Source organism: Perognathus longimembris, chromosome 11, assembly GCF_023159225.1.
Source record: "Perognathus longimembris pacificus isolate PPM17 chromosome 11, ASM2315922v1, whole genome shotgun sequence".
Classification (NCBI taxonomy): Eukaryota; Metazoa; Chordata; class Mammalia; order Rodentia; family Heteromyidae; genus Perognathus; species Perognathus longimembris.
This window is the reverse complement of record NC_063171.1, coordinates 57,699,229-57,765,263: the sequence shown is the minus strand read 5'-3', so window position 1 is coordinate 57,765,263 and position 66,035 is coordinate 57,699,229. Positions and strand designations below refer to the sequence as shown.

Here is a 66,035-nt window from a genome sequence, read left to right as displayed (position 1 = left end):
CGTAGCTTGGTTTTTGTTTGTTTTTGCTTAAGGCTGGAGCTCTACCACTTGAACCACGCCTCCGCTTCTGGGAAGTTGATTCTAGCTCCTTTGGGACACTCATGTGGTGGCTAGCTCACTCCAGCTTCGCCCTTGAGTTTTCATTTTGAGGGCTGGTTGTGAAATGCAGCCCTAAGCACAAAGTGAACTCCTATTTAACACATTCAAAACAAAGCCGATACATACTCCACACTTTCTGCTCCCTAATAACCCTCGAGGTCTGTGACCCGTGCGCTAGTGGGAGGGGGGTCACTGCGGCGTGGATGCTGTCAGCCCCCTCCCCCGTACCCCCCCCAGGCGCAGTGAAGGCATGTGGTGGCGACGATAGGCCGTGGTGGATTATTTATGCCCACAGATGCTCTGTGGCCAAAGCTGCCAACCAGGGCTGTGTCCCCAGGGAGCCAGGTGCCTGCCACTCACCTGCTCACCGCCGCCCAGCGCCAGAGGTCACCTGCCATGATGAGGTCACATGCCAGATAGGGCTGGCCTGTCTGTCTTTAAGGACACTGACTAGCACGAAGGATTTCCAAAGAGATCTGACTTAAATATTACATCTTTTATCTATAGTGGGAGGAAAACAATTGTGCCAATCCTGGGGCTTGAACTCAGGGCCTGGGAGCTGTCCCGGAGCTTTTTTTTGCTCAAGCCAAGTGCTCTACCACTTGAGCTACAGCAACACTTCCAGCTTTTTCTTTTTTTCTTTTTCTAATGGTGGTTAATTGGAGATAAGAATTTCACAGACTTTCCTGCCTGGGCTGGCTTCGAACTGCAATCCTCAGGCCTCAGCCTCCTGAGTAGCTAGAATTGCAAACATGAGCCATTAGTGCCTGGCTAGAGGAAACATTTTTTTTTATAGCAGGTCAAGGTCTTGTCTTTTTACAAAAGGCTGGGACTGGAGCAAGTTCCAGCTGTGCCGACTCCAGTGGGCGGTGCCCATCCGGGACCTCCAGCGCCTGTGCACAGCACAAGGCAGGCTGGCCTGCTCAGGAAGCGGTGACTTCAGGAAGCGGAGACCCAGCTGTTACCTAGGCTGCCTGTCTGCACTTTCTCTATGTGTACACACACACACACACACACACACACACACACACACGTAACGTTGCAGCGGGTCCTGGCTCCGGGCTTCCCGTTCCAAGAGCTGTAATTCAGCACCTGACCCTACACGTTTGTGTTTTTCTTTCCCGAGTATCTGGCGGGACAGAGCCGGGTCGAGTGCCGACCTCACTTCTAGCTGGGCAGCTCCAGACAAGACCGCATCGTGTGTCCAACCTCAACTGTCTGAACCAGGAAAGTGGAATTCCTAAAAGTACCCTACCTCACGGGAATTCTTGGGAAAAATTAAAGGAATTTGTATAAAGCACATGTTATATTCCTGACACAGAAATTGCATCATCAATATCAGTCATTTTAAAAGCCCCAACAGCTTAGAAATGGTTCGTGTTTGGTACATATTTATTGTAAGTCAGACAGATCCAATGTCTCTGGAAAGCGGCTAGTATAGGGGAAGTTGTAACTATGTCTGTAAATACTTGAAGTTTCCGATGCTAGCCAAGTTTAAATGTGCAATCTAACTAGTGACTGTCCTGGGCAAAGAGGGTGCAGATGTATTTTTCAAGAAAACACCTTTTTTATACAGATTTAGAAAGAATCAATGGCTGTACCTAAGTTGTGATTCATTTGTTACTAGAGACAATAAAATTAAATTTGGGCTTATTTCCTAAAATAAAATATTTTAAACCTAATGTATTACCTATTAAGAGACAACTGATCTTTTATATTAAAGCTCAGAAACAAATGGCCTAATGTGTTTCACAGAGACAAGTCACTTGTTACTATGAGTTTGATATATATGTTGGGGGAAGGGGTTGTTTTTCAGGTACGTCATGGGGCTTGAACTCAGGGCCTGGGTGCTGTCCCTGAGCTCTTTTACTCAAGGCTAGTGCTCTACCACTTTTAAGCCACAGCACCACTTCTGGGTTTCTGGTGACTAACTGGAGATAAGAGCCTCACAGACTTTTCTGCTTTGGCCAGCTTTGAACCGCAATCTTCAGATCACAGCCTTCTGAATAGCTAGGATTATAAGCGTGAGCTACCACTGCCCAGCTTATATAATGTGTGTGTGTATAGAGTGTGTGTGTGTGTGTAGTGTAAGTAAGAGCAAGTGCTAAGATGGAACTCCTATTTGCTTGGTAAGCCCTTACGGCTACTGGCGTATTCGAAGCAAACTCCTGAAGCTGACAAGAAAGCTTGGAGCCATATTCCCTCTGACACAGGTACAACTGCAAGCCTTTGTGAAATGATGGTTCCTGGACGGCTCTGGTAGCAGTGGAGGTGGTGAATGGTACTGGACAAAAGCTATGTTTGTACGCCAAGCCACCAGAACTAGCAGCCACACTATGGGCGTGGGATGGGAATCGAGGCTTCTGACACGAGTGGCCAGGACTCTGAGGCTGTTGTGACACTGGAAGGCGGGGGGATTGCTTCTGTGTTGCGCGTGACTGGTTTATGACATGATCTTCTAGCGCTTACAGTGGAAGTCAGGCTGAAGAGAGCAATTCTGTGGTCAGATATACATGGATGAATGTAGAGGGGCTGGAAGACTAAGCTTTGGAGTTCTTCACCACTTAGAAGTTTACAAAGAATGGATCTGGCAGAGCAAATAAAAGAGGTAGAGCTGGGCGCCATGGTTCACACCTGTAATACTAGCTACTCAGGAAAGGCTGAATCTGAGGATTGTGGTTCGAAACAAGTCCAGGCAGCAAAGTCCATGTCTTTATCTTCTGTTAATTACCCCCCCCTCCCGCCACAAAAAAACGACATTAGTGGGGCTGTGGCTGAAGTGTAGAGTGCTAGCCTTGAGCAGAAAAGCTCAGGGACAGTGCTCAGGCCCCAAGTTCAAGCCCCACAACCAACAACAACAAAAAACCAACATTCTAGAGTCTGAAATCTAGAGGATCACAGTTTAAACCCAGCCCAGGCAGAAAAAGAAAAGGTCCATGAGGCTTCATCTCGATAACCAAGGTCAGTGGGCTGCTTACCAACAACCCAGCACTGTTGGGTTTTCTCTCATTTTGTTTTGCTGGTATTGAGTCTTAAAATCGGGGCCTGGGTGCTGCCCCTGAGCTTTTCTGTGTGTGTCTTTTGCATTTAAGGCTCTACCACTCAAACCACAGTTCCACTGTTTTTTGTGGTCAACTGGAGATAAGAGTCTCATGGACTTTCTTACCCAGGCTGCCTTTGAACTATGATCCTCAGATCTCAGCCTCCCAAGATCTAGAAGGTAAAAGTTTGAACCTCCGGCCTGGGTAGAGAAGTCCATGAGACGCCCTCCTTCTCCAAAATAACCAGCAAAGAGTGGCAGCTGAACGAGCAAGCCAAGCGATGGCAAGCCTGAGTTCAAATCCTAGTACTGGCAAACAAAACAAAAACACACAAAGGAACAGTACAAGAGCACAGGGCAGGTGTGCGCGCAGGCAGAATGCTTACCTAAGTTGATCAAATTTTGGAAGTAAAATGAAAAGTGATTTCACAGGGTGTCTCCTTTTTCCCTGGCTCATCAGTTCTCTTCTGGTTTCTTTTATGCCAACAATCACTTCACAGTCTCTACCATCCTGGATGCTACATCAACCATCAAGTGGTTGAAGACCAGATTTTACTGACAGCCATTGGTAAAATGGTCATCTATTCTAACCCAGTTAGCACGGATGAAAACACAGCACAGCCCACCTTAATGGATGCGGGAGAAAGGCAACCAGAAAACCATTTTGTTAAAAATATTTATTTAAAAAAATACAATTGTCCATATCTAGTTACATGTTTCTATTAACATATCTATATAATTTTGGACTTTGCAAATTTGCTACAGTGCTTTCATAAAATCAGCTTGCATTATACAAAGCAAGTTCCTGTCAGTTCTTACATAAAATAGTTTTTTTTTAAGTATCAATTTTTCTTAAAAGATACATAGCATTCTTAGAGAATTTAACAAAATTTTTGCATAAAACTTGGGAAGCAATAGAAATAATGTTCACCTGACTAGTTATTAAGAGCAATTCCTTACAATGTCTGGAGATGTGCTGAGCACAACCCCAAGTTTTCTTTTAAAAGCAGCACATGACAAACCCCTGGAAGCGCCAGCGCGTCCCCCCTCCCCTCCCCGGCCCGGCTCTGCGGTCCGCTGCCGAGCCAGAACCCACGGCCCGAGCCGCAAGCATCAGCTCCAGGTGCTCCCCTTTCCCTAACCGCTAGGTGCAGCTGCTCAGCTAGAGGACAGGAGTTTTGTCCACCATTTACCATTTTCATTGGTTTTGTTAGGGAAAAGAAAAGTGATCTTAATAGTTAAAGGTCTCCCTAATGTACATTAAACTGGAACGAAGTAAGCAGTAACACCTTAACCACGCCTCATTCTTTTGGGTAAGTGTGCACGTGTACTGTGCATCTAGTTATAAAAGGGTCTCATGGGGTAGATTTCAGTACAATAAACAAGGGGGAAAATAAAGTACTCTTCTCAGCTGGGCTGAGCAGCCTGCCAAGTTCTTCCCATCACATACCCAGACGAAGACACACACGAGAACAGGACTTCCTTCCCTCCTGTGCTAACGTGGCGGTCACGCCAACAGCCCGCGGCAGAATGTCCACGTGCACAATCACACATCAGAGGATGGAATGAAGAGTTTGTAACGTTTAAGTGCTATCCAAACTTTACCGCACCAACTGTGGTTAAACTACCTGTAGTATCTAAATACCCTACTGTTATTTCTCACTGTTCACATAGTCCTAGTTGTCTCTTAGGAGGGCCTTTAAAAAGATCTAGCACGGCCCATGGAAATGGAGTCTGTTCTTCAAAATGCAAGGTTAAAGGCTGAGGGTGGTGGCCCATTTCTGTAGTCTTAGCTTTCAAGAGGCTGAGGCAGGGAGACTGCTTGAACCCAGAATTTCAAAGGCAGCTTAGGCAGCACAGTGAAACCCAAGCTCAAAAGCAGAGACTGAGACAGAGACAGAGACAGAGAGACAGAAAGGAAGGAAGAAAAGGAGGAAGGGAGGGAAAGGAGGATAGAGAAGAATAAGGAAGGGAGGGAGGGAGGGAGGGAGGAAAAAATATATCAAAACTATTCAGTCTTTTTTATTACCTGGTAAATAAAGGGCATAATGTCAAGAAACTAGTTTTAACCCAACATTTTGCTTCAAATCAAAACTAACCAGTTACAAAAATGAATTGACTGAGTTTCATATTTAACCTTTCCTACCCTTAAAAGATAAATGAAATGGCTAGAAGGTAACAGTGAAGAAATAGGATTGCCATCCAAGGGTGGACCAAATAAAAAGGTCTCCAATAATCAAAGGGTAATCCTATTTGTTTCTATCTTGAATGTTAATTCCACCAATACTGAACAGGGAAGTTTGTAAAACATGCTACTCTATCACATACACAAGGAACGCAAGAAATGCATGTACAAAGAAGCCACTTGGTACACTGCCCCCCAAAACAATGAAATGTCTGAGAAGGGACTGTGTCCCCTACACAGCAGGCAATGAACAACCATGACAATAAACAACCACCACCCTTGTAACTGGATACTTTTCTAATGTAAGTATAGGCTATCAACCATAAATGATCTTTAAAAACCACAAATATCTACAAAGCACAATACTGAAAGCTTGTAATTGTCTACCATCTTCTCCAAAACAGTAACACACCTTACAGAACCTAGAACAGCCCGGGACATCATCCACTTACCCCTGGTCCACTCAAGCTCCCAAACACAAGTGAGAAATTAGCCCTACTTTCCTGACCCTGATATCTTGAAGTTAACATTAAACAAAGCGATTCATTAAGTGCTTCCAGTTATTAAAGATAAGCAGTGCTAATAATAATAGGGCCCAAGAAAGTGTCAGTTTATTAACACGAGCATGGCAGCCCCACCCTGACCCGTGAACAGACCTGTCTCCACGGACAAGTGCTCCGGGCCAGCCGCCGGACACCCGAAGTGTCCACCTTCACCTCCCAACCCCCCCCCCCCCCGGCAAAGATCCCAGGTCTGGAAAGCATGGGTCTGAGCCATGGGAAGAAAGCCAGAGCGGGCCATGCTAATGCTGCGTTTGCACAGTCGAAGGCTAACCTAGGCCACCCAGTCCTCCACTACCACACTAACTCATGGCCAAAGCTCCGCCCCTCAGAACTGCTCTATTCTATTTACAACTCGACTAATAAAAGACTTGGCGAGAAAGCAGACAAATGTGGAAACTTCAGGAACAGACATCCTTAGGTGCCCAACAACACAGGAACTAGAAGGAAGTTTAGGAGGATTTTGTTTAAAGTACGTCACATTTGATGTGTTTTTCAAATGGTGGCAAGCACTTAGTCTTTAAGGCCTATGATTATATATTTTTAGATCTGAAGTGAGCAAGGCATTCATCTTTAAAAAGTGGCAACTACAAAGTGCAGGCCATTTTTTAGTTTTAATATAAAATAAGAGTAAGATCCATCTTAGTCTAGAGGATCGAATAATAATGTTCTCTCTGAAAAATAGATTTACACAGAAGTATATAATGACATAATTCATACTCAACCAATACATCAGAAAGATAGAAATGTTGGAGTCTTTCAAAGCTTTAAACCTAATAAAAGTCTTGATATGTATTCCATTCAAAAAAAAAAACTAGCATTCAAGAGACCTTGTTTGCATCCTTGTGAAGTTCCCTGTTAATCTTTCACTTGGGGTCTGGTGTGTATCTCAACTGTCTGGCTGCTTGGCCGTGTTTGTTTGACCACAGCACTACAAAGTACAGAAAAGTAAGTTGGGCGCTAAGACTCACTCCTGTAATCCTAGCTAGTCAGGAGCTGAGATCTGAGGATTGGCACAGTTCAAAAATGTCAGCCTGTGCAGAAAAGTCCAAGAGACTCCTACTTCCAATTAACCACCAAAAAGCCAGAAGTGGAGCCATGGCTCAAATGGTAGAGTGCTAGCTTTGAGTGAAAAAACTAAGGGACAATGCCCAGAAACTGGGCTCAAGACCCCGGTAGCAAAACACACACACACACAAACACACACACGCGTGCACACACACACACACACACACACACACCATTAGCAACAGCCTGGATTTCCTGGTTTCTTGAAGTTTAAAGCCAGCACTTCCCCTGGCATTTCCATTGTTCACAAGGGCTCAGCATGCATGGCAGGACCCTAGAAATGGTTTCTTTCTAGCAGGCTAGCCACACGATGCACTTAGCTTCAGAAAAAGCATACGGCTGCAGAGGGAGCATTGGTAAGGCCCTTCATCACCTCTCCATCTGCTGTTCCCAGGCCAAAGCCTAACTAGGCCGGAAACAGGTTCCACCATGTACAAGAAGTACAATCAACTGTCTCCTTTCCTTCTTTAATGCACGGTCACCCAGAAAAATTCCAGACTCTTTAAGATTAGGTGAAACTTCATTTTCGGTCAGCAGGGCTCCAATGGTGTGAAGGAGAGCAGCAGCTCCCTTTGGGCAGCACTAGCACTGAAAATCTGTGTGTTTATCTCAGAGCTAGAAGATAACTAACACACACTTTCCATAAAACCCATTCTCTGAAGGCACGATTATGGCTGCCCTGCGGTTCATTTGTAGTCTTGTGGACTGAACCCTTAACCCCTCAGTTCTACCTTAGAAAGAATACAACCTCCTAAGCACACCTCAGACAAGAGACTACAAACATCAAGTCTTCAGAACCTTCCTTTTGACCAAGGAAACTCATTCAGAGCCCAACTCCTTTCAGACACTGTGCTAGTTGCCATACTTGTTCCTCCACATAAGAATTCTCTAGATTTCTGCCGTGGAATTTAGTTGTTAAAGTGATAAACAGAACCAGTCAATCAAGCAAACAATTCCTTCAAATACTGAAATGCTACACACACACAAATAAAAAGCACAATATATGCAAGGACCTCGAAGTTGTTATATATTTTACCATAAAGTAGTTCTGAATTTGATGGTAGAATACAAAGCCAAAAGCAGATTAGGAAATTTAAAATAAGTCATGCCTAATACAAAGATGAAAGAGCTAACAGGCTACAAAAATAAAATTAAAAAAAAAAAAAAACCAACGTGCATGAAGTTCTGGAGAACATTTGCCAATGGGTTACTTGGCAACTGACACCAAAGAATGTGAAATTTCAAAAAGCCTCTCCTGGAAAATCTCAAGTCTCTTCTAGGCCTCAGCCACGTATTGCGAAAAAGACCAGACACGGCTTGTGGAGGTTCAAGTGGGAAGCCATGTGCTAAGTGTGCGGCCGTGGTCTGGAGCTGATGAGCAGGAAGGGCAGCACGGATCTGCTACACGGCCCTGAACCCGCGGCCCCGCCTCACCGGGCCGCGGACCATGCAGAACGCAGGCTGAGTTAGTGTAAACTTCACAGAGGCACGTAAGGATTCTCACTCCTTTAGGGGGGTTGGTCAGGGCACTTTAACTCGGGGTCTGAGCGCTGTCCCTGAGCTGCTTTGCACAAAGCTAGCACTCTAGCACTTTGAGCCACAGCGCCACTTCCGGTTTTCTGGTGGTGAAGCGGAGATGAAAGTCTCCCACGGGCTTCCCTGCCTGGGCTGGCCTGGAATTGCGATCCTCGGCTCTCAGCCTCCGGAGTAGCGAGGATGACAGGCGTGAGCCACTGGTGCCTGGCTCCCATAAGGATTTTTAAGACATGATTTTCTGTGTTCAAAACAAAACTTTTCCTACTGAACAACGTGGAGACTGCTTTTCTGGAATACTGAGGGCCTCGGAAGCTACGGTTTGAGAATGTGAGAATCACTGTACAAATCCTGAGAGTAGCTCGGTGTGGAGGAAAGCGCAGAGGTACAGTACTGTATGTGAGCAGCCAGAAGAGGCCTCACCTCCACTGACACAACAGCCAGTCCTGCCTGTGGTGACCTCTAGTGTATGGAGAACATATATCTTTCAAGGAATTTTCCAGTTAAAACAAATCCAGTACCTTGTATATGCTCATGAGCTTAACTCTCTCCATCAAAATCTCAAGGAAAAAAAAATCCCATCTAAATTCTAGCTGTCAAAAGCTGGAGGGAGGGGGGAGAAAAACCCTCTATCTTAACTCTAAGAAGCTCAAGGTTGACCCTTAAAGGCCTCAATTATGTGTATGGTTTTTTAAATCATTAGAAATTTCTACCTCCATTTAAGCACAAACACCCAGCATAGTGACAAACTATTTTTTATAAGGATTGCTGAAATCACACACGAGATTTAATTTTGTACTTTAAAAAAAAATCAACTTAAGAAAAATAAGCTCCAGCTTGGGATGTGGCCGTCACCAGATTTGGGGGGGGGGGGGGCAGGGAACGCAGCACTAGAGGCGGGGAGGGGGGAATCGGTGCCGCCTGTGCCCTCTCCTCTCCTCAGCTGCAGGGCGGTGGCTTGAGATCAGCCACAAAGGAGTAACAAGCACGAAGGAAGCAAGCAAACCCTCCACACTCCAGGGCTTCCTCCCCCCTCAGACATCCCGGTGTCAAAGATTCTCCAGCACATGACTGAGTAGGCAGGGGTGAGGGCAGAGGGAAGGGTAAGAAGTTACCGAAGCTGCTTCAGACCCCAGGCTACCTGATACATCCCCTCCCATACACCCATACACACACACACACACACACACACACCCCTGAAACCTCTGCTGAGCACCATTCACCCTGGGTGGGGTACTGGACATGCAAACCAGAGGCAGCCACCAAGTACGTGTGTGCCTCCAGAGAACACACAGGTGCCAAGAATTCTGAAGACATTCAAAGACTAGGAAGCTGAGACTTTTCCAAAGAGGAGGTAGTCTACAAATACAACGGTCTGCCTCACACACATGCCGAAGTTGGAAATGATGACTTGAAGGACACACGCATTCACACACACACACACACAACAGGTACACACTTCCCCAGAGTGGCTGCTGTCAAAAAGCAAGCAGATCCCCCTCCTCGAGAGACCTCGCACCTCCGACACTGCACTCACAGGCTTACAGAAAGCCACGGGCCGGCTGACCTCGAACACCGCTTCCTAGGAAGTTGCTCAGAGCTGAAATGGCAGTGCCCATGGCGCTAAGGCCGTTCTGTTCTGAGAGTGTAAGCTATCAAACACCATCTGTGAACACAGACCGATGGCTTTTCTCCTTTAACTCAAAAGGGCAAAATACTTTTGTGCTTTCAGAATTTAAAACATCTGGCTAAGTCAACCACTACAGCTGACTGACTGTACAAAGTGTGCAGCTGAGGGGCCAACGGGGAAGCAAACTAAGAAAGATGGGGAGATAACACAGAGTGCCTGTCCTGTCACACGGAACACGGCCTTTCCACACTACTATTGCACGTCTTAGGAAGAGAAGTGAGGACTCAAATGAGCCAGTGCTGGTCCCCAGCACCGCCGAGCGCAAGGCAGCACCCAGCGCCCTGCTCTCTCCACCACGGAACGTTAGCAGAGGCGGCATCCACGTCTCTACTGTAGAGAAGTGCGTTTCAAGTGAATACTGTACATGTGGAAGATGGGGTATGTCCACAGCAGTGTCCTTTTGAGCCTTTAAGTCCTTACTCCTCCTTTCCACAGAGTTCACGTGATTCGGTCATAGGGTTAATAAAACTACTTCAATGGGTAGGCATATCATTGAGTCCTGGACTTGAAAGCCACATTTTCCAGGCAATTCCACTGTGATACTGGTATCGATGCAGTTTGCGGGGATCAAACCTATCTACCTGCTCCTGGCATTGATGGCCAATGGTTCTATTCTGTACGTGGGGCAATCTCGGTATGACATCACAAGTTCTCACTACTAATACCAACAGCTGGATCCTGCCGTGTAGGCAGTGCCAAGGGAAACCTCTTCTCCTCTGGGAGGAATCTTTCACTACTGACTGGGCAGCTTCTTTACCTTCCTAGTCACCTCACCAGCCTTGGATTTAAAAGAAAAGATGTTAAATATAGGGCAGAACACAGGGCACGATGCACGGCAAAGAGAATGGCTCCTTTACTCTGGCGTTCTTCTAACTGGGAAAAGCGCCACATGTTTGAAGGTATTCAACAGAACTTTTTACGTAGGGAATGCTTCCAATTTTCAAAGCCCAGATCCATCCTTTCCCTAAAACACATCATTTACGTGCTTTGCTTGCAGTTATGTAATCATACCACGTTGCTGTGCTAGATGCAGGGTCCTCTATAGCCACCAGATGATCCAAAAACCACTGTAAAAAGCCAAGCCTTAACCATCTTCTATGTCAAAACAGACTAGCCCTAAGCCCTACTGACAGGCTCAGACAAGACCATACCCATGGCTAGAGCTCCGCCCTGGACAGGCATAAACAGAATACCTAACGTTACAGTCCTCAACACAAGAGTCCCCATCTTACTGTGTACAAACAGGAATGGTTCTTTTTCTCCCACTGCTTATGAACAACTCGGTTGTTTGACAGAGCATAATTAGCCCTAAATAGGTGGCCATGTCATTTAACTAATATTACTTGAAATCACAAGAGCCTAAGCATAATAATTTTTTTCCTGACAAAGAGACCGGACAGCCAGGAGGAGTAACTTTGTTCTTAAACATTCTCACGAAGTGCAACTGTCAAAACCCCACCCAAAATTACTTTAGCACAAAGCTCTAAAGAAAGAAAAAGAGAAAACAAGAGAGGAAGGTGGAGTTTGGACTCCAATTAAGGCATTTTTATACATAGTCCAACACTGAGTCAAATGGAACCCATAAAAGGCATCTCGATGGAAAATGGCAAAAACCCACAATAGTCTACAATCAGAACTGCAGAACCAGTTGCTCACTTCAAAGGCAACCAGGTTGAGCGCCTCTGTTCTTCGGTTCCTCGGTTCTGTCCATAAGTGCACATGTTATGTCTTCTGCAGGTCCGGGGAAAATGGACCAGGAGTAGAAGGTCCATCCAGGCCAGAGAGAGTGAATGGTCCATGACTATTCAGTACAGAAGGAAACTGAGGGAGAAAAGAAAACAGGTTATTTCACTGTAACTCAATCCTTACTTTCACTTTCTGTCCCTACCACACTCCCTGGGGGCAGAACATGGCACACTTCTGCGGTGGCTCACAGGACAAAGGCTGCTACTGTTCATCATGAGAGACTTTGATGCGATAACCACACAGAAAGTCATTTGTCCAAAGATTAAATGTAGCAGTTTCCAAACTACCTCATTGGAGCGGAAATATTGTCCGTTATCTCCTAAGGTTCATAGGTTTACATTTAGCCTTGAAGGTTTTAGAAAGTTCAGTAAGGGACAGAATGTACCAGAGTGTTATTCAATTATCAGGCCAATCCTGAAACCCCAAAGAGATCCAGAATGGTAGAAATAGTTACAAGTTGCACATCTAGATAAGGGTCCCCTGTGTGCATTCTGAAATCACCCTGTGTGGAAGCATCAGGATTTTAGTTAAGGCCTGAGATTGTGCTGTCACTCAATTATCTGCTGGAGAGAGGCAATGAGAAATTAAAAAATAAGACACAGAAAATTCTCAACACTCTTCCCTGCCAGTAATTTAGAAATTTAAAAAAACAAACAAACAAGAGAGCGGGGCTGGGAATGTGGCTTAGCAGTAGAGTGCTTACCTAGCATGCAAGAAGCCCTGGGTTCGATTCCTCAGCACCACATAAACAGAAAAAGCCGGAAGTGGCACTGTGACTTAAGTGGCAGAGTGCTAGCCTTGAGCAGAAAGAAGCCAGTGCTCAGGCCCTGAATTCAAGTCCCAGGACTGGCAAAAAAAAAAAAAAAAAAGAAAGAAAGAAAGAAAAAAAAAAAAAAGCAGAGCTGGAGGTATATCAAGTGGTAGAGCAGTAATCAACAAAGTAAACTGAGTGAGCATGAAGCCATGAGTTCAAACACCACAAAGAATAACCGGCAAAAGCCAGGATTGGAGTTTAGCAATAACATACTTCCCGAACAACCACAAGGCCCTGAGTTTACACACCAATATTATCAAAAGAAAAAAAAATTGAATATATAAAATTACACCTAGTACCGAATAACAAGTAGGCTACTAGTTTATATGTTTACTGTGCTACTGTAAACTTTCAATTGCTATTTTAGAGTGCACTTATAAAAAATTGTACTGTAAAAGGTCAGATTTCTTGACTTGCGTGGCTTGTTTCTTGACTGCATCATTTCAGCTTGTGACTGACATTCAGACACCACTCACCCAGGTACACAGCAGGCTGTACATCTAGGTTTGTGCAAATAGACTATGATGGTTCTACGACAAAATCACCACACGACTCCTTTCCCAGAACACATCCCCATCATTAAGCAACGCTGGCTGTGAGTGTGGACCCTTTTGTATACACATATACATATATTGACAGTCCCTGACTATTCCAACCTGTGATGATGCAAAAGCCAGCATTTTTGAGAAACCATGCTTTGAATTTTAATATTTTCCTGGACTAGCAATACACAGTACGATCTTCTCTTCTCATGCTGGGCAGCCACAGACAGCCACATCCTTGAGTTAATCACTGAATCACAAGGAACACTATCCAACACTATACAGAGGCCCATGTTGATAAGCAATAATGGCCAGTTGGTTAGGTTATTAAATAGTTTCTACTTAATGATATTTCCAATTTATACTGGCTTCCTAAGGACAGAATTCCATTGTAAACTGAGAGCATACCTACACTTATATTGTTTGAGTTGGGGTCTCGCTGTGTGGCTCAGGCCACAAGCATGTACCACTACAGCTAACTGTATGTATATGTACATATGCACAGACATATACATGAATCAAGTGCACACGCATACACACACACAACACAAACAAAACAATGTGTGGTGTTTAAAATGACAAAAAATTTAGGTGATCTCAAAATCCACTTCAAAACAGAACAATTCCAAACCAAGTGTAATAGTAAGCAATGAAAAGGTAAACTTTGCAAATATTCATCCAGTCTCTTGGCTGGGTGGAAAGCACTTGAGGTATGGAGGGCGTAGTCCAAGGGGTAGAGCATTTGCCTCACAGGCACAAAGTCCTAGGTTCAAGCCCCACTGTAGCAAAATAAACAAACCGGCAGAAAAGTCAATTCTTGGAAACTCAAATCTAATCTTTTATTAAGTAGGAGCTGAACGAGGACTATTCCAAACAGTGGCCACTGCTTTGTTTCTTCATCTAGCACCCCTAACTACGAGGGAGAGGCTTTGATGGCATTTACCTGGAAAAGCGTGTTAGCACCTTGAAGTCTGGCAGGACTCAGGGGAGCCACCGGGCTGAGCGTAGTCCAGAAGTGGATGCTGGAGAGCAGAGGGCTTGGGGTCAGTAGGATAGGTGTCTGCAACACAAGACGAGAGCCACGGGATGAGAGCAGGGCCTGGGTGACATCCCTGCAGCACCCCACACGCTGCAAACAAACCTGTGCCTAAATCCAACCCAAACACTGTGCAGTTCTCTACTCCAAACGTCTCTAAGTCTGAAATTTCACGTTGATGAAAATTTCAAAAGTCATTTGTAGAACTTAATGAGGATAAAGGTTGAAATAACCACTTTTCAACTCAACTTGTGTGGCAAATAGCAACCGGGATTCAGGTATAGAGAGAGGCATAATGGGTAACTAAGTCAACAACACAATCCTTTAATAATGAGATGCTCTGGGAGTGATCTAGTAAAATGTTCTACAGGATGAGCAAGTTAATAAAGCCCAGATATAACTAAACAGACTTGAGACTCCACACCACACCCATCCCTTCCTACCCTTCTCAGTGCCTACTATGTTCTCATAAGATACTAAGTTTTATGAGGAGGGGAGGAAGAAATACTTTCTTTTGGAGGAAGTAGAAAATCTGAAACCAAGTATTTACATGTAAAACAAAGAATCTTTAAAAAGCCAGTACCCCAGACCTTCCATTCTGGCCGTGCTAACTGAGGTGAGGGACTGGGTTTATCTAGAACCCTTTTAAGACAAACCTAAGGAACAGAAAGCACGCTTGAAGATGGAAATGATAGGTTTGTTTTAAAAGGCGAATAAATGCCAATGTCCGCACTAGAAAGGAGGCACAAGCTACCTGAGAAAAAAGTGCTGGTGTGAGAGAAGCCGTAGGGAGAGAAGGGCTTAATATGCCCAGTGGGCTCGGGTCACTGCCTGTGATCACAAGAGTGGGTGCCAGTTCTAACCCTTTGGGTTTTTTGGACCTTGAGGAGCTATTTGTTTTGTCCTTTTCTGGCAAAACCGAGTCCTCGTTTTTAGACTCCAGTGACAAGTTCTCTGGAAGTTCCATTGGCTGAGAAGCCAATGATGCAATGTCTGTATCAATGTCTGGGTTGGAGCTCAGTGGTGGAGAAGGTGTTCTAGAAGGCTCCTTCAAAGAAAGGGGTAAGGACGGAGCAGGAGGTGTGGGGGTGAAAGTGGAAGCGACACTGGATACAGAAGTTGAGGCTTCCAAGGAAGGCAGCTTCGGAGAAACCAAGGTCTCTAATGCTTGGATGGTTTCTTCAGAAGACGGGGAAATACTGGGCCCAGATGAGATGGCGACAGCAACAGGTTCCACGGGCGGCTTTTTGGAAGGTGTGGTTACAAATCTGATGACCGATGGTGATGGCTCCTGAGCTTTTCTCTCGGCCAGTTTCTCGGCTGGATTCTCCATCTTTATAGACTTGAAAAGCTTCTTGTTGGCGGTGTTCAGTGAGTTGAGAGTGAATGAAGAATACAAGCCGGAGTGGATGTAGTCATTGCGGCTCGAGGCCTTGGCGCCGGGCTGAGGTGCTGCTCGCTCTCTCCCTCCGTTCTCCGCCTCTTTGGAGCCGCTGCCGCTGACTTCACTGGGGTTTGGAGGGTCACAGTCTCCCTCCATCCTGCCCACTGCCATTGGATCCATTTTCAAAATCTCTGGGTAAGAGACAAACTTGTACACAAACTTCTGACCATTCACTTTTTTAATAATATTCTGTAGGTAAAGAAAATAAGCATTCTTATACTTTCTTGTCAACTTACATCCCACAGCTAATGAAAAGGCTGACCTAGTGAAGCTATCTGAGAAGCGGACACAGCTCACTGCCAAGCTTCACGATCTTCAACATCGACCTAGCCACACCAAACAGTCCTTGTTTATGTGGAGAAGTTAAAAGTTTCACGGCATAAAAGTTGAGCGATTGTTAATTGTGTGACCTTCCCAAATGGACTTATTATAAAGTCAGAACCCAGTGGACTGCTATAACAAGTAAGTCCAAAGGCACGAGCCATAAGCATCCTGAGTGAGCAGAAAGGAATTTCAACATGACATCTGTGAGCTTGCTACTTCTTTCAGAGAAAGCTGGTAAGATCAACTTAAAGGAAAAAGGAAACATGTTCAGCTTTTGTGTGTGTGTGTGTGTGTGTGTGTGTGTGTGTGTGTGTGTGTGTGTCAGTCCGGGGGCTTGAACTCAGGGCCTGGGCACTATCCCTGAGCTTCTTTTGCTCAAGGCTAGCATTCTACCACTTGCGCCACAGCGCTACTTCCAGCTTTTTCTGCTTATGTGGTACTGAGGAGTTGAACCCAGGGCTTCATGCATGCTCGGCAAGCACTCTACCAGTAAGCCACATTCCCAGCCCCTCAGCTTCTTATACTAAGTCTAGCCTGTTTTAACTCAGTGCCCAAGAAAGTATTCAAAATAGCATAGTAAATATATAAAATTTTAACTAAGGAATCAATTCTGCTAACAGTTATTCTTTAAGATATTAATATATGTTCCCTAGATTAAAACTAAAATTAAAAGCTAAAAAAAAAACTATGTGTAACAATTTTTCAAATAAATTACAACCTACATGAGAATATTTATCCTTAAAAAAAAACCTATTTTATTTTTCACATTCCAATCCTGTGCTTTTTATTTTAAAGACAGCTCAGCCAGAAATAATGTATAATGAGAATGTTACTGAGTAAAAATTAATAGACATATAGCTGAGACACTTCACATTACACATTGCTGAAACTATAAAACAATCAAGACAGCAATACCCATAATCTCTAGAGAAACGAAGGAAGCACTCTTGGTTTTGAGGCTCTCCACAGACTCAAGCCCGGGCTGTGCATTACCTTCACGTAGTAGTATCTGAGAGCGCGGCTGAGTTTGTCGTAATTCATGTTGGGCTTGTTCTTGCGAATGCCCCAGAGCCGAGCTACCTCTTCTGCCTGCAGAAGCTTGAACTCCCCATTGTCTGAGGTCCAGCAGATCATGTGCTTGTTCTGAGGCTCCTGCAGGAGCTGGAGGAGGAACTGCCAAAGGGTAATGGCGCTGTCCATAGCAATGGGCTGAAAGAACGCAGATGTGTTTCTTTAACACTGCATGTGCTCTTGATATGCAAAGTTATTTCACATCCACACCGCTCACATAAGTTAGGTACTTCTGCATCATTTTACATATGAGGAAAAGTAGACTAATCAGAGGGTTAAGAAACTTGCCCCCAGGGGCTGGGAATATGGCCTAGTGGCAAAAGCGCTTGTCTTGTATACATGAAGCCCTGGGTTCGATTCCCCAGCCCCACATATATAGAAAATGGCCAGAAGTGGCACTGTGGCTCAAGTGGCAGAGTGCTAGCTTTGAGCAAAAAGAAGCCAGGGACAGTGCTCAGGCCCTGAGTCCAAGGTCCAGGACTGGCAAAAAAAAAAAAGAAACTTGCCCCCAAATCATCATGTAACATATGAAGCTAAGTAAGCCCAGGCAATGTGGATCCACAATCCAAACTGTTAAGCACGCATGCTGTTTAAAAAGGCTTAAGCATTTATAGGCACTGACAGCTCACATCTGTAATCCTAGCTATTCAGGAGATCAAGATCGCTTGGATCAAAGGTGGAGGCCACCTATGCAGAAAAAGTCTGTGAGACTCTGTCTCTAAAATAACAAGCAAAAAGCAGGACTTCCTGTGGTAGAGCACCAGCTGAGCAAGCAAAGCTTAGAGAAAGCATGAGGTCCTGAGTTCAAATACTCCAGTACTGCCACACACACACCCCCCCAATCAACCTCTTAAGCATGGCCCAGTTGCCATGCAAGCACTTGCTTAGCAAGTTTGAGGCTGTGGGTTTGATTCCCAGAACAGGATGGGAAAAAAAGTCTTAAGCAACTTGCAAGGAGACAAAAACTAGTTCAAAAATAATAGGAACAGACAGAAAGAAGGTTGTCTATCAAGCACATAAGCTAGCCAGGCATTGGTGGCTCACACCTGTAGTCCTAGCTACTCAGGAGGCTGAGATCTGAGGATCACAGTTCAAAGCCAGCCCAGGCAGAAAAGTCCCCATGAAACTCTTAGCTCTAATTAACCACTCAAAAACTGGAAGTGGCGCTGTGGCCTTGGTCACAAAGAGGCTCAGGGACAGTACCCAAGCCCCACAACTGACCCTCCCCCCCGAAAAAAAATGTAAGTTATTAAATTTTACCTTAAAATATCACTGCTACATTCTCTCAGAAGACCACAATTCTAGCATCTATGTAAATAACCTAGTTTTTGTTTATGGAGCTTGAATACAGGACCTGAGCTATTCTGCTCAAGTCTATCACTTTGACCCACAGCGCCACTTCTGGTTTTCTGGTAGTTAACTGGAGATAAGAGTCTCCCAGACTTTTTTTTTTAAGTTTTTATTATAAAACTGATGTACAGAGGGGTTACAGTTTCATACGTTAGGCATTGGATACATTTCTTGTACTGTTTGTTACCTTGTCCCTCATACCCCCCTCCCCCTCCCAGACTTTCTTGCCTGGGCTTGGCATCAAACCACCATCCTTAGATCTCAGCCTCCTGAGTAAGCCAGGATTACAGGTATGAGCCACCAGCACTCAGCTAACCCTGTTTTATTTGTTGGCCCAGAAGTTTGTCTCAGGGTAGCCTGGCGGCTGACGTGGAGTGAATAATCTCCTCCTATTCCAGCTGGTTTCATCCTCCCGCATAGCCCTGGGTGTGATCCACAGCACACAAAACCAGAAACAAACAGAAACTTTAACCAACAAAAACATAAAAATAACATTCACAATTTAAAAAAAGAAAAATTTAAACCAGGTGTGACGGTACATGCCTATAATCCCAGCACTGGAGGAGAAAGAACACGAGTTCAAATACTTGGAATATATGACCAAACTGTCTCAAGTAAAGTAGGGAGGGAGGAAAGGAGGGAGGGAGGGAGGGAGGAAGGAAGGAGACACACAATCATGTGGCAAAGGCTCCCAGACAGGTAGAAGTAAAAAGATCAAGAGTTTGAACTGGAGGCCTACCCAGGCAAAAGGTCGCAAGACCCTATCTCCAACAAAATATTAAAACAAAAGGGCTAAGGAAATAGCTCAAGTGGTAAAGTGCAAGGTCCTAGGTTCAACTCCCAGAACCAGAAATTTTAAAAAGGAAGAAAGAAAAAAAATTAGGCAACAAATATGAAGTCATTTCTCCAAAGAATGTATATAGTCTATAAGCACATGAAGAGATACTTAACGTCATTATTAGGGAAATGAAAGTCAAGCCACATAAGAAACCAGGTCGTAACTACTAGGAAAGCTACAAGAAGAAAACGGATCTCCAGATCCCCCCGCCTCGGCCTCCTAGGCACTGGGATTATAGGTGCAGGACATTACAGATGTTTCTTCTGGGGCTGTGCAACTCCACAATCATAGTAAAAATCACTGAACTGTACACTCTAGGCAGGTACATTTCATGGCATGTAAATTACATATCAATAAAGATGTTTAAAGCAAACAAACCTAACACTACAAACATTATAAAAGTTAGGCCTAGGGGCTGGGGATATAGCCTAGTGGCAAGAGTGCCTGCCTCGGATACACGAGGCCCTAGGTTCGATTCCCCAGCACCACATATACAGAAAAAACGGCCAGAAGCGGCGCTGTGGCTCAAGCGGCAGAGTGCTAGCCTTGAGCGGGAAGAAGCCAGGGACAGTGCTCAGTCCCTGAGTCCAAGGCCCAGGACTGGCCAAAAAAAAAAAAAAAATTTAAAAATTAAAAAAAAAAAAAAAGTTAGGCCTAAGAAGACTAATTCTAACAACACGGAGGATGGAATCCTTTTGGGTTGACTAGACAATGCCTGGGTTTCTAACTATACCTTTCCTTGGACACATGCAATGTCCTCAAGGAATCTTCACAGTTAGCACCTTGAAGCTGGTTATACAGAGATGCTATCATCCCGAAGCAGAGATGAGAAAACAGTTAAAGATGGGAAAGGAAACAGAACTCATGGAGACGCCAAGGCCATGAGTACAAGCCTCCTTCATTACTCACACCCTCTGTTCATCAAGGAAACCTTCTTTCCCTGCATTTACCTTGCTAGGTGATCACACACTTGCTGGATACAATGTGGTAGTCATGCATAAATGAAAAGCTTCCCTAATGCTAAATAGCCATGCCCAATAGCAATCAGTTTCCCATAGCCTCACTTATGCTGGGTTACTCAGTGATTTGTTTACTTACTTACTTTTGCCAGTAAGGTTTTACTTAACTGGGAGTCTCATACTTGCTCAGTTTGCTTACTTTGATGGTGCTCTACCACTTGGGTAACATCCAGCTTGACCTCAACTCTTCCAATCTCAGCCTCCTAAGCAGTTAGGATTGCAGGTATGCACCACCAGCCCTTGGCTACAATCGTTGGTTACTGTATCTACTAAGTATGTCAGGAGAAGGAGAATCTTTTGCCATGCATGCCTGTACCACACAGACCATTTTTCTGATGATGCTTATTCAAGCAAGGAAAGTTACTTTGTAAACACAGTTTCCCCATGTAAGTCATTTGCTAGTCTAAGTCTGCTAAAATGACTCCCAATATGAGCTTGGCCAAAAACTCATATATTTCCACATTGGCAAATATCACCTTTATATCAAGAATATTTAATGGTGGGCTGGGGATATAGCCTAGTGGCAAGAGTGCTTGCCTCCTATACATGAGGCCCTGGGTTCGATTCCCCAGCACCACATATACAGAAAACGGCCAGAAGTGGCGCTGTGGCTCAAGTGGCAGAGTGCTAGCCTTGAGCGGGAAGAAGCCAGGGACAGTGCTTAGGCCCTGAGTCCAAGGCCCAGGACTGGCCAAAAAAATAAAAAATAAATAAAAATATTCTTTTTTTTTTTTTTTCCAGTCCTGGGGGCCAAAAAAATAAAAAATAAATAAAAATATTCTTTTTTTTTTTTTTTTTTCCAGTCCTGGGGCTTGGACTCAGGGCCTGAGCACTGTCCCTGGCTTCTTCCCGCTCAAGGCTAGCACTCTGCCACTTGAGCCACAGCGCCGCTTCTGGCCGTTTTCTGTATATGTGGTGCTGGGGAATCGAACCTAGGGCCTCGGGTATACCGAGGCAGGCACTCTTGCCACTAGGCTATATCCCCAGCCCCCAAAAAAAGAATATTTAAGGGCGGCTCATGTCTATAATCCTAGTTACTCAGGAGGCTGGTATCTGAGGATCACGGTTCAAAGCCAACCCAGGCAAGAAAGTCCAAGATAATCTCCTCTCCAATTAACCATCAGAAAACTGGAAGTGAAGTTGTGGCTCAAAGAGCACTAACCTTGAGCAAAAGAGGTCAGGACAGCACCCAAGACCTGAGTTCAAGCCCCACCACCAACAAAAAAACAAAAGCATGCTTATAGATATAATGATATACCTCTGTAATTCTACCACTCAAGAGGCCAACCTAGACTATATCACAAGATCCCCACCAGCCCAATCATCTCAAGGAAAAAAAAAAAGAATGCTTATGGGGGTAGAGGCAGGGATGTACATGTTAGAGACATGATGAGGGAAGAAGAGACAAGCAGAGAACTGGAAGTCTAAACAGAGGTAGTGCTTATATTTCCATTTGTTTTAGGAAAAATTCTAAGACCCAAATCCTGGACTCTTTAAATCTATTGTGTTTCAGCCTTCCAGGCTTAAATTGGCCAAATGATACAACCACAAAGTCATTAGTGAGGCATTAACATCTCCCCAAGGAGCATGTAAGAGTCATCCTGAACAGAGAAGATTTCTAAAATTATAGGAATACCCCAAGGTGTGAAGGCTTACCTTCTGCCTTTCCCTCTGGACTACGGGAGTTTGGTGTGTGGAGTCAGATGCTGGCAAGGTGCTGGATACCTTGGGACAGAAGCGAAGCCCTGTGGTAAATGACAACGCTCCTGTACATAAGCATGTCCAGGACAGAAGGTGGCTGAGAGGAAAACAAAAGGGCATTATGGTTTGGAATTGAAGTACTAGAAATTGGAGGCTGGGAATGTGGGTGGCGGAGTGCTTGCCTCGCATGCATGAAGCCCTGGTTTCCATTCCTCAGCACCACATATACAGAAAAAGCCAGAAGTGGCGCTGTGGCTCAAGTGGTAGAGTGCTAGCCTGGAGCAAAAAGAAGCCAGGGACAGTGCTCAGGCCTTGAGTTCAAGCCCCAGGACTGGCAAAAAAAAAAAAAAAAACCCACCAAAAACTTAACAGAAGAATGGACATCTTCAGTGAATACTTTATACATTTATTTCCAGAACCAGATGTCTGGTGCTTGCTCAGCTTGCTTGGTTAGCAGTGTCACATTTTCAGTCCATTATTTTTGCTGTTTTATTTCAGACATGAAGTCTCTCAGTTTTCTGTCCAGTATGGCTTTGAACCAATTCTGCCAGGCTCAGCTTTCTGAGTACTAGGGTTATCAAGGCATGGGCTATTGGTGCCTGGCTCTTAAAACAGTATCTTACGAATTAAAAAAACGTTTGTGTGTGTGGTGTCAGAGATCAAACCCAAGATCTTACATACACTCAACATCTCTAAATCTAAGCTACATTTTCAACCCCTTATTCAATTTTAATATCAAGTTATTCTTAGAATAATAAAACTGGTGATGGAAGTAGAGCTGTGGCTAAAGTGGTAGAGCACCAGCCTGAACAAGATAGAGCAGAGCCCAGGCCCTGAGCTGAAGCCCCAGTACCATCACAAAAAAGCAAAGAAAGAAAAATTGGCAAACTCCCAGATTTATGGTTAAATAGAAACTGCTCATTTAGTTCCTACAAGTGTGTTATTAATTATGAATCTCAAAGACTTTCTCAGCCATAAAAGAGAACTAAAGGAAAAAATAACTTCTGAAGATGTTAAGAATTACAGGCATGAACTGAGGAGTCAAAAATATTTTTATTCTTGTTACAAGTAAGAGGAAAAAAGTGAGAAAAACAGTGAGCATGGTGGTACATGCCTGTAATCCCAGTAATCAGAAGCCTGAGGCAGGAAGGACCCTGAGTTTGAGATCAGCCCAAGGTAAGTACTGAGACTAAACAAATGAGAAAAATCTCATTTTGGATTAAATGCTGAAGAAAATACTACCTTAACACTTCAAGAAAGTTCAATCCCGGTGCTAAACTGGTGCGGTGGGGGGTGAGAGACTAGTCAGCAATAGATGGCTTTCTTGCATACTATAGACCCTGGTTTGATTACAGAAAAAAAAAAAAAAAAAAAGAGGAAATCCTGTTGAAATAAAGTAATTGGGGAATGGACTCTATTAGATAAACCGTTTCCACACTTCAAACATGTTTATAACACACAGCCCAGTTCCTGCTGGGCCCCCACGGCTGAAACAGTTTTCAGGAAGTAGCTAAAAAGATCCAAAATTCTTCTGTGTAAAAAGTTGGTACCCCAGACACACGTCCCGTCTGGCGCGGGGGGGGGGGGGGGGGGGGCGAGGGAGTCAAGTTGTACAGCAGCTGCCTAGCAAACAGGAAGCCCTAAATTCAAACCCAAACAGAATTTTAAAAAAAGGTGTAACTCTGCAAGAATAGTAACTGTACACTTTTCTTTTTTCCTTTTTGTGTCAGGTATCAAACTAGGGCTTCCTGCAAGCACCCTGTCACTGACTGCACCCCACACGCAGATTACCTAACGCTAAAGGACGGTGTCTCCCGGAGTGCGTGAGTGTGTACCCCGGGCCGGGCTCTGGCAGTGAACAGAGAGAGAGGGGGGGAGGAGAGGGAGAGAGAGAGAGAGGAAGGAGGAGGGAGGGAGAGAGAGAGATCTCCAAAGGTGGAAAACTGAATCACACTGCATTTTAACCCAACCACCGCTCACTGCCAGCTGCGAACCCCGAAGAAGCATCGGGTTGCGTGCTCCTGTTTTCTTCCCAGCCGTGGGGGCGAGGGAGGAGGGAGAGGGGGGGCCCGCGGGACCCACCCCCGGGGTGGCAACGCTCCAGACAGCGACCTCACCCGATAATAAAGCGCGCTGCGTCTAGGTGGGCGACTGGCTTCGGCGACGCCCCATTATCCGCGGCCCATGCCGGTTTCACATCCGCCCCTGCCCCCCCCCGCCCTCCCTCCCGGGCCCCCCAAAAGCTCTTGCCCAGGGCTCTTACTAGGACTGGGGCAGTCCCCCGGGCCCGGCGCCGGGGCGCAGTGCGCGGGAAGTACGGGGGGCGCGGCGCGGGGGGAAGCGGAGGAGGAGATCCGCCGGCCCCGCCGCGAGCTCGGCGCGCCCCCGGGAGATCAAAGTCCGCCCGCGGCCCGGGCCGCAGCCCAGTCACTGCACTTTCATTTTCCGACTTCCTGTGGCGGGCGACACGGAGCCCCCGGGCGTCGCGGGCGCCCCGTGGTCCCCGCCCACGCCGCACAACCCGCGGCCACCTTCGCCCGGGGACCCACGCGGGACTCGAGGAGCCGGGCCACCTGCGCCCGGGGTGGGGCGGCGGGGGCGGCCGCGTGGGCGGCGGGGGAGTGGGCGTGGCGTGGGCGGCGGGCCGGAGGGGCGTGGCCACACGCAGAGCGCCTAAGCCCCGCCCCGCGGCGGCGCGCGCACTTCCTGTTGTGCCTCAGATTTCCCCCCCCACGCTCCCCGCTCGCCCCCGCAGCCGCTCCCGGCCGGAGGGGGTGCGGCGCGACACCCCGATGGGGGCGCGGGCGGATGGCTCACCGGACCGCGTGCGGGGCTTCCTCTCAGTCTCCGCCTCGAAGGCGAGGCTGCTCACGCTGGCAACTCGAAGTCGGCGTGGTAGCCGCGGCGACCCGCGCGACGGGGCCGGGGAAGGCGGCGGTGGCTGAGCCGAGCCCGCCGAGTGCCTGCGGCCGGCCGCATCTCCCGCCACCGCACGGCTGCCGCGGTTCCTCGCCTTCCCCCCTCCTCCACCCCCGCACGCGGCGGCGGCGGCAGTGGTGGAAGCAGCGCGGGTCCCCGGACCGCTACCCGCCGGGCGCGCGCTCGGGGCGTTCCTCGCGGTGGCCCGGCCTGTCTGCTGCTCCCGGACCGCCGCCACTCGCGAAACCCCCCGCACCCCCCCCCCGGCTGTTCTGGGGCCCCACCCTGACGCAGTCGTATCCGACGTCACTTCCGGGGGCTGGGAAGGCGGGGCCGCGACCCCCTGGGGCGCTGTGGGCGGCGGCCGCTGCCGGTCCCGGGTAATTTGGGGGCGGGGGAGGGCGATCCTGGGGTTCGGGCGTGCGCGTAGCGAGGGCGCCCCCTGGAGCCCCACTGGTCACCGTAGCCCTGGGGCCGCTCGCCTGCCTGTGGGGAACCCGCAGGGATCTAAGCCAGGCCGGGGGCGGGGGGCTGCCAGGGTGTCGAGGGTTCCAGCACCCCTGGAACTCCGGGTGGCCGCGAGGCCGGGGCGGCTCGTATGCTCCCTCGGCCCAAGTGCAACCCCGCGCGGCCGAGCTCGCTGTCACCGCCGGCGTCACTTGATCCCCAACCCACACCGTGACAAGTGGCCGCACTGCTAGGGTGCGAAAAGCCTGCCCTGAAGTTGGAGGTAACCTGGAAGCCGGTGGCTGCTGCACCCCCTTGCGAGTTTCCAGAGCCCTCCGCGACATTGTGAACCCCTCCACGAGTTCGCCATCTGGATAGAATGAGAGAGCAGGATCCAAAGCTGTAATCATTAAAGGGGATCAGGTACATAAACCACCTGTATCACAGGTGAGTCCCTAGGACACAATTTCTCAATATGATGTGTGCACACCTGCCCTCGTGCACATACATGCACAGGTATGTGTTGGTGCTGTGCTGCATTTGAACTCAAAGCCTTAGCGTTGCCCCTTTGTTTTGTTTTGTTTTTTGCCAGTCCTGAGGCTTGAACTTAGGGCCTGGGCACTGCCCCTGAGCTGCTTTTGCTCCAGGCTAGCACTTGAGCTATAGTTCTAGTTCTGGCTCTCTTGATAGTTTAGTGGAGGTAAGGGTTTTACAGTGGGGCAACAGTAGCTCCTGCCGGTAATCCTAGCTACTCAGGAGGTTGAGATCTGAGAATCCCTGTTTGAAGTCATCCCAGGCAGGAAAATCTGTGAGACTCTTATCTCCAATTAATCATAGAAAGTGCTCGAAGTAGTGTTGTAGGTCAAGTGGTACATTGCTTAGCCTTGAGCAAAAGGGACTTAAGGACAGGCACGAGTACTAGAGTTCAAGCCCCAGGACTGCCCCCCCAAAAAACAAACAAAAAAACAACAAGATTTTCCTGCCTGAGCTGTCTTCAAACTGTGACCTCAGATCTCAGCCTCCTGTGTGCTAGGATTACAGGTGTGAGCCACCGAGGGCCAGCATCTCATCTTCAAATACAAAAAAATTAAAGGTTGAGAGAGGCTGGAGGTGTGGTTCAAATCTCAGTAACAGACAGGGAGGATGAGGCAGGAGAATGGAGAGTTCAAGATCAGCTTAGGCAACTTAGACTCTGACTTTATTAGTTCTTGAGGGGTTTTGGGGGTGCAGCACGGTGGTAAAGCTTACCTAGCGTGGCTGAGATCATGGATCCAGGTCTAAGTATTGGGGGGGAAAAGTGTGTGTGTGCGTGCACACACGTGTGTTTGAAATGCACTCTATGAAAAACACCAGCAATCTTGACCCCAATATAAATTTTTCCATGCAATAACCTCTATCTTAGAAACCAAGATGAAAACTAAAGATACTAGGCTAGACCGTTTAAGACAGACCAATTAAAACCATTTGTTTATACAGAAGTTTCATGTAAAGCTGCATACCAAGTCTGACAAAAGGGTGTGGAGATCTTCAGCCCTCCTTACTTTGCCAGACAGGGCAGTAAACATCTGCTTCTTCCCTGGGGCCAGCAATTGTGTCATAGCCCTTTAGGCTGAGTTTACAGCATTGTCAACTGCTTTGTGTTTTTGGAAAAGAGCCTGCTTTGGGAGTTCTTAAATTAGTCATAGCACTGTCTGCTTTTAAATTGACTTTTTCTTTTTTAACTGCAGTACATGTTGACAGCAGAGAAACTAGAAAAAAAAGTGAGTTTCAAATTAGTAAACTGGGGGTTGGGGAAGTTTATTAATGTGCCTGGTTTTCCCACTCAGAAGTCTATAAATACAAAATCTCATTGATTTGCACACACAGATGGTTCTGCTGCCACAAACCCCTCAATGATTATGTTGGTCAACCCAGATGACTGCTATTGTGTTGTCTTGTTTGGTCATTTTCCCACCAGATAAATAGATGGCTAATCTTAGCCTTAGCTAACTCAAGGTTATCCCAGATAAACTTGTAGATTTAAAAGAAAGGTTTAAGTACATGTTTTCTGCCTAAACTTTGCTAGATTGTTTTTGTGCCAGTCCTGGGGCTTGAACTTAGAGCCTGAGCACTGTCCCTGAGCTGCTTTTGCTCAAGGCTAATGCACTACTCCTTGAGCCACAGCACCATTTCCAGCCTTTTCTGTTTATGTGGTACTGAGGAATTGAACCCAGTGCTTCATGCATGCTAGGCAAGCACTCTATGACTAAGCCACATTCCCAGCCCCTTAGTAATATTTCTTAACCCATAGATATAATCATTTCTTCTCCTTTTCTATTTAATTGCCTCATTATTAGTCCCAATTAGTGCCCTTTTTCCTAAAGACATTTCTCCTAGATTCTGACAGACAGAAATCATAGAGTTATACCTCTCATGCCTCTCAGACAATGTCTTGCAGGGCAAAACATAGATAGCTTTTTCTCAGCCATATCTATAACCCCAGCTACTGTATCATCCAAGCTACTTAGGAGGTAGCGATTGGGAGGGCTTTGGTTTGAGGACAGCTTAGGCAAAAAGTTAATAAGACCTCCATTCCAACAGAGGGTCTGGGTGTGGTAGAACATGCCTGTGATCCCAGCTACACAGATGACAGGAGAACTGCTCGCCCTGACACAAACTGAGACCCTATCTGAAAAACTGCCCAAGGCAGAAAGGGCGGGGAACATGACTCACATGGCAGAATGCCTAGCACCCCGAGTTCAGCTCTAGTCCAGGCACGGGGCAGCAAAGAAGAGGACATCTTTCCTTTAAATCAAAGGGACGATCTACAACTTGTGGGAACAAGTGTGAACAAATTTCACTATGACTGAGACACAAGAATAAAGGCCAGATATCTGGAGGTTCTGACTTTAGATCTTTCTAAACTTGAAATTTGGTCCTCCTGATGAAATCTTTCTCATATGTTTTCTGGACCTCACACCTTTAAAAAAAAAATAAAAGACTCACCCATGTCTGTAATGAATAGAACAAAAGACAAAAGCAGTTGAGTTATGTGTTAAGAGCTTGTTAAATGGTCCCACACATATATTTCTGTGGACTTAAATCTTAGAGAAAGTCATTGAAATTACAATGCTGGCTAGCTATCCATGCTGTCAGCGTTTACAAAATACATTTTCAGTCAGGCTCTAAAATTTGCCATAAAATGATGGTTGGAAGCACTTCTCACCGAGACAATTCCGGACAAAGAAGTTTCATCCTCAGTAAGACTCAGAGGGCATACAGGGGTAATAAAACCTCATAAAAAGGCCTTCCGCCAAGGTACTCGTGGCCTCTATGAGGTAAGCTTATGGCAGCATCTTAACCCTAGCTATAACCCTCACAGAACTACCATTTTCCCAGAAAAGGACAGGACAAGACATGAGTTACTTTAGTTACCTGCCCGGGGCACAGCAGCTATCTAAGATGTTTAATAGCCTGTCAGAAATAGCTCAGAAGTAACATCAATATACTTTGTGTCTTTCATCCCAACACCCAGTCTCCTTTTTTTTTTTTCCTCTACTGTTTTTAGCCAAAAATAATTTTATTGGGCCTTTCAGACTTTATAAAATGGATGTAGAGTATGTAGTAGAGAAAGAGAAAACTTACCGTTCTTTTTTTTTTTCCCTCTGCCTGTTGTGGGGCTTGAACTCAGGGCTTGGGCATAATTTGCAAGCTCTTTTGCTCAAGCCTAGTACTCCACCACTTTGAGCCACAGTGCTACTTCTGGTCTTCTGGTGGTTCATTGGAGGTAAAAGTCTCATGGATCTAGATCCTCAGATCTCAGCATCCTGAGTAGCTAGGATTACAGGCATGAGCCACCAATCACCTGGCTCATCTTTGATTTCCTAAGCCTTTTTTTTCCCTCTTTTTACCTTTTATGCCTTAACCCCACCAAGGTTTCCCTGAGAATTTACTAATCATGTTAGGGGTAACTGATCCTGAGATTTTTATATAAAAATGTTTTTAAACTGGAGTTGTAGCTCAGTGGTATGGAGCTTGCCTAGCATGACCAAGACCATGGGTTCTATCCCCTCTTCAGAATTTTCTAATAGATGAGGATAAAACCATTATAACATAGGAAAGAGTGCTCAGTGCCAGTGCTGGGAGGAGGAAGAATGCAGTTTGGGTGATCTGGGCTGGTGTCCTCCCAGCAGAGGACTTGCCCAAACTTTAGAGAAAGCTTGGGAAATGGGACACTGGTGGCCTGTAATCCCAGCAATGCAGGAGGCTGAGATCTGAGGATCATGGTTCAAAGCCAGTTCGGACAGTAACTTTTATCTCCAATTAACCATCAGAAAACTGGAAATGTCTCTGTGGCTCAAAGTGATAAGAGCACTAGCCTTGGCTCGGAATATGGCCTAGTGGTAAAGTGCTTGCCTTGTATACATGAAGCCCTAGGTTCAATTCCTTAGCACCACATATATAGAAAAAGCTGGAAGTGGTGCTGCGGCTCAAGTGGTAGAGTGCTAGCCTTGAGCAAAAGAGCTCAGGGTCAGCACCCAGGCCCTGAGTTCAAGCCTCACCATTAACAAAAAGGAAAAGAAAGAAAGCTTGGAAGAATTGGAAGATTTTCAAATAGGGTCTTGCGCGTTTTTGCCTAGGGCCAGCTTTGGAGTGTGATTCTCTCCATCGTTCCATAGTTTACCAGCATATACCACCTGAAAAAGAAATGCACTAGTGACAAAATAGCCACCTACCCTACTATCACATCCTAGATCACCAGTGGGTAGAATCTCTTTATTGCCTTTCTTTAAATCTTAAGTGCCACTGGAATTACAGCCATTTGTGTATTGGACTGTAGATCCACAGTGGATGTCGGTCTGGTGGGATGAATGGTCCCTGTCATCTCTTCCCGCCGGTTCTTCATGTCATTCACAGCCTCCAGCAGAGAATCTCAGGGTCGGATGGTACTTGAAGAACGACTGAGTCTCCTCTTCCTGGCCGCGCTGGTCTGGAGTGTGCCTGTGTCAGGGCAGGCGCACTTCCCAGGTCCTGCCCCTTCCTCCCCGGGTGGGAAGACGTCCTGCCCACGCTTGCCCTCACCCTGGATCTCAGTAGGGAGGATGACCACAGTCACGGCTAGACAGAACATGGGATTCTCCTGTAAGCTATTGGCCAAAATGAAAACAAGCAAAGACAAAGCGACACATCAGGTTTGAAACTGAGCCTCGGGTTGCCTTGCTGCTCCGAACCCCCAGCCGCCCACTCTACCCACAATGCACCCCACGGTAACCAGAGAAGGGCGGATGCATACAAACAGTATTTTCTAAATGATGTCAGCGCTGCAGCTCCAAGTCTGTATTTTCAGAAGTTTCTGCGAGCTCACTGGAATGAAAGTTCGGGCCAACTCCAGGCATCCTCCGCCAGATAAGTACAGTTCAGCTCCCAGACACAGCCATGTCTGGGCCTCTGGGCCGTTCCTCCCCTCCCAGAGTCTCACTGCCCCGCCGCCTCCTCCCTTCCCTGTGGAGCCCGGCTGGACACTGTGTGGAGTTTCCCTCTGCACATCTGTCTGTGGGCTCGCTGTGAGGGCGGAGCTAGCTCTTCCCACTCTGTTCCTGCCTTCCCTCCTCCAGTGTTGCTCTTTAGGGCTGGGGTGGGCCTCACAGAGACAGTGTTCGTGTGGCGCGTGCAAGGTCCTGGGTTCCACCCCCAGCACTGCAATAAAAAAACAAGTAGGGGGACTGGGGATATAGCCTAGTGGCAAGAGTGCCTGCCTCGGATACACGAGGCCCTAAGTTCGATTCCCCAGCACCACATATACAGAAAACGGCCAGAAGCAGCTCTGTGGCTCAAGTGGCAGAGTGCTAGCCTTGAGCAAAAGGAAGCCAAGGACAGTGCTCAGGCCCTGAGTCCAAGGCCCAGGACTGGCCAAAAAAAAAAAAAAAAAAAACAAGTAGGGGAAGGAGAAACATTGTCCTTCAGAAACATTTTATCATTTGTTTACATTTCCATAGTGAATCATGGCAGTGCATTTTTCCCAGGGGTATTTACATTTGAGGACTTATTCATAATGATGGTGTCTACTAAGGGGCTTCCCAAGCTTCCATGAAGAAGCAAGGGGGGCAGAATGAGCAGCGGGCAGAGCCTTCCTCCTCAGGTCTCCACTTCCTCATCTATTAACTGGGAGATGGGGAGAGTGGTCCCCAGATTTAGTACCTACAGGGTGACATTTTGGTGTTAGTACCTTTAGGGACTAGTACCTCTGCACTCTCCTCTATGCCTTCCATCACAACACATTGATTGAATCAAGCTTCTCTAGAGAAATAGAAGTGTGTGTGTGTGTGTGTGTGTGTGTGTGTGTGTGTGTGTAAAGACACTGTAAAAAAATTGGATTAGGGATGGTAGTCTACTTTGTTCAGCCTACCAATTTCAGTGTTAACAATCTCAGACAAAGGACTGGGAATGTGGCTTAGCAGTAGAGTGCTCACCTTGCATTCGTGAAGCCCTAGGTTCAATTCCTCAGCACCACATAAACAGAAAAAGCCAGAAGTGGTGCTGTGACTCAAGAGGCAGAGTGCTAGCCCTGAGCAAAAATAAGCCAAGGACAGTGCTCAGGCCCTGAGTCCAAGCCCCAAGGCTGACAAAAAATAATAAATAAACAATCTCAGACAAAAATACCCTCACTGCAAAACCCAGAGTAATGTTTGAGCATCTATCTGGACACCCAGTGGCCCAGCCAAGTTGACATATAATTAACCATCATATTCATACAGCTAGGTGATGGTTGCCCCAAAGGGTGAGCTCTGGCTGCAAATAAGAGAGCTTGTCAGATGACCTGGCCATAAAGGCAGCTTTCCTTGACATCTGATTGCCCTTCATCCTTGCCCAGCTCCCCCATGGTTACTTTGTTTTCTTTTCTTGTTTTTTTTTTTTTTGCCAGTTGTGGAGCTTGAGCACTGTCCCTGGCTTCTTTTTGCTCAAGGCTAGCACTCTGCCACTTGAGCCACAGCGTCACTTCTGGCTTTTTCTATATATGTGGTGCTGAGGAATCGAACCCAGGGCTTCAGGTATACGAGGCAAGCACACCACCACTAGGCTATATTCCCAGCCCCTCTTCTCTGCTCTTTTCTCTCCCTCTCCCTCTCCCTCTCCCTCTCCCTCTCCCTCTCCCCGGTCATGGGGCTTGAACTCAGGGCCTGAACACTGTCCCTGAGCCCTTCAGCTCAAGTCTAACACTCTACTACTTGAGCCAAAGCGCCACTTCTGATTTGCTTCTGTTTTTTTTTTTAAGTTGGAGATAAGAGTCTCATGGACTTTCCTACCCACCCAGGCTGTCTTTGAACTGCAATCCTCAGATCTCAGCCTCCTGAGTAGCTAGGATTACAGGCATGAGCCTCTGGCATCTGGCTTACATTGGTTATTTTTGAAGTAGGGTTTTTCTTTATGCCCAGGCTGCCCTGGGCTACTGTCCTCCTCGTTGTGCTTCTCTGTCCGTGTTTCTGGGGATGACAGGCATGTGTCCCTGCATCCAGCCACTAGTTGAGATGGGGTCCTTACAGACTTTATGTCCCAGCTAGCTTGAACTATGATCCTTCCCATCTCTTCCTTCAAGTAGCAATGATTACAGGCTTGAGCCACTATACCCAGCACTTTTTTTTAACATTATGAAAAAGAAATTTAAGGTAGTTCTAGGAAATATTAATCATATAATTTACAGATGCAATGTTATTGAATAGTGAAACAAAACCCACAAATTCATTTAAAAAACAACAGTGTAACCACGTCTCAGAGTACAACAGTTCCCCTCATGGTTTTACTTTCTGTGGTTTATTACCCACATCCAACCACAGTCTAAAAATAGGAATTGGGCTGGGGATATGGCCTAGTGGCAAGAGTGCTTGCCTCGTATACATGAGGCCCTGGGTTCGATTCCCCAGCACCACATATACAGAAAATGGCCAGAAGTGGCCCTGTGGCTCAAGTGGCAGAGTGCTAGCCTTGAGCAAGAAGAAGCCAGGGACAGCGCTCAGGCCCTGAGTCCAAGGCCCAGGACTGGCAAAAAAAAAATAAATAAATAAAATAAAATAAAAATAGGAATTGAAAATTCCAGAAATAACAAGTTACAAGATTTTAATAGTGGAGTATTTGTGATAAGATCTTGGGCTTTCCTATTCTATCCTGCCCGTGACCTAGATTGTCTCTTTGTGCATCCATGACATATATGTTGCCTGCCTGAGGAATCTGAGACCACATCCTTGTAATTTTGTGTATATATCTGGCCATACCGAGTTTTTCAATGAAGCTTTTTCATAGGATATAAGTAAAAGGGGAAGAGTAAACCATACCGTGTTGGATTCTACAGTGGCAGGCATGCAGAGGTCTTGCAATGCATGCTTAAACTAAATCTAAAGATTAAAAAACAAACCCACAATAAACTATAAGTGGTGTGCAAAAGCAAAGGCCACGTCCATCTTTGGTCCAGCCCCCGAAATCATAGGCAACAGTGTCAAACTGACCTTGCTCAGTATTCTACCTGCTTGTTGCTTTGTTTGCTCAGTAATGCACCTAGCCAAGCAAGCAAAAATATTACACGCCTACTATGTGTAAACAGAGGGCACATTTGGGGGCAAAAATAGATAAGACAGTCTTTTCCTGGAAGATCTTGGCAGGGTAACAGATTGCAAATTCTTGCTTGGGCTTCAGATGGCATTTTACTGTATGTATGTATGCATGTATGTATGTATGTATGTATGTATGATAGTCCTGGGGCTTGAACTCAGGCCCTGAGCTTTTTTTTTGCTCAAGGCTAGCACTCTACCACTTGTGCCACAGCTCCACTTATGGCTTTTTTTTTTTTTTGGTAGTTAAATGAAGATAAGAGTCTCACAGACATTCCTATTGGGACTGGCTTCAAACTATGGTCCTCAGATCTCAGCCTCAAGCATCTACCAGTACCCAGCCATCAGTACTCAGCTCCCATGGCATGTTAGCTTCATTTCTAGGAAACTTCTGAGACCCCCCCCCAACAGTTCCCAATCTTAGACTTACCTAGGAACCTTGTACGCCCTCCCCACCTCTGTGCCCCATCACAACACCACCCCCGTACTTTCTGCAATGGTGTCTGTGCATCTCTGAAACCCCCTTCCCAGTGGGGGCATCCAAAAGATAGGGAATACATTTGTGTCTGCCCTGCCCACCCCTCCACACCCTCTACCCTGTCATGACCCTAGCACAGGGTGGTTCTTAACTGTCCATGGGAAGAGGAGATGATTGAGACAAAACAAATGTCTGGCTGACATCCTGTAATGGTTAGTGCATCGGTCAGGAGTGGGGTGGGGGAAATATACAAAATACCCTACTGGCCCAGGCGTGGTAATGCATGGCTGTAATCCCAGCTGTGCTAACAAGCATAGGTAGGAGGACTGAAGTCAGAGACTGGCTCAGGGCAGAAGCACAATACCTGATCTAAAAGATGCTTGGAAGTGTAACAGTGGAATCCCCTCCTAAATAGATAATAGAAGCTAATACAAATAACCAAAGCTTTTTAAAAAGGGCTGGAGGCAAGGTTCAAGTGATAGAGCCCTTGAATTCAAAACAGTACCACCAAAAGTTTAAAAAAAATAAACCTGAAGCCTGTGCTTTTTTCAGTTTTAATCTTTTTCATTTTGGAATCGCATTAGCCTTATAAACTGAAAAGCTGCAAGGATACTGCAGACCCTTCCTGCCCGCCTCTCACCTCTACTTTCTGAAACTATTGACAGAAGAGCCGGAGGAGGCGCTGGTGGCTCACACCTGTCTTCCCAGCTATTCAGGAGGCTGGCTCTGGGTTCCTGGTTCAAAGCTACCCAAGGCTTCAGTTAAGTACCAAAAAGCCAGACATGCTCAGGACATCATAAAGACATCTGCACATCCACGTTTATCGCTGCACAATTCACAGTAGCCAAAATATGGAAACAACCCAGATGCCCCACTACAGATAAATGGATTCAAAAACTGTGGTACAGGGCTGGGGATATAGCCTAGTGGCAAGAGTGCCTGCCTCGGATACATGAGGCCCTAGGTTCGATTCCCCAGCACCACATATACAGAAAACGGCCAGAAGCGGCGCTGTGGCTCAAGTGGCAGAGTGCTAGCCTTGAGCGGGAAGAAGCCAGGGATGGTGCTCGGGCCCTGAGTCCAAGGCCCAGGACTGGCCAAAAAAAAACAAAAAAAAACTGTGGTACATATACACAACGGAATACTACATAGCGATTAGAAATGATAAAATATTGGTATTCGCAGGGAAGTGGTCAGAACTTGAACAAATAGTGTTGAGCGAGACAAGCCTAGAACACAGAGACCAAAGGTCTCCTTGATATATGACTGTTGGCGGGGGCGGGGGGGGGGCGGGGGGGGAGGCGGGGCAGTAGAGACCAGGTCTGCAAAATGACAAACTTCTTTTCAAATGGTATTTCCACATGTTTGGGTCAGCGACCTTACATTATGTATCTAAAACCAAATAACTACTAAACATAAAAAGGTCTAGAATAGGGGCTGGGGATATGGCCTAGTGGCAAGAGAGCTTGCCTCGTATACATGAGGCCCTGGGTTCAATTCCCCAGCACCACATATACAGAAAACGGCCAGAAGTGGCACTGTGGCTCAAGTGGCAGAGTGCTAGCCTTGAGCAAAAAGGAAGCCAGGGACAGTGCTCAGGCCCTGAGTCCAAAGCCCAGGACTGGCAAAAAAAAAAAAAAAAAAAAAAGGTCTAGAATAGACCTCTCAGTGGATCACAATAACTCAACAGCTATGTACACATGATCATGTAAGATGAGGATAAGCAAAAACAACTCCAAGAAAAGGACACAGGAGGATCCTATTGTTAATGTTACATTTAAAGTTCTAGGTGAATTTCCTTTGGCGTACCCTACGTGGTTACTGTATCTGATTTTGGTACACTGGGTATTGTATAAATGCCTACCTGATCTAGGGAAGGGAAAGAAAAATGAAGGTGTAAGATATCACAAGAAATGTACTCACTGCCTTATTATATAACTGTACCCCCTTTGCACAACACCTTGTCAATAAAAAAAAAAAAAAAAGCCAGAAGTGAAGCTGTGACTCAAATGGTAGAGCGCTAGCCTGGAGCACAAAAGCTAAGGATCAGTGCCTAAGCCCTGAGTTCAATTTTGCAAAAACATAAAAGAAAGAAAGAAACAAAATTCAACCTGTTGACAGAGAACAAAACCAACCCAGAACAAGAATGCCCTTCAGCTGATAAGGGAAGGGAAGATCAGAGCTCCACTGTCTGGGGCAGGTTGGGCTGCTAGAACAAAGCACATCAGGCCAGTGGCTTATCCACAACACCAGTTTATTTCTCCTGAGTCTGGAGAACAGAAGCCCACGATCCAGGCTCGGGCAGCTTGCTGTGTGGTGAGGGTCAGCTTCCTGGTTCGTAGCCCGCATCTTCTCCTTGTGTCCTCACGTAGTGAGAAAGGCAAGCATGATTTCTGGGGAGACTTTTTTTTTTTTTTTTTTTTTGCTGGTGCTAGGGCTTGAACTTGGCCTTGGTGCTGTCCCTCAGCTTTTTTTTGCCCAAGGCTAATGCACTACCACTGGAACCACAGCTCCACTTACAGCTTTTTGGTGGTTAATTGAAGATAAGAGTCTCATGAAGTCCAGTGCCGAAGGCTCGCACCTTTAATCCTAGCTACTTAGGAGGCTGAGATCTGACAGCACTTCAAAGCCAATCCAGGCAGAAAAGTCCCAGGGAGACTCAACTCTAATGCACCCCTCAGAAGTGGAGCTGTGACTGAAGTAGTAGAGCACTAGCCTTGAGAATCACGAGCTCAGGGACAGTGCCCAGGCTCTGAAGTCAAGCCCCATGACCACCACCACCAACAACAACAATAAAGAGAGTCTCATGGACTCTTTGTGACCCTCAAACCTCCGATCTCAGCCTCCTGAATAGCTGGGATGACAGGGGTGAGCCACCAGCACTGGGCTGGGGCCTTTTGTTTTTAATGAAGGCATTAATCTTATTCCTGAGGGGTTCTACCCTCTTGACCTTGGGTTCCACCTTCCAAATGCCATCAGATGGGGACTTAGCTTTCCAGGCTATGGCCGCCACCTTCTGCTGTTCACGCTCACTGCAATAAGCTGCTGAGACACAGCCCACCGGCCCTTGGGATGTTCTTTGGAGTAGATCATTCCCTTCTGTGGACAGGCAGAAGCCCCTCCAGCCTGTACCCTCACAGCTCCCCCTGACCTATGTTCATTTGGGGTCTCTGTTCTTTGAAGCAGAGCTGGCCTCAAGCTAGGGATTCTGCCTCGGCCTTTCCCAGCGCTGGGACTGCAGGCATGAAGCGCCAGGCCCAGTTGGGATCGTTTCTCCTCACCACAGTTCCGGGGCTCACAGAGGGTTCCGCACATAGGAAAGGAGACTACTGTTATCTGATAGAAGGAAAGAGACTGCATGAAGCAGGGACTGGAAGTTGCTAAAGAGGCTGCCGTGCTGAGTCTCACAGCCCTTACAGAGGGGTGGGAGTCTATGGATGCCCTCCCTTGCAGACACAAGCAAAGGTCAAGACCTAGTAAGAGGCAGAGGGGGTCAAGACGTATGGTCACCAGGGCCTCTCAAGCTGCGTGGCGATCTGGTGACAGGGTTGGGTGTCAGGCAACCCGGCAGCCCACAACCCTTCAGCCAACAGTGCAGAGTACCAAGCTGCTGTAACCAAATCTGACCTGGAAACCAAGGGCTTTCCCCCCAGTGCTCGGAAGTAACCTGAGGCCCTTGTCCCACTTAGCTGAGCTGCAGGAGCCACCTGGGCCAGGAAGGAAGACCCTGAGCTATAGAAGGCTGGGACTCTGCCACCCAAACCCTCCTTAGCCCTGCCCTCCATTTCCTGGCCTCGAGACGCAAGGCAGGCCCAGGGCTCCCGCCCCAGTGCCCAGTACAGCAGACAGGCTGGGCCCAGCACAAGGAGCCACGAGGGGCCGTGACAGCTGGGCCCTCCTCCCTCTGCTAGAAATCCTATCTGTGACTCAGGGCATGTGTTTTCTGTTGACAACCTGCCTGACACACCACGGTGCGTCAGGTTCATGCTCACATACCCTTTCCACCGACATGACACGGGTTCCGGCGTTTCTATGAGGAATGGCCAGTGGGTCCTCACTTCTACAAATCTGTTTTGCTTTGTTTTTCAAGTGTTCCACCCGCTGCGCTGTGAGAGCTATGCCTCCAGGCCTTTTTGTTCAGGTGATTATTATTTTGTTTTGTTTTTTGCCTGTCCTGGGGCTTGAACTCAAGGCCTGAACACTGTTCCTAGCTTCTTTTTGCTCAAGGCTAGCACTCTACCACTTGAGCCACAGCGCCACTTCCGGCTTTTTCTATATATGTGGTGCTGAGGAATCGAACCCAGGGCTTCATGTAAACGAGGCGAGCATTCTACCACTAAGCCACATTCCCAGCCCCCAGATTATTATTATTGTTGTTGTTGTTGTTTTAAGTACTGGAGATTAAACTTGGGGTCTTGTGCTTGCTAGATAGACACACTACCATTTGAGCCACACCTGCACTTTTTTGGTTAATTGGAGATAAGAATCTCATGGACCTTTCTGCCTAGGTTGGCTTTGAACCGTGATCTTCAGGTCCCAGCCTCCTCAGTAGCTGGGATTATAGATGTGAGCCATGAGCCCTTGGCTCCAATGTGAACATTCTTGTTTCTGAAAAACTAAGCATTATGACCACTGGAAAGACCCCCAAAGCGACATGTGCTCACTGACATGTCCCAGAGACCCTCGGAGAAGTGGCACAGTCCTTGTCTAGGACAGGAAATGTGCAAGATGAACTTGAAACACCTTGTCATGTCAAAGAGAATGAAATTCCAAAGGCTGCATCAGTTGCATCTGGAGAACACAGGAAACACCTTGTGGCCGGTCCCATTGGCTAAAGGCAGGAAAGCATGAGCCTCAACAAGTAACCACCACCACCAAAAGCACGAATGCACACAATCCCCAAGTCTGTAAGGATGCTGAGTAAAATCATCTCAGTGGTCACCTCTGGTGGATGGTAAAGCACCACCATCATTTATTCTAAAAAGCACTAGGTGATAAGCTGGGTGCTGGTGGCTCACTCCTATAATCCTGGCTACTCAGGAGGCTGAGATTTGAAGATTGCTGTTTGAAGCCAGCCGGGGCAGGAAAGCCTGTGAGACTCTTATCCCTAGTTAACCACCAAAAAATCAGAAATGGCACTGTGGCTCAAGTAGTAGAGCACTAGCTTTGAGCAAAAGAAGCTCAGAAACAGCCCTGAGTTCAAGCCCAGGCACTGGTGGCTCATGCCTATATTCCTAATTACTCAGGAAACTGAGATCTTAGGATTATGGGTCAAAGCCCCCCTCCTTCCCCCCCCCCCCCTCCGCTTGTCAGGAAAGTCTGTGAGACTCTTATCTTCAATGAACCAGCAGAAAACCAGAAATGGCGCTGTGGCACACAGTGGTAGAGCACTAGCCTTGAGCAGAAGAGCTTGGGGACAGTGCCCAGGCCCTGAATCCAAGCCTCATGGTTGAACAAAAAAATAAAATAAATGGGTGATAGAAAAGGACAAAGCTCTTATGTTTTCCCCAGACAAACCATGGGTTATAACTATAGGCCTTTCAACCTAACCAAACAACTGATGAGGGTTTCTTTCACTTTATGGAAGACTCATACTGAATGTGTATGGGAAAGAGGAGAAGATCACATTTGACAGTACCTTAGAGGTGGAATCTAAGCCTGACCATCAGCAGCATAGATCACCCAAGTGTTGATGTCTCATGCCTTTAATTCTAGCTACTCAGAAGACTGAGATCCTGACTCAAAGAAAGAGCAACAGAAAAGTCCAGGAGACTCTTATCTCTAATGAATCACCAAGAAAACAGGAAGCATAAATGTAGTTCAAGTGTTAGAGCACCAGCCATGAGTCCTAAAGCCAAGCAAGAATGCCGGGTCCTGAGTTCAAGCTCCAATACCTGTGTGGACACACACACACACACACACACACACACACAACACAGTCCTACTTTCATGGGAGGCTGAGATCAGAAGGACTGAGATTCAGAGGCCAGCCTTGTCATTCTAACAAACAAGCCAGTACGGTGATGGCACCTGTGATTCCAGCTGTGCAGGAAGACAGAGATAGGAGGATCTTGGGATGAGAATGGCCCCATGAAAATCTCAAACCCCAAACAAAAACCCTACCTGAAAAATAAAGCCACAAGGCCTGGGGACATTACTCAAGTCATAGAGCATCTGCTTTGCAAGCACAAGGCTTTGAGCTCAAATTCTTTTACCATAAAAAGTCCAATTTCTTTCTTTTTTTATTGTTGTTGGTTTTTGTCAGTCATGGTGCTTGAACTCTGGACCTGGGTGCTGTCCCTGAGCTCTTCAGCTCAAGGCTAGTGCTCTACTACTTGAGCCACAGCGCCACTTCTGGTTTTCTGAATGGTTTATTGGAGATATGAGTCTCACAGACTTTTCTGCCCAGGCTGGCTTTGAACCACAATCCTCAGATCTCAGCCTCCTGAGTAGCTAGGATTACAGGCATGAGCCACCGGTGCCCAGCAAAAAGTCCAATTTCTTAGAGATACGTATTGAAGTATTTACAGGTAAAAATGCGATTGTCGGGCACATTAAGAATACTCTAGGAGGGCACCAGTGTGGAGGAGATACAACAACAGAATGCTAATTGTGAAGGGCTGGTGGGGGGAGCGGTGGCTCAAGTGACAGCAGCTGCGAGGTGTGTGTGGGGAATGTCCATTTTATGCCTGAAATTTCTCCTTAGGAAAAATGAGCCATTTACAAGTACTCACTGCCCTGACAACTCTGGAGAACAGGCCAGTCAAAGTTAGTTCTGCACTTGACCTGGACCTGGTGTAAGGACCTGACCAAGCCACTGTGCTGCTGAAATCCTCCCAGGTACCCTCCAGGTGTGTCCCTATGCTCTGGATGTGGTTTATGGTAGCTGTTTGCTTGTCTTCTCTGTGAGTCCCCACTTTCCGGCTCTTGGGACTCTTTATCCCCTCCCCCATTCTCAAAGGAAACCCCAAATCCAGCACCTCAGCTGACAATCCAGAATGCTGGTCTAAGGCTCCCTCTGCTGGCAGGTGCTAGGAACTGACCCCCCCCAACACACACAAAAGCAAAGGGCCCCGAGAACCAGGCCCCTCAGAAAAGAAAAGCACACACCAATTAAACATATAGGAAGCCTTTAATTTCATCACCATAAACATTAGACTCTGATTGCTCACGTAAAGTATAAAATATTTACTCGGCTAAATAAATAAGACATAACATTATTGCAAACGGCACTTAAACCCCTGAGAGCTAGTAGCTCCTTGGCTCTCCCAGGGGGTGCTCCTGAGTTTGTGTGAGATTCCAGATGTGCCATGGGGGCTGAGATGGACAAAGGCTCAAGGAATCACACTTGTGCTTCTGGTCCTGCATTAGCCCCAAAGATTGGGGGGGGGGGTGGAGGATCTTAAGGGGAGAAGGGAAGGCAGAGAAACTCAGTGAAGCTGAGCTGGGCGATGAGGAAAGAAAGGGCTAAGGATGCTGCTGAGATCTGTGGACCCCCTCCATTCTCCCTTAATCCCACAGCCTTGGGTAACAACAAGTGGGATATCCATTGGGGCGAATCGAGCATCCTAGACCTTGGGCTAGGAAGTGTGGAGAGGCCGGGCAAACCCATCATCCAAGGAGAAGGGAGACGGCTTCATTCATGAAACCAACCCAGAAGAGCTGGGAATGGAGTTTCTTCTGCTTTGTTAAATAAATAAATTAAATATTTAAAGGCCCGTGTCTTCATGATGGCAACTCAAAGACCAACCAGCCATGTCCTGATAAAAAGGCAGGGTGTCAGAGAACCCGAAGAAAGGCGGTGCGAGGGAGGTTCACCTTGCCCGTAGGACTCTTTCTTCCAATTAACTTTCCTCCTGTCAAATCCTGTTGCAAGGGCAACAGCGGGGGAATCTGCAGGAAAAGTGGGCTTGGAGGTGGGGAAGTTTATTCAGCACCCCCCCCCCCCAATTCCTTCTCTAGGCATGTCTCAACCCAGGAGCTAGCTGTTCATATTAGCCCTGAACCCTGGGCAGTCCACCCGCAGAGACCTGCGTTCCAGTGCATGGAGCTAATCAAATGCCCTGCCTTGCTGGCCTCTCTGCAGAAGACCAGACTGAAATCCACTTGGGAAGCGGCTCCTTCCTCAGCCAGCCATAGAGACCACAGGAAGTGGGGAGAGGGAAGCCCCAGTCCCCATCTGTGCAGCTGTGCGCCTCACCGCCACAGGGTGGCGACAGAGAGCCGCACCACTTTGGCAGTATTGGAAAGGCAGGCCAGCCCGTCCTGGGGTGGAGACCCAGGCAAGCAGGACCTCCGCTCAGAATGTCCCGACATTCTACACCGAGTATTTGGCCAAGTCACTCTTGTCAAACACTACCTGTGTAGCGAAGTAAATGGCGACCAGACCCAAGCCTGCCGCCGACACCATGTAGGCGGTGACCGTTTGGCTGAGCTGGACAATGGAGCCCATGAACAGAGACGGGGCCACCTGGGACAGCAGGAAGGCGCTGTCCAGGATGGCGAGGTCCAGGCAGATGCCTCGGCCAGGAACCACCCTGGCCTCGGTCGGCTCCCCCACCACCACGCGCATGGAGACCTCGCAGGCGGAGGCCCCGCAGAGCGCTGGTGGAGAGGGCAGCAGGCCGCTGGCTCCGCCACCCACAAGTCCATTGGGGAAGGGAGCGCCTGACTTGGGGCCCGGCAGGAAGCTGGTGGTCAGGCTGTCCTCGCTGCTGCCGCCACCTCCAGCGTCCCCTCGGTATTTGGGCAGGAACACCTGGGGGGTGAAAAAGAGGGGTAAAGACAGGTGTGGCCTTGGGCACCGGGACCCCCGGCTGTAACAACAGGCCCTCATCTGTGCCAGGGGCTGGGAGCCAGAGGGCTTTCATAGGAACCAGGAAACTGGCCGGGCACAGGTGGCCCATGCCTGTCATCCTAGCTACTCCAGGAGGCTGAGATTTGAGAATCTCGGTTCAAAGCCAGACTGGGCAGGAAAGTCCATGAGACTCTGATCCCCAGTAAACTACCCCAAAGCCGGAAGTGGAGCTGTGGTTCAAAGTGGCAGAGCACTAGCCTTGAGCAGAAAAGCTCAGGGATAGCGCCCAGGCCCTGAGTTCAAACCCTAAGACCAGCGTACGCGCACACACGCACACACACAAATTGGGTAACCGAGACTTTACTTGGTCTGGAAACCAGAATCTAGTTCTCCTCTAGCTTTTCCTGGGATAGGTAGGAAGCAAACTGAGGACTATGCTGGTAAGAGAGCGAGGAGAATGAGGCAACAAGATGGGAAGAATGAGACAGGAATGAGAAGAGAGACAACCCGGACAGGGAGCTTAGGGTGGAGCTTAGGGAAGCCCTGAACCTCCCCCCCCCCAACCACCACCACCAGGCTTTCCTCATCCTCTTCCTGCCTGCCCGGTGTCTGGCCATATGGAAACCTTCATTGCCCTGCAGAAGAGCGGCCTAGGCCCTGGCTGGAGCCGGGCCTGCAGGGAGATGTCGGCCTCAGCCTTGGGCCACGGGTGAATCTAGCAGCCAGGAGGAAGATGAACTTCCCACGGCATGTTCCATCCCCCCTCACCCCGCCTCGCCCTGCCCCAATGGCCTGGGGCCATTGAGGACAAGACCAGGGCTTTTCCTGCACTGTGCTGCATGCTAGCGTCCACCAGGGGGCGGAGGGCATGGCCGAGCTCCCAGAGCCCATGGCGTGCTGTCTAACTGGCACAGGAAAGGCAGCGTGGGGGCCAAGCCTGCCCTCAGCGGTACTGCAACGGGAACTCCAGGGACGCACCTCACCACCCGCCACCCTGGGTTGGACCATTAAGGCCGGAGCCTGGGGAGGCTCCTGGGGACAGACAGACAGACAGACATATGCTTCCATAAGGAGATGTCATCCCAGCCCGTCAAGCATGGCCTCTGGATGCCAGCCTCCAAGCCCTCCCCCCCTCCCCCGCCCGCCAGAACAGAATGCTGGGAGATGTGGGTGTGAGTCATGTGAGCCACTGGGGTCTCAAGGACCAGGTTCTTGCTCCCCACCCCACCCCCCAACCCTGCAGCTGACTGTGGAGCAGAGCAGGCTCCTAGGATGTTATCTGTCCATTGGAGACAGGGCTGCTGATACTCCGGGAGGGACGTGCCCGTGGAAGGGGTGCCCCACAGAGGACGCGAGGCTGAGCGGGGAGAAGGCCCCATTTCAGAGTGCCCAGGCAAACCAAGCTGGGCTCAGATATCCAGCTAGGGTGGGATAAGGTGACAGAGGCAAGAGAAGGATGCAGGAAAAGAGAACTAGATGAGGCACAGAAACTGGAAAAAGAGGAGGCAGGAGGGACCGTCTCCCATCTCTGCAAAGCAGAGCCCAAGGGGGTCACGTTGGTTGCCTGTCCCTGAGAAGGAAGGCACGAGCCAGGCTTAGTCCCGCCGCCATCTGCTGCAGCTGGCCAGCGGTCCAGAGGCCTTCATGGGCTCCAGACCTTGCTGGGTACAGGCCAGGCCAGGGCTCCGGCCTTCGGGATTCCCAGCGAAGGACTCTGCGTTTCCTGCCATCATCCACTCAAGTGCTTTGTAGTCCCACGGCCAGGAAGTTATTCCTAGAACCTAATCTACACTCTTCTTCCGCAGCCGCCAGCCTCTGCCCCGGCAGCGAGTGGGCTTCCTCTCGGATGGAGAAGGCCGTCACCAACCACTTTGTGCAGACTTCAGGCTCTGGGCTGGTCTGCCTCCCCCCTGCGCCCCGGAGCCCACTGGCCCTGGCCGGTGTGAATACCTGCTTCTCTCGGTGGTAGAGGGAGGCCAGGGTGTAAGGCAGGATCTGCAAGGCTGAGAAGGTGAAGCCGGTGAGGGCGGCTGAAGCCGTCACCACAGCCACGCTGCGGGACAGGCACGTGGCGCCGGCAGCCACAGGAAAGGCCACCACACTGGCCAGGTAGACTGCCCGGGTGCCGAATCGCTGCACCAGCCGGTCCATGACCAGGGAGAAGACCAAGGAGATGGCGCACTGCAGGAAGAGCCCCAGGCTGCCCATGCGGATGCCTGGAAGGTGGAGGAGAGGCTGCGTGAGAAGCCTGGGCAAGCCGGGGTGCGCCGGAGATGAGGGGCCTCCCCACCCCACCAGAGCAGTGGGAGTCTAGATTCTTCCACCAGCCCTCATCCAACGCAGCCAGAGGAAATGCTCCATGGAGAGCGTACAGAAGGCCCCAGCTCAGGGCTGGGCATGTGGCATGTGGCTCGCCTAGCATGCAGGAAGCCCTAGGTTCGATTCCTCAGCACCACATATATAGAAAAAGCCGGAAGCGGTGCTGTGGCTCAAGTGGTAGAGTGCTGGCCTTGAGCAAAAGAAGCTCAGGGACAGTGCCCAGGCCCTGAGTTCAAGCCCAGGAATCGGGGGAGGCGGGGAGAGAAGCCCCAGCTCTGGGGACAGGAAGGTAAGCTGGCACACAGGGACAGTTCCACAAAGGCCTTAGGAGCAGCTGATGTGGAGGGCCCAGCACTGAGGAGGCGGCCAGGCCTCCTCACCCCCACGCACTGGCTGCCGTGTCCAGGCTGGCTTCGGATCACCAACCTCAGAACTCAGGTTCCCGAGCTGCTAGGATCGCAGGCGTGAGCCCCAGATGCCGCCTTGGCTGCCGCTGGGTCTTAACTAAGCTCAGCGCCCGTCCATCAGTCTCCCTGGCAGCCCTCGGAGAGGCCTGAGGCCCTGTTCAGACTCTCTCCCTAGGTAGATGGGGCTCCCTTTGCCTTTCCTGATGGGAAAGTTGGGGCCCAGGGTGTGCTCTGCCACCAGCCCCAGACTGCGAGGCTCTCCCATCTGGGGCGTGTGTCCTTGGGAGGGCAGCCCCCACCGCAGCCTTCTCCAGCTGCCGAGGCCTTACCTTCATCATAGTGTCTCCGGGCTTCAGTGCCGGGCTCGGCCCTGGGCACCCCCTGGTACAGCCCCTCGCCCACGAAGTCCGTGTAAAACAGGGTGAAGGTCATGAGCGCCATCCAGCTGCACAGTTCGGCCATGAAGAGCCGGCGCAGCGTGCGAGGCATGCGGCAGCAGAGCTGGTGCAGCCGGGGAAACAGGGCCCCCAGGTTCTGGAAGGCCAGGCGGGCACGGCACGGGCAGCAGCGGGGTGACGCCGAAGGGGCCGACAGCCCTTCCGCAGGCTCCGGTGGGCCCAGCACAGCCTCCTCTGCCACAAACAAAGTGGCCACCATGCAGGCGAGGAAGATGAGTGTAAGCAAGCCAAAGAGACACTCCTCCTGGGTGCCCAGGTAGGGAGCCAGGGCGCTGGCGTCCCAGTCAATGGCGGGCAGGAGGTAGCCCAGACAGCCCCCCAGGCTGATCATGAAGGCATAGACGGAGAACGCCTGGCGACAGTGGTCTGGGTCTCGGAAGAGGTCGGAGAGCAGCGCCTCCAGGGGCGTGAAGCACACCTGCCCACAGAAGTCCAGCAGCCCCACGCCCAGGATCAGCAGTGCCAACTCCAGGGGCCTGGTGTCTGGGCACAGCAGCCCTGCCAGCCGGCCAGCCCTTGGGATGAGGAAGAGGCTCAGCAGGACACCCAGGGACAGGGCCCAGATGAAGGGTCTACGGCGGCCGTAGCGTCCGCGCCACTGGTCACTGGCTGAGCCCAGGAGTGGGACAGAGACCAAACCCAGCACCGGACCGATGCCTGAAAGGAAGACAAGAGCAACGTCAAGGCTTGATGACGGCGGAGAGTCACAGGGCGGGCCGGCTGGCTCTGTACCACAGGTGTTCGCATCTGGTCTTCGTGGGGGCTCTCCAGTTTCCTCCTCACAGTACAACTATTACAAATGCCCTGGGCTGGGAATGTGGCTGACCGGTAGAGTGCTTGCCTAGCATGCATGAAGCCCTGGGTTCCATTCCTCAGCACCGCATATATAGAGAAAGACTTGAGTGGCGTTGTGGCTCAAGTGGTAGAGTGCTGGCCTTGAGCAAAAGGAAGCCAGGGACAGTGCTCAGGCCCTGAGTTCAAGCCTCAGGACTGGCAAAAAAAAAAAAAGCCTTATATTCAAGGCTTGTGCATTGGGAAACCAAGGTACAAGTATCTGAGAGGTGGCACTTATACAAAGGCACAGAGCTAGGGATCACAAGGAGCGAGGCTTCAGCAGGCCACTGAACTCCAGACCAGGACGGAAGGGGTGTCACAACGGCGATCACCTGCCTTCTGTGACTTTTTTGTCGGTCATGAGGCTTGAACACAGGGCCTGGGCGCTGTTCCTGAACTCTTTTGCTCAAGGCTAGTGCTCTATCACTTTCAGCCATAGCACTACTTCCGGTTTTCTGGTGGTTCATTGGAGATGAGAGCCTCACAGACTTTCCTGCCTGGGCTGGCTTCAAACCATGATCCTTGGATCTCAGCCTCTGGAGTAGCTAGGCGTGAGCCACCAGCGCCTGGCCCTTCTGTGCGTGTTACAGAATTCATCTGCAGCAACAGGAATCTACTACCTCTCTTGTCCCAGGGCTGAAGAGCCCTGGCTGGGAGAGCCTGGAGGAGTCCCAGCTCTGCTAAGCTCTGAGCAGGGGTTCAACCTGGACCCGTCTCCTAGGCCCCCTTTGCCTTCTCTATGAAGTGCATGGGGTGGAAAATAGAGATCAAAGCTGTTATGCACCGCCTGCCCGGCCAGGCTTGAGGACAACAGGTAGGACAACAACTACCCCTCGGGGCAGTTCCCCAGGCAGAGGGCCTGGCTGTCTGGACCAAGAAGGTATGCGGGAGTGTGAGGGGGTATGACTCACCCAGCACCATGGTCATGAACTTCTCCTCGACCCCCACTTCCAGCAGCAGGGGTGGCACATAAGTGATGCCAGCAGCCAGGCACACCTCCAGGCCGAAGGTCAACAGGTTGACCAGCAGGAGCTGGGCTTTCCGATGCCGAAGCAGACGGCTTACCCACGGCCTCTGGACCATGGTGGGCCAGGCACGAAGGGGAGGAGGGCCTGTTCACACTCTCTGTGGCTGCTCTGTCTCTGCCCTGCTCCGGAAGCTGAAGCTTCTCCTCCTGGCTGCCACCGACCGTCTAGGAATCAGCCCGACGCCCATTTCTGCCAGTCGTGTAGGGCAGGTCCAGTGTCTCGGCCCAGGCTGACCACCGGTCAGTCACCTGCCACACCTCGATGGGGACACATGTCATCACCGCTCAGCTCCTAGAAGAGCAGGACAATCACAGGCACAGGATTCAGGAATGCTGGCTCCCTCGTTCCCAGCCCAGTGAGGTGGCTGAACTCTTAGGTGCCCCCCCCCCAAGCTGCCCAGTCAGGATGTGTGGGAACAATAGACTAAGGCTGACACAATTAATATGATAAATATGAGATTTTAAACCTCAGCACACCCCAGAGCAAATGTTAACAGGAGTCCGTTGCTTTCTGTTGCGGAACAGCTCTGCAGTTACCTTGCCCGCTAGGCTGGAAATCAAAAAGTCAAGTCAAAGCGGCTGCGTTGCCCAGGTCTGGCTAGCAAGGGTCTCCTGGGGACCCTCTGCCAGGCTCCATTTGCTTGCTTTTCTCTCCCCTTCCAGAGCTGGCTCTGCTCTATTCCCCTCTGTCACCTGCTGGCCCCGCCGCCCGGCCGCACCGCAGTCTCCACCCCTAGGACAAGAACGAGGGGAAAGGAGGAAAAGCTGTGGTTTTTGTTGGGTTTCAACCTGTCACCCTCGCACACAGAGGGCCTCACGTCTTCTCAAGTTCAGTGTTCCTGAGGAAGAAACAGCCAACGCCCACACTGGGCCGTCCAACTGTTACAGGGCGGCGGGGCACCGTCAGGTCCCGGGAGCATGAAACCACAGCACCTGGCAGCACAGGTGGTGACGCCAATGACCCCCTCAGCTGGCAGGGTGCCTACCACATCCTGGGCAACCTTTCCCTGTCCTGGATGGCTCCACTCTCTGCAGAGTTCTTCTCACTGTCTAGCCTGCCAACTGGGCCTCCCATACACAGGGGCAAGCCGTCGTGTGTGTGTGTGTGTGTGTGTGTGTGTGTGTGTGTGTGTGTATACACACGTGCATATATATGTCCGCCTGCCCATGCTGTGCCCCCAGCCAGGTGGCCTCCTTCCTAATATCAGCCCCATGGCTAAAGAAGGAAAATTAAGTCAGCTGTGGAGAGCGAGTAAGGCTGGTGTTCCACCACTTGAGCCAGGCATCTATTTCCAGCTTTTTGTTGGTTAACTAGAGATAAGAGATTTGTGGATTAGTCATCTGTCAGGACTGGTTTGGAACCAAGATCCTCAAATCTCACTCTCCTGAGTAGCCTGGATTACAGGCATGAGTCTAGATAGGCCCTGATAAGACAAAAAGGCCCTAACATGTCCTTGACCCCCACAAAATTTAAAAAAAAAAAGAAAAAAGAAACAGGCAGGAGAGGGCGCCTCCCACCTCTCCTGGCTTCAGTCTTCCCTTCCTCCCCAACTCAACCCCACAAATGGTGCTGACAGCAGCGACTACAGTGGCCCAAGGGCTGGCTGGCTCCCATCTCGTGAGCAGAACCATCCCCCACCCCCCTTTCCACCCACCCCCTCTGCCAATCTCAGCTTTGCAAGATAAAAGGCATAAAAGGCGCTTCAACTTCTTTTATCTTTTCAAGTAACACGGAGCCCCATGGGGCCTTGCGTGTTACAAAGCGTGTCCTGGGTGCTCTCTAAAGCTGTGTGCTTCTGAAAAATCAGGCGGCCATCAATCCCGGATAAGATCGGTCCACTCCATACCGGCCCTTGGGGGCTTTTGCAGCTGGTAGATCAGGAAGGAAGAGATAAGGCTGGGGCAACAGGCAGCCTCCCACTGAACGTCCCCAAGCTTGGCGGAGGAGGAGAGGGAGTGGCCAGGAGGAGGGTGTAAAATACCGACCCACAGTCCCAGGAGGCAGACGCTGGTACCAGACCTCAGTCTTTGCCAGGACTGCTGCTGTAGGTTCAACTTGAGCGCTACCCATCATTCCAGAGGGAAGGGGGGGCGGGGCATGCAGGAACCCAGGGGTGGAGCTACCCAGCTAGAGGAGTGGGCTCTGGGGCCACAGCTTCCCAGCCCTGCACCCTGGGTCAGGGAGGGCCCTGGTCACACACTCCCATGGCACTGCGTTTAAGAGAACAGGTCCTCCCTGAGCAAACAGAGACTTTATCAGCCCAAGCCTCACACACAGCCACTCCCCTCCTCCAAGAGTTGCCTCTCCACCCCGTTCGAATAAATCCCCAATTCCAGCAAGCCCCAAGTCACCCCCCCAGTCCAGTTTCCCAGTCCTCTCAGTGAGAGCAGGACCCCCCTGAGCCAACAGAGGAGAGCAGAGGAACTGTCCCCCATTTTCCTAGATGGCCCCCTCCTTCCCGGGGATGCCTTTGTCCCCCACACAAACCCCACCCAGGTTCTCTACAAGGTACCTGAAGTCTGGGCCAGATGAGGAATTCATTGAAAGGAGTCAGGTAAGGAAGTGGGCCGGCTCGCAGCTCTGCCCAGCACCCCTCTCCGTTCTTAGGTTGCAGAGCCCGTCCTCCCTCTTTTCCAATCTACTCTGCCCTGGGGGTCCAGACACTTGACAACCCCAGACTTTACTCAACCCAGAATTACCTGAGGAATTCCAAGCTCCGAGGAATATTCTCCCACCCAAACCCCATCTCCCCCCACGGCCTCCCAGTTCCTGGTCCTCGGGGCTGAGGAGACTATCAGCTCTTGCAGTCAGCCAGCCGCCCCCCCCACCCCGCCCCTTCCCAGGGCCTTCTGCCCCGGGGCACCGTGCGAGAAGCCCAGGCTCCAAGAGGTCAGAGAACAAGCGGTTCAGTGCCACTCTCCTAGCCCAGGGCACATTTCTCAGCATGAAGCTTGAAAGCGACAGATCTTGACGGCCTCCGCCGCCTGCTCGGCCCCCTCCCCGCCCCAAGCCTGGGGAGCTGTGGAAGCAAGAGTACAGGCAGGGGAACAAAGTCTAACTCTCTCCTCCCCAGTCCCAGGGACTCTCTGGACCCAAATCCCCCAGCCTCACGGCTCCAGGAGCAACAGCTGTCTGGTAAACAGAAGATCAACTGGGAGAGCCGGCCTCAGAAGGCTCACCTGGAGGGGAGGGGGCGGGAAGAGGAGGGAAGCGCAGGGGCTGACCTCTGGGAAAGGAAGGCAGGGACCAAGACTCAAGTTCAGAACATCTTCCCTCTCCTGGGGCACCCCCATAGTCAGACAGCTAGCAACCCAAAGGAAACACACCCTGGAGCCCCCCACCCCCACTCCCTGAACCTTCCTAGGGCACAGAACTGGAGCCCCGGGTCCAGGACAAGGTCAGTGAACCTGGATTCCGCCTGTTCCTCCAAGGCCTGGCAAGATGTCGCACCTCCAGGCAGGGCAGCTCCCGCCCAAGCAAGAAGAGGGGCGCGGGAAATGTTTACCTCACGAGTGAGTGGACAGATGCGGGCAGGGTTTGGGTGTGTTGGAACTGAGGGCCCCTGAAATCCTCTCCTGCCCCTCTGCACCCCAGGAGCCCCCAAGCCAGACCCCAGCAGCTACTCCTGGGGCTCAAAGGCAGCGTGTGGCTTAGAAGGACCCTCCTGGCCTGCGGTGGCCCACTTCAGATCGGACCCCAAAGGAGCATGCCATCCTAGGAAATAAAACTGATCAACAGGAACAAACTTGGCCTGAACTTTGTCCAAAATTCAAAAGACAGAGTGGAGGAGGCGGTGGAAAAGGCGACCCACGCCCGCCCGCCCGAGCACTCTCCCTTTTAGCTCCCTGAGGGAAGGGAGGGTCAGAAGGAGGCATAAAGAGGCCTTTGAGGGCTGTCAAAGGGGCTCCTGCCACCCCTCTCCACTGAGGTGGAGCTGGGGGGGGGCAGATTCCCTTCCCTGACAGGCAGAGAAGCCAGAGGGAGCCAGAGTGGAGAGCAGCCTCCCCCCCCCCCCCCGGGGCCAGTGTCAGGCAGCAATTCTACGGCCTCTTTATGCGAGGCCAGCGTCCCCACACCCCTCCCAGGCACATCAAACGGCCACAGCCCCCACCCTGACCCTGCCAGCGCCTCGACCCCGGGCTTGCCTCCGCTCACAAAGACCCAGGCCACTTCTCACACGCTCCCTCCCCCCCCCCCACCAGGGGCGGGAGGCACTGAGCATGCTCTACCCTATACAGCTACCCGGCTGCCCTCCCCGGAGCTGGGGAACCCAGCAAAGGAGGGGGGCTAGCCTCTGGCAGGCCGTGACTCAGCCAAAGAAAGGGGTGGGGTCACCACATCAGGAATGCCCTCCCCCCCTCCCCCAGGACTGGGGCACAGAATGGGGATCAGGACTTCCCCGGAACTGGTCCAGATCTCAACATCTGCCTGGGAAGAAGTCAGGTCTGAGGGTTCACCAGCCTAGCACCCCTATAGCCTATATTGCCTTGGCCCTCCCACCCCACCCTGTCCCGAGAACCAAGGAATGGCCAGGCTTCGCCTACTGAACCTGGCACACTGCATGGGGCCCTCCTTGGCAGGTGGCTCTTATCTCGGGGTGTCCTGCAGTGCGATGCTGGGAAACCAGTGCCCCCCCCCCCCAAGCAGAGAGTCCCACATCCCGGCCGGGACAGCTGGGCGGGGGACGTGGCAGGAGCTTCCTCGCCTTCTTTGATTGTCTGAACTCACACATTTCCAAGCACTGAGGATCCTAACAGTGATGGCATGAATAGCCCCGGGAACTCCGGGGCTCCCCAGAGGCCTGAGAACACCCACAGAATGCAACCTCTCCACCTCCAAGGAACCCTAAGAAAGAGCAAGGGCAGAGCAGAGAGAAGAGGGCTCGCCCCACCCCAGGCGTGCTCCCTGGCTCTGGCCTCCCCCAGGGCCCGGAGGCCAGGGATTTAGAGTTCACCCCGCTGAGCCGCCTTTTCTTCCTCGGGACTGGGAGCCTTCTGCTCAGCAGCTTGTCACAGAGAGTGAGGGGCTGCAGGCCGGGACACAAAGGGGGATTAGGGAGAAACCTCTCGGCCTGCAGAGTAATCCATCAAACTTTCTCCCGGCTGCCAGCATCAGCCCCTTCCCACTCAATTCCCCTTCCAGCTGCCGCTGGCCCCCCACCCCTCTGGCTCCTGAGCCCTGTCACTTGGGGCGGCAAAGAGAATCTCAAGCCCTGGGGGGGAGGTGGGGGGGCAGAAGGGGCACACCGCAGACACTGGGAAAAGGGCAACAGCTCCCTCCCTTCTCTCTCCCCCCCCACATGTGTGAAAACCCAACAGGTGGCACTAGCTTGGAGGAAAGTTGCTTTTGTTGCCCTGTCTCTGAGCCACAGTCCAGCTTCAGAAAGGAAACAAATGCCAGAGGAGATTGGGGGAAGTGGAGAAGGACCGGCAGGGGTAGGCTGGGAGCCGGCACTGATCTCCCCTCCTGTCTTCAATGCACTAACAGACACTGGGGCTGGCTGACCCTCACCTTGGCCGGAGTGTACCGGCCACAACTGAGGCTGAAGCCCCCTTCACCTCGCGGTCACAGTCAACACAGAGGTGCTTTTGGTTTCCAGGGACCTGGGCCTCCCAACCGAACTTCACCACCCACAACAACTGCTCCCAAGGTCGTACGTATGGAAGCGTGCCCTCACACCAGGGCATGCGGTGCCCTTCAGCCAGGAGCCTCTTCCAGGCCAGGGACGGCAGGAGCCTCTGAGTGCTGGCATCCCTGAGCCCTGGCGGATTCCACGGGGTGCCCTGAGTTGGGGAGTCAGTTGGATCTGCGTTTACATGCCAGTCTCAGCCCTTAGAACCGCACAAGCTGTTACCGGACCTCCCAAGCCTCAGTTTCCTGTGTACAATTAACAACAGCAGCCAGCCTGGCTGGGCCACCTGCGTGCCAGGCACTCTTCCAACTGTCTTACTCTTCCAACTATGGAGGAGGTGGGCACTGTTTGCACAGCCATTTCATAGGCCAGGGACCTTAAGGTTAATTCTACCAGCTTTGACTGGGGTGCAGCTCAGCGGTGGAGTGCTTTGCCTAGCATGCACAAGGCCCTGGGTTCCATCCCCAGCACCACACCCCAAAAAACCAAATCCACAACCCCATCTTCACAGCCATGTAACAGATTTGAAGGCGGGTCCCATGGAGGGACCCCAGGAGTGGCGCTATCTACTTTCCAAACAAGGACCAACCAGTCCTTTTCCTCCCTTCCACACCCCTCCCCCAGGAGCTCCAGAAGCCAGCAGAATTCCAAGAATGCGAAGGCCTCCCCTGGTGCTGGCCCTAACAGGTGAGCAGAGGTCACTGCGGAAGCCGCACCAGCCTGGGGGGGGGGGGGAGGAGGCTAAACAAGGAGGTGGAGGATGCCGTGAATGTCCAGGACAATAATCCTGAGGCTGGCCCCTACCAGCTGCCCGGCCTGTGTCCAGCGTATACCTCATCACAACCCATATTACCTTGCAGGGGAGGTACTCAATATTCCTGTTTCACAGAGGTGAAAAAAAAAAGTTGTGTCTCAAAGAACTTAATTAGCACACCAAGGCTGTAAAAATAAAAACAAATATCTGGAACCATTCGAAAATTCCAGAAAGCACTTTGAACTGGAAGCCAAGGCAGTAGAGTCCTATTTGGGCTGCGCCGCCTGGACAAGCCATTGCACCTCTGTGGGACTCCGTTTTCACACCTGTAGAATGAGAGTGAGACTAGGTGATGTCTGAAGAGCTTTCCGTGCGTGGGATCAGGTGCTCTCACACTTGTTGTGCCAGGCCTGAGGCAGGGCGCTTCCCGTGGACGGGCCACAGGGCATCGGGGACAGGGTTGTCACAGCCATGAGAGCCACCCCCTCTGGAACCCACCCACACGCTGCACAGTGCCAAGGGTCAGCAGTGGCCTGAAACCCGGCCCTCCCTGCCCACAGGAGACGGCAGGCAGAACTGCCCTCCTCCCTCCTCCTCCCTGAGTTGGACTCTGCTCCTGGCAGAAATTTGTAACTACCTTCTTTTTCCTCCTTGCAGAGTACCAAAACCTCCCGAGAGTCCAGGGGTGGGTAAAGGGAACTGTGGAAAAGGAACAGTCTCTAGGACACTGGGAAGTTCCCTCCACCTCCTCCCACCTCTTCCCTGCGCGGTGAAATCCCAACAGAACAGCCTCCCTCGTGGTAAACTTGACCCTTGCTAGCCAGCCAGGCAGGTCAGCTCTCCCCACCCAAGCCCAGCCAATCCTGGCCCGCTCCCTCAGCCTGGCCTTCGTCAGGAGGTGTCTCACACAAGAAAGAGGCCAGGGACACAGTGTGTGGGGCAAACCCCTAGATGAGCAATGCCCCCAGGCAGAAGGCCAGATGTGGGTGCTGATCCCAGTTCTGCATGCCCCACCTCCAGGACTGCAAATGGCAAGGACTCTACAGCGGTACCTGCCCCCCCCCCCACACACACACATCCTCAGGTCTGGAATTAGCTAGCCCCACTTATAATCAAAAGGCTGTGGGGCAGACTCAGTTCTGTGGAAGCAGATTCTCCATCACATTCACTCAGCCGGGTTTGGTGATGCGTGCCTGTAATCCTAGCTCTCAGGAGGCGGAGGGCAGGAAGATGGCAGGTTTGACGCTAGCCTGTGATACATAGTGAGACCCTATTTCAGAACAAAAAGAAAACAGAAACAAAACTAGCCACTTAGGAGTGAGCTAGGTGAGAGCAGCACCCCCATCCCCAAAGGAAGGACCATTAACAAGCCTGATTTGCTTGTTCTCTCTTGGAGGAAGCATACCTCAGTGGGCAGCTAAACCACCCCTAAAGGAATGTCAACGGGTGCAGAAGCCAGCCCACTTACCCGGCACTACCTATTATGTGCCAGCACACGTGAAGGTGAGGGGGATACGGAAACACTGACTGTGGCCCACTGGAGCAGGGGAGAAAGGCAGGAAAATGCAATCGGTGTGCGATGAGGTGGCGCAGGTGCTAAGACATCTGTCCACAGGCGAAGCCCAAGGTGGGAGCCGTCAGGGCTGAGAGAGAAGCACAGGGCCGCTGAGGCTCGAGAGGTTAAGTGGGCAGGCACCATACAGAAAGGCCAGACATCTGTAAACATTGAGGCCCCCTGACAGGCCCATCCCTACCATGAGGTGTACTGGAAAACATAGGAGACCCCAAACCACAGAATTGTTCAGATTTCAGATCGCGCCTGGATATGGATCGATGCAGCCTCCATGGGATTACAAGATGGAGGACTTCCTCAGCACAGGGCTGGTTTAGCATTCCAAAATGGTGGCAAGCTGCCTTTACTTCCCCATCCTGACCACCTCTGCCCTTCACTGAATCGCAACCAGTTCAAACTCCAGGCCACCGCCTCCGGGACCCCATGGAACCCTAACTGTCCAGGATCCTCTCTCTCTGCCCCCTCAGAATCTGTGCTCTACTCACCAGTACCCCTGAGGGCTGGATACCGTACTGGGGCCTTCGGTCTGTGGCTTGCAGTCCTTCCCTGACCACAACCTCCCTGCTAGCCCTTCCTGAGGTTGGGGGCTCAGCAGAAGGCCTTCGGATGAGGCCATCCTGTCAGCCAAATGACCTGACCTCAGGTCATTTGCCCCAAACTCAGACAGGATCACCTCCAGTGTCTGGGTACTCGAGCTCTCACTAATGACAGGAACCAGGAGTAGAAGTCTGCATCGCCACATCTCTAGGGATGGGCAGAGGGCTCTGAGCCTGGATAGTATTTGCCAGCTCAAAGTACACTTGTAATTAGAGAGGCTCTGCGGGTGGGGGACTGAGAGGACACAGCGGGACATAAGACCTGTGGCTAGGGTGGCTGCTCCTGAGGGTCTTTGGTCGGTTGACCTGGGACTCAGCTATGAGCCCAGAAGCTGCCTCTTACTGGCTTCATGCTGACTCAACCCAACCCCCCACACCCCACTCCCAGAGAGTGACCTCCAAAGTTAAAGGAAGAAGAACAAACATCTATTGAGTACCAGATCTGGGCAGGCACTTGGCTAAATATGTACATCACATGAATTCCTCCCTGTAAGCTTGCCAGATGGACATTATCTCCATTTTACAGATAAAAAGACCAAGGCCAAAGAGAGCTGGGGTGGGAGGTGGAATTACGCCTCTCATAGTCACAGGAGGAAACACAGACCACATAGTAGAAAAAGGATTGAACGGGAAGTGCTGGCCAGGGATCAGGACCATCCCGTGATAGCTCTGTCACCAGCCCCTGCCCCCAGCAGGGACATTTAATACACTGGACAAAGCTCAACACTCCAGCTCTACTGCTGGGAGTCAAGTGGCATCAGCATTTGAGACACTGGGCCTGGTACCAACTGGTCCAGCCTCCTCCCTTGCTGTCCAGCAAACAGGGCCACCGACTGTTCAAAGAAAGCTAGGCTGGGGCTTTCCTTCTAGACACGGAAGAGCAGCACGAAAGATCCCAAGGGCTAAGGAAGGAGGACAGAGGAGAGTCCCCAGTCTTCCTGGAAATAACAAGTACCCTTTCTACATAGGAGGCCCTTAACCTCTCAGGATAGAAATTCCCCATCAGCACACAGAGCCCTCGTGGGAGACAGGCACAGGGCAGGGGGCTCTCGTGTCATCATTCTGCACAGTTCTGACAGAAGAGAGACTAAGATGTCCAGGCCTGGTTTGTTCTTTGCACTGGATCACAAGTTGAAGTGCAGATGTGTCATTCATAGCTCTCAGATGGTTATATATGGCATCATTTCCTTGCTAAGAACCCTGGTGTCTAAGCTAAACCACAATGATGGCCTCTATTGTAGCCAAATAAGAGCAGCTGACATTTATCAAGCTCTTTTTACAAGCAGCCACTGTGCTCAGAGGTTTACCTACCTCAGCTTATTTAATCTTGCAATACCATGAGGTGGGTACCATTATACTCATTTTACAGAGGAGAAAGTTGAAGCTCACGGAAGTCAAATAAGTTGCGCAAGAGGAAATGGGATTCAAACCATTTCACCACAGCCAACTCTCTTAAGTATGTGAACCAACTCCCCAAAGTCCAGGAACCCTTGCTCCCAAAGAAAATAAAACCAAGCACAATTTTTTTTTTTTTTTAAGAGCAAAGCACTGGTGGCTCATGTCTATAATCCTAGCTGCTCAGGAGGCTGACATCAAAGGATCCCGGTTCCAATCCAGCCAGGGCAGGAAAGGTCCATGAGATTCTTATCTCCAATTAACCACCAGAAAACTGGAAGTGGAGCTGTGGCTCAAAGTGGTAGAGTGCTAGCTTTGAGCAAAGCACCCAGGGACAACACCCAGGCCTTGAGTTCAAGCCCTACGATGGTGGGGGTGGGCAGGGAGCAGGGCCCCAGCCAGGCATGATAGCACACACCTGTAATCCCAGCACTCAGAAGGCTGAGGTAGAAGGATCTCAAGCTCAAGGCCAGCCTAGGCTACATAGCAAGACTGTTTCAAGCAGGAAGTCTGAGCTGCTGCTGTCCATGCATTCACAGGTGATTGATACAATAGATAGTTAATACTAACTTACTGGGACTGGGAATATGGCCTAGTGGCAAGAGTGCTTGCCTCATACACATGAAGCCCTGGGTTCAATTCCCCAGCACCATGGAAAATGGCCAGAAGTGGAGCTGTGGCTCAAGTGGCAGAGTGCTAGCCTTGAGCAAAAAGAAGCCAGGGACAGTGCTCAGGCCCTGAGTCCAAGGCCTAGGACTGGCAATAAATAAATAAATAAATAAATACTAGCTTACTTACTATACTTATTACATCTCAGGCATAGTTAAGTGCCCTACATATATTATTTAATAAGTTATAATTTTATACTATTAGACACATATTTATAAGCATTATTTATATTTGATATACTTTGCCAATAAATAACAAAACCACACAGTAGTTGTAACCATTATCATCCAACCTCAGTTTTCAAGCAGCGATACTGAGGGAACTTGTTAAGCTAGTAGAATGACCATATATAAAGCTAGCTTTCCAGTGACTGGCTCACACTTGTAATCCTAGCTACTCAGGAGGCTGAGATCTGAGGATCATGATTCGATGCCAACTTGGGCAGGAAAGTATGTGAAACTTTTGTCTACAATTAAGTACCCCCCCCAAAAAAAATGTTGGAGATGGAGCTGTGGCTCAAGTGGTAGAGCCCTAGACCAAACTGGAAAAAAGCTAAGAGACAGTGCCCTGGCCCTGAGTTCAAGACCCAGCCTGGACATACAAAACTAAATAGAGCTAGCTTTCTGAATCTTCTGCAGTCTGAATCTTCATTCCTCTTGTGTTACCAAGTTCTAGAAGCTAGAGCCCAGGTTAACCTCACCTCCAGGGTCCTCAGACCAGCCTTCCTTGCCTTTCTGCCTCTCCAGAGCCCGGGACCAGACTGAGGGGTCTCACTTGGCACCTGCATGCCATCCTCACAACCCAGTGACCTTTGAGGGGGCACCATGGGCTGCCCAGGCTCCCTGCCAACTCCCCCAGCACAGGGAGAAGCACCTGGAGCCCTCGGGATGATTCAGGATGCCACAGGAAAGCTGGCCCGAGCACACACCCACTAAAATTGGGGCCTGTATGGCCACAGCTGTATTTTTATCTTCGGGCTCATCCGGCTGACTCAAGCTCCATTTTTCTGAACACTTTTAGAATAACAGTCCTGGTTCCAGGACAAGCCTGGAAAGGGGGTGGGGGGGGGCAGAGGAGAGAAGAGGAGATAAGGAAGGAATGAGAGGATGAAATGGATCCAACAGAAAGGTCTGTGACCTCATATTATGGCCCACTCACTCTCCAGGACATGGTACGCCATGGATTTCTCCAGGCTTTCCATCCTCCTGCCCAACCCTCACACTCCTATGCCAGCCTGTGCCACAGGCCTTGGGCAGGTGGCTCCAACACCAAAGCTCTCTGGGCGCTGAGAGTAGATTGAGAACTGGAGGAAAGGAAGGCAGAAACCCAGGGTAGGGGCACCCCTACCCCTGAGCAAAGCTTCCAAGGAGCCCAGCAAGGGTCACTCGGGGCCCTCTTGGTCTAGTTAGCGGCAGTGGCGCTTGCAGACTTGGGACAGCCAGTAGCAGCTGGGCTATTCTTAGTCCCAGCTCTGCTGGGATTGGGTCTGTGTAACAGCTGAAGGACAAGTCCTCCCCAGGTACCACCCTGCCAAACCCCTCCCTGCCCTCCCCCCCCCCCCCGCCTCGGGCCCCTAGGGAAAGGAGGAAGCACGGGGAATGCCCCTGGCCTTGAACAGGTCAAGAATGCGTGTTGGGAAGAGGGCGGCTGATTCAGAGGTCAAAGGAAAGAGTCACTCACGGCGCCCCACGGCCGGAGGGGAGGGAGGCGGAGGCCAGCGCGGGGCCGAGCCTCGGCTCCCCCCCGGCCCCCCCCCCCAGCCGCTGCCCCCAGGCCACGCCGCGGCCCGGCTCGGAGCTCGGGGAAGCCACGGGCACGCCCAAGTGCACACCTGTTTGCCATCCCCACCTGGGCCTCCCCGGGAAACCAGAGACCGCAGCAGGCGCCGCTCTTCCTTCGCAGGGGGGCAGCCGAGGCGCAGAATGGGGGGGGGGGGTTACAGGAGCGCACCCCCCCAGCCTCCATCCGCCTCCGCCTCGCTCACAGCCCGCCACCCCCTACCTTCCCTTAACGACCCCCCCCCCCACCTCTCTCCACCAAAGCTGACCGAAGCCCGAGCGCCCCACGACGTCCCGGGCCCCTTCCCGGCTCCCCCCAATTCCCGGACTGTGCGCGCCGCGGTGACTCATCCTGCCCCTTTCCGCCGAAGCCCAGACAAGGGAAGAAAATAAATGCAACTTTCCAAAGAAAACTCTGACGCGGGAGACGGCACCGGGAGCGAGCGGCCCGTCCACCCGCCGCCGGCCCGGCCCGGCCCGGCCCGGGGCTCCCCGCCCACCCCGCCGCCCGGCCCGGCCTGGGACACTCGGTGGGGCCGGGCGCCTCCACCCAGCCCGCCCTCCACGGAAGAGAGCGGGCTTCGGCGGGCACCCGATCGGGCAGCCGGAGGTGGGGGGGGGGGGTGCCGCGCCCCGGGGCGCCCGCAGCCCCGCGCCCTCCTCCGGGCTTGGCGCGCGCGGTGCCCGGGGACCGCCACGACGCGGTTCCATCCCGCGGAGCGCACCCCACGCGAGCGCGCCGAGCCGGGCCCCGCAGCGCCCCGCCCGTCCCCGCGCTGGGTCCCCGGCTCCCCGGGGAGAGGAGGGGGCGCTCTTCTACCTGGCCGAGGCGTGCGCTGTCACCGGGGCCGGCGCGGGCAAGCTCGGCCCCCTCCGTCCCCCCACGCGCGCCAGCCGGCGGCTTTTAAATCTCCAGGTTACTCGGCGGGGGGAGAGAGCATGCGCGCTGGGGCTGCCAGGAGGGAGGCGGGGCGAGCGGGGCAGAGGTGGGGGGTGCAGAGGGGGGGGGGTGGAGGGGTGGGGCCGGTACCCGAGGGAAGAAAGCCGTACGTAGGTCGCAAAGCTTGTCTTTGTAACCGGGGCTGCCGTCGCGACAGGCAGCCCCCGTGGCTCCCAGACGGCCCTGTCATTACCTCGGGCCGCGCATCACCCCCTCCGTGGCTGCCCACAAGAGCGTTTAGGTAAAAAGCCTCCCCTCGGCGCTCCAGAGCCAGGCTGCCCATCCCTTCTCCACGCACAACTGCAGCCCACCCTTCCAGGACCACCCCTTGAAAGACATCACGTGCTTCCAACTTGCTCACCCCAGCGCACACCTACAGTTAACTCGGTCCCCCATTTTACCTGGGGGTGAGGGGGTAAGTACCGAGGCTTGAACTCGGCCTGGGCACGGTCATTCAAGGCTGCCTGGCACTCTGCCACTGGAGACACAGTTCCACTTCCAGCTTCCAGTAATTAACTGGAGAGATAAGGGTCTCGTGGACTTTCCTGCCCTGGCTTGGCTTGGAACTGTAATCCTCAGATCTCAGCCTCCTGCATAGCTAGACTTACAGGCTACCCAGGTTCTAGAAGAGGTGGGAAAGTGGGACTAACATGTTCCCCTGTATCTGCTGTTGAACAATGTCCCAACAAGTACCTGTTTCCAGAATGCATCTGGCATCTGGAAGCCCAGGCAGGTAGGAGGGAGGCATATAACTGGAGTCCTAGGCTGGCCCCAGGGTGGGGGCCATTGTGTCTTTTTTCTTCCATGACATTTTATTTGAGTGGAGAGAAATCCAAACTCAAGCAGGTGGTTGACTTGAGGACCGCAAGCCCTGTGGATTTGTGGGTCTGGGCAGTGAGGATTCACCTAATCACACAAATATCAGGGAGAAAGCCAAGCGGTTGTTGATCTGTACTGTGTAAGAATGGTTTGGGTTGCCTCTGTGTGAACATGTACAGACATTATTTTTTCCTTGTTCTTATTCCCTAAGTAACATGCAGTAGAATAAATATTTATGCACAGCCCTGTTGGTTCACACCTCTAATCCTAGCCGCTAGGGAGTCTGAGATCTGAGGATGGCAGTTTGAAGTCAACTCGGACAGAAAAGTTGATGAGACTCTTATCTCCAATTAACCACCAAAAAGCTGGAAGTGGAGGTGTAATTCAAGTAGTAGAGTACCAGCCTTGTGTGTAAAAGCCAAGCAAGAGTACAAGTCACAGATCAAGCCCCAGTACCATCACACACACAAAAACCCAACAAATATTTATATACCATATTAGGCATTACGAGTCATCTACAGTCGACAGGACTTTAGGTTTCGATGCAAGTACTCCATCTTGTTGTGTGGCACTTGAACATCCAGGCATTTAGGGAGGAGTTCTAGAACTATCTGTACTACAAAATCCCATGAGATGCCTTTGCAGAAGGACCTGGTTGGGCACCAGGGCACTAGCTTCCAGCCCAGTGTCAACCAGCTGTGTGATGTGGGAAAAGTCTCTTCCATGTTATGGGCCAGATCATCCCTAAAGTCACCTCCAGCCGTGAAGCCCAGAGAGGCTGAGCAGACTGGGAGGCCCGGAAGGGAGAGGGAGGAGGTGGAGTCCCGGTGGTCATGGGGAGAGTGGCTGCAGGAGGGAGCTGAGGGAAAAGTCAAGAATAGGCTTTCTGAGTCACAAAACAAGTTAAACTTGAAAACCATCTCTGCCCAGCCTCCCTGGGAGGTGCACACACATGCACATACACATACACACCCCAGCCAGGGACCCCAGCTTTCCTAAATCTGTGGCCTACTCACTCGGGGCCAGCAGAAAGATTAGGGTAGAGTCCTGGGTCCCTGAGTTGGTGTCCCCTTTGCCCCAGGAAAAAGGGTAGGACCTGGGGAATTCCGGGCCAGTTGGAAAATTACAGAGCCAGTTGAGGGTGGACAGTGGTATTTTTCCAGGCTTGGGAAAGAACACAAGTTGCTGGAGAGAGCTGTCCCACCTCAGAGAACTGAGGAGCCTTCTTTCTCTCTTCCCAGTACCCCATGTGCCTTATTCCTTGAGACATAGAGAAGAGGAACAGAAGGCTCCAGAGAGCGACCGGGCCTGAGACCCCAGAGCCAGCCCAGCAGTGCGCGACTCCAACAACCACCCGGACGCCCTTCCCAGTGAAGACGCGTGTTCCTTCACCAGACTTCTCAGGTGGGTCCGGGCAGATGCTGGGCTGCACACCTGTAATCCCAGCACTGAGAAGGCTAAGGCAGCCAGGGAAACCATGGGTTTAAGGCACAGAAAAACTTTGTCTTAAATGAATAAACAGGCCACACAGATGCATTGTCTCTGCCCATTGTCCCTCTGTAAACCCCACCTCCTTTTATCCCATAGCCCCCTTGGTAGTAATAATAGTTAATCATTACTGATTGTACTATTGTTCCTCTGCTTTCCCTGAATTATCTGCCTGGATCCCTAGGGCAAACCCTACAGAGAGGTACCATTTTTAGATAAAGAAATGGAAGCACTTTCCCAGGTTAGTTTCTTTTCCTCAATTACAACCAACATGCAAATCAGTCTGTAGGCTCTGAAAACCAGACTGTGCATGTGCGTGTGCGTGTATGTGTGTGTGTGTGTGTGTGTGTGTGTGTGTGCTGTTTTTGCACTCAAGGCTGGCACTCTACCATTTGAGGCACAGCTCTACTTCTAGCTACTAACACTGGAGAAAGACCACAATCTTCACCTAGCCTGGCCAGTGGCTTCAGAGTCTAAGAGAAAGGCACAACCACATCCTAGCTAATATCCATACTGGTCCCTAAACGTCTGTGTTCTCTGGAACAAAAGGAGACTTCTCTGGACCTCAGTTCTTTAAATCAATTGTGGGAAAATCCTCATGGCCCTTTCCCTCCCTCCCTCCTTCCTAACCATCCCCCCTCCCCCCCCACACACAATCTTTCTCTCTGACCACTTCCCACTTCTAGGAAATGGGGGATGACGTGAGGATCAAGGCCATCCTTGGGGAACTGCTAATAGTCTGGTAAAATGCATTAGCAGCTTCTGCTCCACCCCCACCCCAAGCTCTCCCCATTATCCTTGGGCTCAGCCGAGCATCCTCCTCCTTCTACAGAGATAAGATACCCAGATGGGGCTGCTTGGCCTCCCAGAAGGCTGAGAAGCCATGAAGGACCTGGAGTTCCTCTGATGTTCTCTTTTCCTCTCACCCTCTCCATAGTCTAAGGGCTTTCTTTGATTCACTCCCTCTTCCACAGGAAAATAGATTCCTTAGGCATAAGGACTGCATGAGGGCCAAATTCAGACTATGGACTTCAAAGGAGGAGGGTTGGGACTCTGGACACAGTAACTCTATTTCTGAGAGTTTTCTTACAGCAAAAGAGCGAGGGATAAATGTATTCAAAATATGTAAGAATGAAAGAGATGTTCCTCTGACCATTTCTGCCAGTACCAGAACTCGAACGTAGGGCCTCATACTTGCTTAGCTTGCTTGCTAGGCTGGTACTATACCACTTGAGCCACATCTTTTTTTTTTTTTGGCCAGTCCTGGGCCTTAGACTCAGGGCCTGAGCACTGTCCCTGGCTTCTTTTTGCTCAAGGCTAGCACTCTGCCACTTGAGCCACAGCACCACTTCTGGCCATTTTCTATATATGTGGTGCTGGGGAATCGAACCCAGGGCTTCATGTGTAGGAGGCAAGCACTCTTACCACTCCATGTTCCCAGCCCCACTTGAGCCACAACTTTAGCCTTGATTTTTTTCTGGCTATTTTGGAACGGGTGTCTAGCAGACTTTTCTGTCCAGGCTGGCTTTGAAAGCTGATCCTATAGCTCTTGCTCTGTTACATAGCTCAGATTTCAGGTATGAGCCTCAGGTGTCCGCTTCCATCTTCTTTTTTTTTGGTCATTCACGAGCTTGAACTCAGGGCCTGGGCGCTGTCCTAAGCCCTTTTTGCTCAAGGCTAGCATTCTACCATCTTGAGCTGCAGTACCACTTCTGGTTTTCTGGCTGTTTATTAGAGATAAGAGTCTCGTGGACTTTCCTTCCTGGACTGGGTTTGAACTATGATCCTCAGACCTCAGCCTCCTGAGTACAGCTAGGATCATAAGTGTGAGCCACCAGCACCCAGGTAGAATATTTTTTTTTAAGTGCAGGATGAACCATTGGCTAAGCATATTATAGCAAGTCCACACAAATACTAAGTTGCCATTGAAAAGGATGACATGGGGCTGGGAATATGGCTTAGTGGTAGAGTGCTCGCCTCGTATACATGAAGCCCTGGGTTCAATTCCTCAGGACCACATAAACAGAATAAGCCGCAAGTAACGCTGTGGCTCAAGAGGTAGAGT

General features: G+C 50.4%; 2 protein-coding genes across 6 annotated transcripts; both read right to left on the bottom strand.

Moving 5' to 3' along the window:
• Positions 1 to 9,866: 9,866 nt before the first annotated feature.
• On the bottom strand, positions 9,867 to 25,218 carry Elk4 (ETS transcription factor ELK4). Of its 2 annotated transcripts, XM_048357079.1 has the most exons (6): positions 24,878 to 25,218; positions 22,016 to 22,157; positions 17,075 to 17,290; positions 15,068 to 15,946; positions 14,221 to 14,337; positions 9,867 to 11,996 (listed from the first exon to the last, which is right to left on the bottom strand). In XM_048357079.1, exons 3-6 carry the CDS (start codon positions 17,279 to 17,281, stop codon positions 11,898 to 11,900), a joined length of 1,302 nt encoding a protein of 433 aa, XP_048213036.1. In that variant the 5' UTR covers positions 17,282 to 17,290; positions 22,016 to 22,157; positions 24,878 to 25,218; the 3' UTR covers positions 9,867 to 11,897. The 2 variants fall into 2 exon arrangements, with proteins under 2 accessions (XP_048213036.1, XP_048213037.1); XM_048357080.1 differs by lacking the exon at positions 15,068 to 15,946.
• Positions 25,219 to 42,133: 16,915 nt separating this feature from the next.
• On the bottom strand, positions 42,134 to 61,646 carry Slc45a3 (solute carrier family 45 member 3). Of its 4 annotated transcripts, none has more exons than XM_048357165.1 (5): positions 61,544 to 61,646; positions 48,210 to 48,617; positions 46,336 to 47,121; positions 45,231 to 45,496; positions 42,134 to 43,241 (listed from the first exon to the last, which is right to left on the bottom strand). In XM_048357165.1, the coding sequence occupies exons 2-5, from the start codon at positions 48,379 to 48,381 to the stop codon at positions 42,801 to 42,803; spliced, it is 1,665 nt and encodes a 554-aa protein (XP_048213122.1). In that variant the 5' UTR covers positions 48,382 to 48,617; positions 61,544 to 61,646; the 3' UTR covers positions 42,134 to 42,800. The 4 variants fall into 4 exon arrangements, with proteins under 4 accessions (XP_048213122.1, XP_048213123.1, XP_048213121.1 ...); XM_048357166.1 differs by lacking the exon at positions 61,544 to 61,646 and adding an exon at positions 55,350 to 55,740; XM_048357164.1 differs by lacking the exon at positions 61,544 to 61,646 and adding an exon at positions 50,839 to 51,076.
• Positions 61,647 to 66,035: the final 4,389 nt, after the last annotated feature.

Excerpts from the sequence above, each read along its gene's own strand:
- Elk4 (XM_048357079.1), bottom strand. The coding sequence starts at position 17,281 with ATGGACAGCGCCATTACCCTTTGGCAGTTCCTCCTCCAGCTCCTGCAG. Across the intron at positions 15,947-17,074 it reads TCAGATACTACTACGTGAAG|AATATTATTAAAAAAGTGAA; the intron begins GTAATGCACAGC and ends CTTTACCTACAG. Across the intron at positions 11,997-14,220 it reads GTGCTAACACGCTTTTCCAG|TTTCCTTCTGTACTGAATAG; the intron begins GTAAATGCCATC and ends TTTCTCCCTCAG.
- Slc45a3 (XM_048357165.1), bottom strand. The coding sequence starts at position 48,381 with ATGGTCCAGAGGCCGTGGGTAAGCCGTCTGCTTCGGCATCGGAAAGCC. Across the intron at positions 47,122-48,209 it reads GTTCATGACCATGGTGCTGG|GCATCGGTCCGGTGCTGGGT; the intron begins GTGAGTCATACC and ends TCTTCCTTTCAG. Across the intron at positions 45,497-46,335 it reads CCGGAGACACTATGATGAAG|GCATCCGCATGGGCAGCCTG; the intron begins GTAAGGCCTCGG and ends TCCACCTTCCAG.